Raw genomic sequence first — 72089 nt, 5'->3', positions numbered from 1 at the left:
AAAGGAGACTGAAACCAGCGTCCATCTGTACTTCTGGTCACAAAACTTCCCCGAAAGCTTTATACAGGGTGCTCAAAATTAAGCTTTATGGTTTTCTTAAAATTAGGCACTGGGAGGCACGCGAAAACCACCTGCGCAAATAAGTAATGTGACAAGGGGGCGCAAAGTGAGATGATAATTATCGCTGTCAGCAGCCCAATTAACTAAAGTTGAATAATTAACTTTTTGTTGACTGCAGTAAGTGGGTAAGTTTCTAATAAAAAGTTAGAGGCAGTCGTGTTTCGACACAGTATCAGTTGGAAGAATTCTTCTAGCGTGTCTGTGCTCCGAGATATCCGACTCTAAATTTTAATTGTAGTTCGAATTATTACGCATGCAAGAGAGTTTGCATAGGCGCGAAGTTCCTCCCTGAAGAGAAGCGGCTGTTGCGGGCGGCGTTTACTCTCACAACGGAGCGGAGGCATTTGCAAAGATGATAAGTGTTCCCCTTCCCCTCTCGGCTGGCAAAATAAAAAATCGAAGAACCCGGAACCGCTTTCGTAAGACGCGACCGTGCAGCCTGTAACGGTAGCGGCAGCGAACCTTGCGAACTCAGCGGCTATAATTCGTATATTGAAAGATATGCGTAAAATTATTAATTTAAAAGTTAATTCGCCTAATTATGTTAATTATTCAATTAGGCGTTTTGATTTTTCGTGGAAGTAATGACCGCCTCATCGAGTAGTTTAGATCAAGGATTATAATTTTGCTATCTGCCACAGGCAATTTTAAAAATTTGTTGCAGCTAAAATGAAAGACCCTGTATATGCATGCAGTGCTAAGGCTATAGCAAACTTGTTTATGAGTGCTGGAATCCTGTTAGGTTTGCTTTGTGGGTATATATGTGTATTGGGAGAGCGGCCACTTCGTGTGACCGGAAGTGAGCGCCGCCGCAGTAGGGTCAGCACGTGTTCAGGAGGACTTGGAGCAGCGGCACAAGAGTGAATAATTTACGACCTCCGTCAGCATTTAAACACCTATACATAAATATATGCAATTTTTCGTTATTCTGACGCCAAATCCTGAGCAGGTAGAAGGTTTCATGCCACTTCCTGTCAAAATACCGTCATTTCCAACAAGAGAGAGACACGTCGTCTGCTCGAGCAGACGGCGCGCTGCGCTTGCCGCTGCTAGGTCGCTGCTCGCCGCATCGAGTCAATCGGAATGTCAGCAGAAATATAAACGGACGTTCCCCCAACCAAGTAGAGTCGTTTTAGGCAGGCGAACGATATATATGCATCGAAATAAAGCACCTCTGCCACGCGTGCCCATAGCCGCGCCAGCAAACGAGCGAAAAAGTGGCCCCCAAAACACGGGCTGCCCCTTGAGGCAGCGGCGTGCGTAGAGTAACATTAAGTGGCTGCGCCTCGCGCCGCCCTCGGATCCCCTACCTTAATACACTATGGAGTTGGCTTTGCCGGATCAAACCTAAACATGTAGCGGTGCATGCTTTACAGACAACATTCCGTGGCTTCTATGTTTCTCTCGTCCTTTCTGGCTGCGCCTCGCGCCGCCCTCGGATCCCCTACCTTAATACACTATGGAGTTGGCTTTGCCGGATCAAACCTAAACATGTAGCGGTGCATGCTTTACAGACAACATTCCGTGGCTTCTATGTTTCTCTCGTCCTTTCCGAAGAGTAGGCAGGCGTTGTGCCCCTTCTGGTGGCAGGTGCCAGCCTTGCTTCTCGTTTTCTCTTTCCTGTGTATATGTTTACAAATCAAATAATAATAATTATAATTATAATTCCGTGGCAACGGTACACGGGTTACAAGTCACGCACTGTTCATTATAATTCAGACATTGTGCATTTGTTTACCATCTGACGGAGACTCGTCCAGGCAAGTTTTACAGTGAAGCGGACAAGGGGAGTTCCGCAAGGGTCTTCGGGTGATCGTGAAGGCACGGCATGCGGCGGTGGGGTCATTATAAAAAAAATTGACCTTGTGTATCTTTCGTTCGAACAGAACAAGAACGATTACGCGCATTTTTAACACCAGTATTTCGCTATTTCTACCCCCATGTAGTGCTCTACCGGCTCCACGGTGGATGTCAGCTACGGGGTTGTACAGCTAAGCCATCGCGGTGGCTACCGTAGCTTTTAGCCACCGTAGCTAGGGCGATGAAAGCTGACGCCGTGATGCTGCAATGCAGCCAGCCTACGGGGTCGTTCCTAAGATTTTCAACTAAAACGTTAATAATAATTATTTTAAAAGTCACTTTGCGCACACCTCATTGGAATAATACAACTTCTTTGCGTGTTTTGTTTTAGCCATTATTCCGTACTTATCACTTCCCACGTCGCATTTTACCGTATGCACGTTAAAGGCCATCTTGAAGTTTGTGCTGCTGCGGCGGCGAAAGCTGATGTCCTGAAAGTCCAGCAACGCCGCCTGCGTGCAACTGGCCGTATGACCAGGACGTCGGTGACAACGCAAAGGCGGCGTCTATGATGAATCAGCATAATATCTGCCAACAAACAGACGTTTAGTACTCTTGAAGAGGGAGAATACAACTTAAATTATGGGGTTTTAGGTGCCAAAACCACGATTTATTTATTTATTTATTTATTTATTTATTTATTTAATTATTAAGAAAACACCTTACGGGCCCTGTCGGGCATTGAGTAAGGGGGGCAATGTAACAATGAGCTGTTGAGTACAATGGAAACAACTCAAAAAATAAATCTACAACTGTACAGTGGCTGAACTAAAAGACAAAACAAAGCACAGAATGCCCGAGCATAACATCAAATAGGAGATTAAGCAAAAATCGCGCACAGGTGTTCACGGAATATTTTACGATCGGTTATCGAGACGATTTCATCGGGAAGACCATTCCAGTGAGATATGGCACGAGGTACAGCAGATAAATTGAAAGCAGCAGTTTACCAAATATGCGCTTGAAGTTAAGATGATTACGTAATCTTGAGGACGTACGGGCGGGGGTTTCGAGGGGTAATATGCATGGCTTATCGAAATGAACATATTTGTGAAGTAGACAGAGCAAAGCGATCTTGCGGCGGATGTCGAGGGGCTGTAAAGAAATATCGAGCTTAATCTGCGTTATACTGGAGCTCCGATTAAAATTACGAGTGATATATCGGGCAGCCCTGTTCTGTATGCGTTCAATCATGGTTATTAAATATTCTTGGTATGGTGACCATATAGCAGATGCAAATTCTAATTGCGGGCGTACAAACGTCAGGTATGCTAACTTACGCACGTCAGCAGTTGAGTTTTGCAAGTTGCGCCTGAGAAAGCCAAGCGTTTTAGATGCAGTTGCGCAAATTGTAGTAATATGCGAAGACCAAGAAACGTTACTAGTGAGGTTCACACCAAGATATTTGTAGGTAGTGGTACGTGACAAATTCGTGTTATTTAACCTATATGGGAATATGGAACTAGTGCGCTTGCGTGAGAACGATATAATATTACATTTGGGGGGGGGGTTACGAGACATTTTCCATATGTTACACCAGTCGGTAATACTGTGAAGGTCATGTTGCAAGGTGGTATGATCGTTAATGGAATTAATCGCTCGGTAAATAACGCAATCGTCGGCAAACAGTCGTATGCTAGAGGAAATGTTTGAAGGTAGATCGTTAATAAATATAAGAAAAAGCAGAGGCCCCAAGACACTCCCCTGTGGTACACCAGACGTGACCTCAGTAATAGAAGAGGGACAATCGTTAACAACGGTGAATTGGCTACGAAGCGATAGGAAGTTTCTAAGCCAAGAAAGGGTTAGTGAGTCGATACCTAGATGAGATAATTTAGAAATGAGCCGGCAGTGGGCAACGCGATCAAATGCCTTTGAGAAGTCCAGGAAAATGGCGTCTATTTGTTGACTGTTGTTCATACTGAAGTGTAGATCGGTGGTGAATTCCAGTAACTGTGTTTCGCAAGATAGACCTTTCATGAAGCCATGCTGTTTCTGGAAGAAAAAGTTATTTTTTTCTAGGTGCGCGTAAATGTGCGACGCGATTATGTGTTCAAGCAGTTTGCATGACACAGATGTTAGCCATATTGGGCGATAGCTTTCTGGCTTATGTTTATCTCCAGTTTTAAAAATAGGGACAACCTTCGCAATCTTCCAGTCAACGGGCAAGACACCAGACGATAAGGACTGCTTGAAGATATGGTATAGAATGACACTTGAAATAGATACTGTTTTTTAATAGCTTAGTCTTAATATTGTCAATACCACAGGCAGATATTTTTTTAAGTTTGTTAATGAGGCTAACAATGCCTTCAGTTGAAATGTTTATGGGTGCCATGAATGGGTAATCGAAATCCGGAACCACTGGAATATCGGAATGGTCTTCCCTTGTAAAAACAGAAGAAAAAATGCATTGAATAGTGAAGAACATTCCCCGTCTGAAAGAGGTTTTTGGTTGTCGTCTAGCAAGGAAATATCGGAACTGTGGTCGGGTGTTATCGTTTGCCAAAATTTTCGCGGATTAGTCTTCAAAAGAGAAGGTAAGTCGTGAGCGAAGTACTTGTCTTTAGAAGTGCGTAAGGCAACAGTGTAGTGACTAAGAAAAGTTTTGTACTTGCTCCACGAGGACTCGGTTGCACGGTTTATCGCACTGTGGTAGAGACGCTTTTTTTTTCATTACGAAGTGTTCGCAGTTTTTTATTGAACCATGGTTTGGTCTTGTCGTTGGCTGCCGAAACGTACGGAATATATCTGTCTGCAAGAGCGAGTAATTTGTCTTTGTAGAGTATCCAGTTTTCGTTAACAGAACGTTGGGGAAAAGACGGCAAAAATGAGTCATTGAGAAAAAACTCAAGTTCGGTGTTGATGGCAACGTAGTTACCTTTGTTATAATCGCGAATCTTTTTATACTGAAATCCAGTAAATAACATGGGTACCCGAAGCGTTAGCAGCTTATGGTCACTATAACCGTCAGAAATTAAGACGGGACCCACGGTTTCAGATGCAGTAGTTAGTGCCAAATCTAAAAGGTTATTGTCACGGGTGGGTTGATTGATTACCTGAGAAAGATTTAAGTCCAGAGCTAATTCAATGAAATCGGTTGCGTGCTTGCACGAAGATGACAAGCACGGCCAATCGATTTGGGGGAAATTGAAATCGCCAAGCAGGTAAACGTAACCAGTAGGACATTTCTGCATGGCAGTAGTAACGCTTTCGCGTAGATCATCAACAAATGGAAGGGACATTTCAGGGGGCCGGTAACAGACACCAACTAATATGTTTCCGCAAGTGGTTTGACAGGCAGCCCAGATGATCTCACGCGAGGATGAGGTGTCAACTGCATAGGACGAAATCCTTTTATTTATTGCAAGCAGGACACCACCGCCCCTTTTATCATTGCGATCATGCCGATAAATGTTGAATATGTCACTTTGTGTAAAAATTTCATCATCTGAAACATCGTGGTGCAACCATGTTTCCGTTAGAGCTCGAATGTCAGGATTGCTATCTTCTATATAAGAACAGAATATATCGCGCTTATTTAGTATGCTACGTATGTTAGTGTACGATATTGTGAGCAAGCGAGATGAGTCAGTAGAAAGGGGCAGTTTAGGAACTCGTGCACCCGCAGATTTATTTAGCTATCTGCTACATAGTACGACGGTGTCAGTATCAACATCGTACATGTATTCCTTGTTATTAATCCGCATTTTGTAAAGTGACAGTTTGCACGGTTTATCCTGTACTCTTGCATATTCTAGCAGTTTTTTTCTTGCTAAGCGAGTGCTTATTTGATTATGAGGCACGCCGTAGTGGGGGACTCCGGAAATTTTGACCACCTGGGGTTCTTTACCGTGCACCTAAATCTAAGTACACGGGTGTTTTCGCATTTCGGCTCGATCGAAATGCGGCCGCCGTGGCCGGGTTTCGATCCCGCGACGTCGTGCAGCCCAACACCATAGCCACTGAGCAACCACGGCGGGTACACGTATACAACTTCGTTGTCTTTGATCTACCACTTGCTAAGATTGGCATTACATATGTGAATATTTTTTAAGCATTAAGAACAACGGTTGTGCTTGCACCATTGAAAAATTCGGTATAGTTCCTTGGAAGATTTGCGATTCTACCACGACTCACCTGGATTTTCATTTCCTTTATTTTATGTTTGTATTTTTCGGCGGCCATATGAGAAAATTTCCAGTAAATGAGAAACTTGATAAAGGGTTAAATTTCAGAATCTATTATGGAGATATATGCGCAGTAATGATGAGTGTGTAAATTTACGAAATTTGGGTAAAGATCACCGACTGCAGTGTATCGATTATGCACAGACTAGATTATATATTTGCGTGACAGTGATCCAATCTCGACGCCGCACCAACAGGTCGACTGAGATTTTTAGACGGACGTGAAGAGAAAAGGACGAAATATTCAGCGTCAATGAAAGACGCTGTCGACGGCATGCAACTTGTATACTGTTGGAGAAGCGAGATTGTGTGAAGCCTGTTAGTGGCAGTGTGACCTTTTGATATATTCTACGTCGAAAAGGCTCGAGAGCGAAACATCTAGTTATAAAGGAAAACGCAGAACAAGAAAACCATTAAAAAAGGTGTAAAATATTATTACAGCAGAAGTATCGCCCATTGAAATTATAATTATAGACTAGGAGAGATCGAGGCTCCCTTAAAAAAAGGTAAATTATGGGGTTTTACGTGCCAAAAGCAAGATACGATGATGAGACACGCCATATTGGGAGACTCCGGGTTAATTTTGACCACCTGGGTTTCTTTAAGGTGCACCCAATGCACGGCAGACGGGCGTTGTTACATTTTGCCCCCATCGAAATTCGGCCGTCGCGGCCGCGATTTGATCGCGTGCCCCGGGATTAGCAGCACAACACCAAAGCCACTACGCCACCACGGTGGGTCATGCTTTCTCTTCTTTTCTCTCTTTTTTTTTCAATCGAAGCAAATTGGAAAACCTGGGTGCAGTTAAATAGTAGCTTTCTTCCACATTTTAGAAACAATGCTACAAGTGTCACCACAATGGTGTAGTGCGTCTGAGATAGAGAGACAATGTTAATCGAGTCCTTGATGGGGTCAAAGGCGGCCAGATGGGCGGGAGGCAGCCCCTCTCGGCCCCTCCCTTAGACGGCGGCCAGTCCTTGCAGTCTAGCGGCGTCCGTTCCGACGACCCAGAGCTGATCCTCCGGGTCGCTGCTGAGCAGCATAGCCTCCCGCAGGTCAGCAGCTGTAATTGTGAGTGTAGGGCGAGTGCGTTTGTGTGGATGTGTGTGCGCGCGTGTGTGTGCGTACGTATGTAGATTTCAGGTCGACTATACCGCGTCACGAGATTCCATCCGGTCACATCCTACAGTTCGGCTCAACGGTGTTCTTACTTTTTTTATAAACAAATGCGCAAGGCTTGTAGGGAGTCGAGGGGCGTCACTAACATAATGACGAGCGTTGTACATTAGGAACCGTTAAATGATTCGATGGTAAAAGAAAGTTCTCTTTAGCTAGTCGGCCGCGTTTCTTTTTTTCGCATTTCCATACAAATTAACGTATGCACCACATAAAAATATAAACTGTCAGTCGTGCAAAATAATAACATCGACAAAAATGGGATCACGCACTTTGTTTTATCAATGTTCACACAGACGGTTACGAGCATTTATTTGTGTGTGTGTGTGTGTGTGAAGGAAGGAAGGAAGGAAAGAGTGGAGAAGGAAAGGCAGGGAGGTTAACCAGTTCAGCACAACCGGTTTGCTACCCTACACATGGGAGCTGGATGAGGGGGAATGAAAGATGGGGAGGAGAGAGAGTGAGCCCATAACACAGCACACACATCGTCAGTCACAGTCCGTCACTCTTGCGTGGTACGTGACATCACTGTCATAGCCGCTTGTCCAAGCCCGTTTCCTTTAAAAACCCAAGTAGTCCCTTCGTCGCCTTCAGCTGCGATGTCTTCTGTCAACGACACGTGAGAATGGTTTCAATTGACATTGGTCTATTGTCCAGGTGTGCTAGAACGGACGCCAGGGACTGTCTCGGAACATTATATTCAGGACAGTCGCATAGAATATGTTCTAGCGTCTCCTCGCAAAGACAGGCATTGCAAAAAGCTTTGTCGGCCATTCCAATGAGGAATGAATAAGATTTTGTGAATGCCACCCCTAACCATAAGCGATAAAGCATAGTGGCCTCTTTTCGGCGGATTCCAGTTGGCATACAGAGATGCATCAAAGAGGGCAGGTGGTAGTGACGATTGCTCCGGTTGGTCTGGCTGCTTGGTGTGCACCATAGAGAGAGCGTGATCTCCTGTGCAAGCACTCGAAGTCTGCTGGCTGCGTCGGACCGTGAGAGCGGTATGGCCTTTTCCTGTGTGTCGTCAAGAGCTGCCCGAGCGGCATTATCGGCGTTTTCATTCCCTATGACGCCGCAGTGACTTGGAAGCCACTGAAACGTCACGTGGTATCATTTCTCCTGTGATGTATGGAGTAAGTATTTAATATCGAATACGATCTGTTCGTATGGCCCGCGACGCAGAGCTGATAGCACAGATTGTAGGGCTGCCTTTGAGTCACTGAAGATTGACCATTGTCGAGGTGACTCCCGATTGACGAAACGAAGTGCAGCACGAAGAGCAGCTAGTTCCGCAGATGTCGATGTCGTTGGGTGGTCAGTCCTGAAGCTAATGGTAATAGCTCTTACGAGGACAACCACAGCACCGGACGAACACTGGAGGTTTGTGGAACCATCAGTATAAATATGTACACTGTCCGCATACCTCTCGTGTAGAAGAAGCAGAGACAGTTGTTTCAGCACAGGTGACGAAAGCTCAGATTTTTTTCTTGATTCCTGGTACAGTGAGATGTACTGTGGGCTAATAAGACATCAAGGGGGTATGGATGGTTTAGATGCAGCGGTGAAGCCAGAGGGAAGTTTGTCGTTGTACTTAATGATAGTTTTAGAGAACGATGCTTGGCGCCGGTCTGAAGGTAGTGTTGCAAGGTGGTGATAGGGGGCACGTGCAAAATGTTTGATGTGCGTTCTCAGGGCTTCCACCGTAATGTGAGTTTGCATCGGAGGGTCCCGAGCAATCGCAATAGTTGCCTCTGTTGACGTGCATCTGGATAAACCAAGGGAAACTCTGAGTGCTTGAGCTTGTTCTGCCTGCAGAACACGAATATTGTAAATGCTCAAAATATGCAGCAGCGATATACTCCCATGTGAACGGGGTGCAACTCCGAGACAAGTACGGCCGACAAATATTGCACCTTTTGCGACGAAAGGAAAACGAGGTGCACGCAGAGGATCGTAAGAAGACTTTGAAAAGATGCACAAAAAAGAAAAAAAAGAGATAAGGAAAAATCAAAGCACTGCATTATACGCAAATAATTTTTTTTAGCTTTTCAATCTTATTTCAAAAGTTCACCTTTGATTGAGCGGTTTGTCCTAAGTTGTACTGATGTTGCTATTCGCACTTCTATCCTTTGTATATTTTTTGTGATTTGTCTGATTAAGCGTCTACGAAAGCCGTCGTGATTTTGTTAAAATCGTCTTCATTGACCGGGAAAAGTGCATGAGAAGTTGGAATTCGGCACAATAAAGTGTTCTATTCAGTAACGTATTCGTAAAAAAATTTTTAAACATAAAATTAAACAATTCAGATAAGGTTAATCCAGGAGCTCCCATCCAGGCTTGTGAACGGCGAAATTGTTTCTTTTTTTGGCAGGCATTGCTTCAATTTAGGAGACGTTTGTTGCAAGTACTTAAAGGGAAGCTGAAGAGGTTTTAGAATTGGGAAATTTACTCACGTTAGGAAGGCTGACACTAGTGAAATTCAACTCCTGCAGTTATTTTCTCGATTATGTGCGAAGCAGAAATGCGATCGCCGTTGAAATTTTCGTTCAAGCTCCGCCCACCTAGCTCGCCGAGCGTAGCGGCGAAAGACCGGGCGCTATAGGATGACGTCAATACAGGCGTCACGTGAGCGCTCTATTCGAATCACGCACCTCGCCGATACCTAGGATTACGCCACGAGCGTCTTCGCCATCAGAGCCCGTTTCCCGACCCGCGGTGTCTCGCGCAGACGCTGCGGCTTGTTTTCGCTAAATTAAAGCGACTAGCGGTGACTTATTCTGGCCCGTAAAATTATAATTGTCTTATTCAGGCGACGAAAAACTATAATAATTCGTTGAAAGCTCACTCTTCTTGAAAAGTGCTTCAATTGCCCTTTAAGGAATACATCATGGAATCAATGTAGTTAAAGCTTTCAGCGCGGTGCAGGCGCGTTCGCGACTTGCTGATTCTTCAAAGGCGAATTGGTAAAACGCCCAGGTGAAAATTCCTTGTTGGTTTCCTGCTGGGAGCTGCTGGTTTGTACTGGTTTCTGATAGAACCAGCAAGTAACCTGCTGGTTTCTTGCTAGTTGTGCTGGTTCCCGCAGGGTGCTTACTTGTTTTCTATTGGTCCCAGCGGGCTGCCTGCTGGTTTGCTGATGGTTCCAGAGGGTGCTTACTGGTTTTCTGTTGGTCTTGGCAGGCTGCGTGCAGGCTTGCTGCTGGTTCCAGCAGAGTGCTTACTAGTTTTCAGTGCTGGTTCCAGCCTCTAACCTGCTGGTTTTCAGTTGGCTTGAGCTGGTTCCAACAATGCTCTCAGTGGTTTTGTTTGGACTCGAACTAACTAGTCCAAGCATTCGCTCTTGGAGTTAGGATCTGCTGTTTCTAGCTAAGAACTTACTGCTTTTCAACTTGGTGCACTGATCCATTTAGGGAAGGACGTGGCATAGTGACATACAACCAAAGAAATGATGTTCAAATGTACATATTAGACCTTATGATTTACATCAGCGCACTCTTTTTCCTTCATTATACAAAAATGTACCTCCGCAGGCCAAGCTGAAGCAATCAAGATTACATAATTCTCAACCCTAAATTTGTTGAAAAGTGTACGAAACATGCATTTAAGTTCATGCGGGCATCAGCTTGTTGCTTGTAAGTGTTCTCCACATGGATGAGAAACAAGTCGGCCGACTTTCTGCAACCCTGTGCTGGAACCAGCACAGGGTTGCAGTTAGGGCGGTTTTATATTAACATATTGTCACGGAGCCAAGGTCGATGCAGGGTTCTTTCGGTAAACAAAGTTTATTGGAGCAAACTTGTACTCCGCAGAAACTCAAAGAAGATACAAGCGGCGAAGGAGCAGCCAACAGAGCGACGTGCACGGGCGTTCGGCGGGTTTCTTCTGCTGGTTGCCGTCACAAGCGGACGCGTCCAACTCTCCCCTGCGTTCCAGTGACCGAGACGCCACCAGCGTTCGCTGAGAAACGAGTCAGCGTTCTGCGAGAAACGAGTCACCGTTCGCCGAGACACGAGTCAGCGTCTTGCCCCGCAGCGTACCAGACGCTGGCAACAAAACACACAATAAAACACTTCAGAAGGCATGGTTCGCGGCATAACCCCCCCTTAAAAGGGCATCGGCCCGATGCTAAAACAGTAGTTCAAACAATGAAGAGTCCGTCATCTGGCGTAGTAAGGCTTGAGGCGAACCACGTGGACGACTTCGGGCCGCGTGCGTCGTCGTGATGTACCGGAGTCACCGTCGAGGACGACCTCGTAGACGAGTTGGCCAACACGTCGTTGAATTCTGTAGGGCCCGAAATACCGTCGCAGGATCTTCTCACTGAGTCCGCGTCGTCGAATTGGACTCCAAACCCACACAAGATCACCTGGGTGATAATCGGCGTCTCGACGTCGGAGGTCGTAGCGTCCGGTATCCACGAGGTGCTGGTCCGTTGTACTCACTCGAACAAGCTGGCGGGCCTCATCCGCACGTTGAAGGTACCCTTGGACGTCGGCGTTGAGGTCGTCATTTTCAACGTGTGGCAGCATGGCGTCGAGCATCGTCGTCGGCTGTCGTCCGTAGACAAGTTCGAACGGAGTCATTTGCGTAGTTTCCTGGATAGCTGTATTGTACGCAAACGTGACGTAAGGGAGGATTTCGTCCCATGTCTTATGTTCAACGTCGACGTACACAGACAGCATATCCGCGATCGTCTTACTGAGGCGTTCGGTTAGTCCGTTCGTCTGGGGGTGGTACGCCGTGGTCTTCCGGTGATCAGTGTTGCTGTAGCGCAAGACCCCTTGCATAAGCTCTGCAGTGAATGCCGTTCCGCGGTCCGTGATTAGGACTTGAGGGGCTCCATGTCGTAGCACCACTTGGTGGATGAAAAATTTGGCAACTTCTTCAGAAGTCCCTCTTGGGAGTGCGGCGGTCTCTGCGTAGCGCGTCGTGTAGTCTGTGGGTACGACACTCCACTTGTTCCCGGCTCGTGACATGGGGAACGGGCCAAGAAGGTGCATTCCGATCTGTTGGAAGGGCCTCGATGGTACGACGATCGGCTGCAGAAGTCCGGCGGGTCTAGTCGGCGGCGTTTTCCGCCGCTGGCAGTCACGGCAGCTCCTAACGTAGTGGGTGACGTCGGTAGTAAGACGGGGCCAGTAATATTTCGCCTTGATCTTTCCGAGCGTGCGTGCCGTGCCGAGGTCCCTTATGCTGGTTCGTCGCGGCACGCTTGCAATATTTCGTCGCGGAGGCCAGCGGGTATGACAAGAAGGTACTTCATTCGCGTTGTAGGGGCGAAGTTCTTCTTCAACAGCACCGAATTTTTCAAGCAGAATGCAGCGGAGTTGCGCATTAAACGTCTGGGCACCGTGATGTTGCGTCCTTCGAGGTGGTGGATCATAAAGCGTAACTCGGGGTCGGCACGATGCTGGGCGGTTAGGTCGCTTTCCGCCACAATTCCGAAAAACGCGGTGTCTTCATCGGAGTCCTGTGGCGGCGGGTCGACAGGAGCGCGTGAGAGGCAGTCGGCGTCCGAATGCTTCCTGTCGGAGTTGTATACAGTGGTGACATCGTATTCCTGCAGGCGCAGGCCCCATCGCTCCAGGCGGCCGGAAAGATCCTTCAGGATTGCGAGCCAACACAGCGCATGGTGGTCCGTGACCACCTTGAACGGCCTGCCGTAGACGTACGGGCGAAACTTTGAAATGGCCCATATTATGGCAAGGCACTCATTTTTCTGAGGCCGAATACTTTCTTTCTTCTTTCGATAGGCCGCGGCTGGCATAAGAGATTACGTTTTCGCAGTAATTCTGCTTTTGGACGAGGACAGCACCCAAGCCTACGTCACTGGCGTCCGTGTGCATTTCTGTCTCGGCGGACTCGTTGAAATGTGCAAGCACAGGCGGGCGCTGTGGGTGATTTTGCAGTTCACAGAACGCGTTCTGCTGCGCTTCCTCCCAGCAGAACTGAATGCTGTCATTCGTCAAGCGCGTGAGCGCTTCGGCGATTTTTGCGAAGTTTCCGACGAAGCGCCGGTAGTACGCGCACATTCCGCGGAATCTTCGCACGCCTCTCTTGTCTTTCAGTCTGGGAAAGTTGGCTATGGCTGAAGTTTTCGTGGGGTCAGGCAGGACTTCCTCGGCGTTGACGACGTGACCTAAAAACTTCAGTTGCTCGTACGCGAAGTGACACTTTTCAGGTTTCAGCGTTAACCCCGACGTACGGACGGCTTCGATCACAGACTCTAACCTCGCAAGGTGTTCGTCAAAATTTCGGGCAAATACGGCGACCTCGTCGAGGTAGACGAGGCAGGTGTGCCATTTTAGGCCGGCTAGCACGGTGTCCATCACTCTTTGGAATGTTGCTGGTGCCGTGCACAGTCCAAATGGCACCACCTTAAACTCATACTGTTCATCCGGCGTTATAAACGCTGTCTTTTCGCGGTCCCTATCATCCACCTCAATCTGCCAGGAACCGGTTGTCAGGTCCATCGAAGAGAAGTATTTCGCATGGCAAAGGTGGTCGAGGGCGTCGTCGATTCGTGGGAGTGGGTATACGTCTTTTTTTGTGATTTTGTTCAGTCGTCGGTAGTCGACGCAGAACCTCAGAGTGCCGTCTTTTTTCTTCACGAACACGACTGGGGCAGCCTAGGGACTTTTTGACGGTTGTATGATGTCGTCACCGAGCATGTCTTCAACTTTAGTCCGGATCGCTTAGCGCTCGTGGGCAGACACGCGGTAAGGTGACTGCCGCGTTGGTCGGGCGCTATCTTCGGTGATTATCTGATGCTTTGCAATGGTCGTCTGACGTAGCTTCTAAGTCGACGAAAAGCAGTCACTGTAGCGGCATAGCAAAGCCCTTAGCTTTTCTTGTTTTTCTTGCGGTAGCGCCGGGTTCACGTCGAAGACGTGAGCAGACTTGGAGGCGTCGTCCGATTCGTGCTGAAAGTCGGCGACGGTGATCACGTCACTTGCTTCCTGAATTTCTTCGAGGGGCGCAATAGAAGCGCCCTTGTTAGGTGCTGATATTCCCCGGTGAAAGTCATCATCAGAACGTGGGATTTAACGTGCCTGAAGCGCACGATACTTCTTGCTACGGAGGACACCATGCTCCAGAAGCAAGCTCTGGTCGTTCCCCACGATAGCGCCGGTGTCAGGAGCAGCGTCTGGAGAGTATATGGCGATCATCAGGCTTGCACGGGGAGGCAGGGTGACGTGGTCATCGGCAATCCTTAAAGAAGTACGTTGTTTGGCACTTGGTTTCGGTGGCACGGCGCGATCGGCGGAGAAACTGATCGACTTCGTTTGCAAATCAATAATAGCACGGTTTTCGGTCAAAAAGTCCATGCCTAGGATTACGTCGCGGGAGCAGTTGGGCAGTATGACGAACAGAGCAGGGTACGTGGTGCCGTTTATGGTGATGCGTGACGTACAGGCTCCACTAGGCGTGACGAGATGGCCTCCTGCTGTGCGTATGTGCGGACCGTCCCAAGTTGTCGTAACTTTTTTCAGTTTCGACGCGAATGGTCCGCTCATCACTGAATAGACGGCTCCCGTGTCGATTAGTGCGACTACGTCAAGACCGTCGATGGATAGCTGTATGTCAGAAGTAGTGGCTTTCGAGTTTCGTGTGCGTTGGGGCGTCGTATCGCGGCTGGTTCGCGTTGATGGTTGGTGGCTACGCGTCGTCGTTGTCGGCGTCTTGTTAATTGCGGAGCTGGTTTCGTCGGGTATGCGCCGCGCCGTGTGGCTGTCGTCGTCTTGGGGGGTCATGTCAGGGTTAAATTGAAGCGTCGGGCTCTGGGCGCGTCGTGAATCTTGGTCTTTGGTGCGTCGGTGCGTCGTGGGAGGGTTTTCGCTTTTTCGCCATGGTGCAACTTCACCTCCCGAAGCTGCTGCTTTTAGTTTCCCCTTCGTGGGCTGGGGGACCTTCCACGTGCGAAGTCAGCGTTGGTTTGGCGGCTCGTTGATCCGTATGGATGGGGTGACGGCGAACGGTTGAAGCGCGCTGACGGCTGGTGTGAGACAGGTACTCGTGGACCTCTGAAGGTCGTTCTGAGTCGACGGAGAAACCTCGCAGGCCGAGTTGTTTGTAGGGGCAGCAACGATATATGTCGCCAGCTTCGCCGCAGTGGTAACACAGCGGACGGCGGTCGGGGGTTCGCCACACGTCGGTCTTCCTTGGCGTTGGGCGTTGCACCGTTGACGAAGAACGGTAGTACGACGGCTCCTGACGGCGAGGTACGGGCGGGCGAGGGGGGCGAACAGCAGCAGTGTAGGTCATAGCATGTGGCTCACGGGGTGGTTCTGGCATCGTAGGAGTCCCCAGTGCCTGTTGCACAGTTTCGCGGATCACGTCGTGTAGCGAAGCGACTTGGGGTTGCGCCACCGTTGGGAACAGTTTCCGCAGCTCCTCCTTTACTATTGCGCGGATGGTCTCGTGTAGCGTATCCGTCGGCATCCGCGTCCCGTCAACGTAGTTCGCATTCACCGTACCAACAGAAGGGCGGTTGTACTGGTTAGCACGCACTTCGAGGGCCTTCTCAATTGTGCTGGCCTTGGACACGAATTCGGCGATGGTTTTGGGCGGATTACGGACAAGCCCTGAAAACAGTTCTTCCTTCACGCTACGCATTAAGAAGCGTAACTTCTTTTCTTCCGCCATTGCAGGGTCAGCTCGCCTGAAGAGCCTTTTCATCTCTTCGACGAACACAACAACACCTTCGTTAGGGTGTTGCATGCGCGTCTGCAGCACGAACTCGGCCCGCTCCTTCCGCACAACCGTGGTGAAGGTCGTTAAAAGTTGTGTCCTAAATTCCTGCCAGGACTCTAGGGAGCTCTGGTGGTTTTTGAACCAGGTCCGAGCGGAGTCTTCAAGGTAGAAGAACACTTGCCTCAGTGCCTCCTCATCGTCCCAGCGATTAAACAGCCTGACCCCTTCGACTTGCTCCAACCAGTCGTCGGGATTCTCCGAGGGTGATCCATGAAATATTGGCGGCTCCCTGTGTTGCATGAAGAATTACGGGAGGATTGGTAGCGCTGGTCATGGTGGCAGCGTTGTTCATAGTGGCGGCCACGACGTCTTCTTGCTTCTCCTTCTCCGGAAGCAGTCCAAATTCCGGCTGAAGACCTTGCTGTCGGCGGCTTGCACGAGTTGGGCTCGCCTGGTGACTTGCCGGGGGTTTAGGGTTCATGTGCCCCGCACCTCCACCAGATGTCACGGAGCCAAGGACGATGCAGGGTTCTTTCCGTAAACAAGGTTTATTGGAGCGAACTTGTGCTCCGCAGAATTTCAAAGAAGATACAAGCGGCGAAGGAGAAGCCAACAGAGCGACGTGCACGGGTGGTGGGCGGGTTTCTTCTGCTGGCCGCCGTCACAAGCGGACGCGTGCCTCTCCAACTCTCCGCTGCGTTCCAGTGACTGAGACGCCGCCAGCGTTCGCTGAGAAACGAGTCAGCGTTCTGCGAGAAACGAGTCAGCACTCGCCGAGAAACGAGTCACCGCTCGCCGAGACACGAGTCAGCGTTCGCCGAGACACGAGTGAGCGTCTCGCCCCGCAGCGTACCAGACGCTGGCAACAAAACACACAATAAAACACTCCAGAAGGCATGGCATGGTTGGTTGGCATGGCATGGTTCGCGGCAATATCTGTGTGGTTTTGCAGGGCCTATCACCTGATTACATACAAACAAGCGCTCTCTCAATATTATTTGTTTAATTACGTCGAACAGAGAGGCACCCACTGGTATACTAAATAGCACGTTGAAACACCGTTGCTATATAAACCAGCTGGCTCTGAGGATATGGATGTAAGTAGGAAGAACAGTCTTTGCGAATGTCTTGCGTTTGTCTTGTATAGCGTTGCTCTTTTGTGTGTGTGTGTGAAAGTGCTTTTCTGCCTTGTATTGCTCTCTTGTGACCTTCTCCAAGTCGTACTCTAAGAATAACAAACAAAAAACAAAAAAGAGCTTCCGTGATGAAGTTCCCAGAGGAGGTGGTGCTCTCAATGCCCCGTTGAATAAAGACCATAGGATATGTATGCCAACGCCGAGGCAACGTTATCCTGCAGTTTCGAAATTTAGGAAGCGGCTTCAGCAGATTAGCGGCAGATAAATAGGCGCTACATCGATGTTAAAACTGAAAGCCTGAAAAAAGAATACAGAAACTGGAAGTAACAGTTGCTGAATTGATAGCTTCAGCAGAGGAGGCAGCAAAAGCGATGAATGACCATACAGGTAGAATCAAAACCAACACCCTTAGAAACACTGTCAAAAGTCCCAAGGCGCAACAAAATATTTCAAACATCTCTGTTCAAAACTCAGTGAAAACAAAACCGGCTTTCATAAGGCAATATATGTTTGTCCCTTGAATATTTGACGTTGCTGTATAAGTTCAATTCTGTATTTGAAAAGCAACGCGCAACAATAGTCCTCTAATATTTGCCGACTAGTGCTTGTAAGTCCGTGAAAATGTTCGAATTGTTCTCCTACAAATCCTGCTGTGAACGAAATGCGTACCACGACTGAAACGAAACATGCTTCGACCAGGATTAGAGCGCAGGCGTCGTACAGCATCAATCGGATTCACTGACACCGGGCAACACGACGCCGAAAATAGGCCGAAATTACTCTCCATGTGACCGCCACTTGATCGCATGCCACGCAGTGGGTTAAAACCGTACAGTGGAATAATACCGGTGTTTGCAATAGTGATTTCAAGAAGATGGCATGCAAGAAAAAAAGAAATCATGTTAGAGGGAGGAAGTTGTTGCGTAGAGAGTGGTGAGGAAGGCAGTTAGGTTAACCAGATGTTAGAATCCGGTTTGCTACCCTGCGCTGAGGTTGGGAAATAGGGGTTAGGAAAAGGACACAGAGAGATAGAGAGTGAGAATGAAAAGAAAGCCCACACATAAAAAAATGCACACGCTGGAAGAGCGTTCTATAACCACAGTCGGTCAGATAGGCCGGTGGCTCGCAAGAAGCGCATGAAGCGCCAGCACGGCCTTCGCATGTGACGTTAAGTCCACTCTGTGGTGGAGAATGCTTTATTCCGACAGAGGCCGGTCTTCCAATTGGTTGAACGCGTTGTTCAGAGATTGTCTCTGCGCACTGTACTGCGGGCAGTCGCTCAAAATATGTTGAATCGATTCTTCATTGCCGCAGCGGTCACATTCCGCGCTGTCGGCCATTCCCATGCGGAACGCATTTCGCGTTGGTAAACGCAACGCCCAACCATAATCGGCACAAAAGGGTTGCGTCTCCTCGGCGAAGCCTTGATGGTACTCGAAGGCTTAGTGTTGGGTCGAGAGAGTATAAGCGAGCATGCCTGAAGTGCGACTTATTCCATTGTGACCTTGTGCGTTGGCCAGCAAGCACGCGGAGTTTCCGTGCACGCCAGTCCTAGAAAGTGCATGGTAAGGGTCGTATGTGATCTTCTTTGTGAGCTGTGCGGGCAGCTTGATCGATCGACCCGTTCATTGCCGATAATTCCGCAGTGACTTGGAAGCCACTGAAAAATTATTCCATCTCAGTTAGACTGTGTATTGCCTCGGCAATCTCAAACACCAACTGCTTGTGCGGTCCGCGGCGTAAAGGTGATAGCGGAGACGGCAGAGCCGCCTTTGAGTCGCAGAGAATCGTCCATTTGTGTGTCACATGATCACTAATGAAACGGAGCGCGATACAAAGCGCTGCGAGTTCTGCTGCCGTCGATGTCATACCAACGAAGGTCACAGCAATTAAATTCAAGACGTCTCACGTCACAACATCGACGGCAGCAGTTGTTCCGTATAAGCGAAAATAAAGCGCAGCACCTTCCATGGGGGCCACCAAAAGGAGAGGCCGTACCTGTTTATTACAAGTTATGCTTTGCATCGAAGCAGAATAAAAACCAAGAGGTTTTCGGCATGGCGTTCACGCACGTCCTGCTACATGTTGCGCGCAACCACGCAATGTAAAATATTTTACACCCTTAAAAGTGAATACGGGTGTAAATCTGTGTATTATACCGTTACACCCAAAAAAGGTGTAATTGAGGGGGATAGTTGTAGAAAGATTTACGCCCTTATTCACGTTTTAGGGTTAAAATATCTTACAGTGCATTCGGTTATTTAGGCTTGGGTTAGTTCTACGCGGGCATCGCTTTAAGTAACAACATGGCAATAGCATCGATGCTCATGTCTGGTTATGTAGCGAACGCACTGCGTGAAATCATATAGCCGTGCTCTCGCGGTGATATATAGAGGTATACGCTGGGATTATCAGTGCTTGCTGGCCAGCATGGCCGTTGGTGAAAACTCAGCACTACCCGCCGCCATATACTGGCGATACCTTGTATACAGTGGCTATAGGGCGTGGCTATAACCCGTTCAGGTCACGTGTTAGAAGCCGGTCGCAGTGGTCACATTTCGATTGCGTTGAAATGCAAAAACGCTGATGTACTTTGGATTTTGGTGAGCGTTGAAAAACGCGAGGTGGTCAAAATTACTTGGGCGTCCCCCACTACGGCGGGCCTCATAATCGTACCTTTGGTCATGGCACGTGAAACCTCATAATGTAGTTTCAATAAATCCGCCCTTATTTTCAGGCAATTAACGACCATATAACGAAATGAACGCACCAATGCAGCAAGAAATACGGAAATCTGTGGAATGCGTCAATTCCCACATTTAAATCACGCTGCCGCCGATATATATACGTATAGACTCGGAAATATAGCAGGGTGGCTTTAGTCTCACCGTTTCTTGCTTGTTTCTGGCTCTATCTCGCGTTAGAGTACGTGGTGCTGCTTTTAGTGTTGAAAGGTTACCGCTGCTGGCAAAAACGCCTGAGCAATGGGTTATAACGTTCTTCTCGTCTCTCCGGGTTTTAAAACGCGCGCGCGATAAAAAAAAAATTCGGATCATGCACATTGGCCGGAAAGTGGCAAACGCGTTTTTTTTTATGTAAACGCCAGCATGACTCGAAGCCCCATTTAAAATTTAGACGCAGTTCTAGAGCTAGAAAACAAAACAAAAACACTAACGAATGTAGCAGTTCCGAAGGCCACGCAAGAAAACAAACGAAAAAGTTGGCCACAAAGTTTGGTCTAGACGGATCTCTCTAAGCGGAAGTCGTGAATTCGTTGCCGCGCTTCCCACACAATGCGGAAGCAAGTGCGTACTGCGCAGGCGCGTCGCGACGTCAAACGTATTGAGCAGCAGGGCTCTAACTTGTCAGAAAACTATACGTAAGCAGCGTGCTTATTTGATGCACCCTACTTCCGCGAAAATTTCGTGCTGTATACGGTCAATGGCGACGCGATAGAGCGCGTTGGAAACCGGGTATATATGCGTGTTGTCTGGCATTTATGTACATCATTAAATTGGCGTGACGGGAAAAGAGAATCCGCGGCCCACTGTCTTTTGCCTTGCACGTTCGACGCGGACAGAAAAAAAAATCACCGCATATCCACGGGGTGAATGATGATGAGTGGGCGAAGCTCCGGAGGGAATCATCGGTAAACCGTGAATCTTCCGTGTAATTCGCCCAGTCTCGCCGCACTAAATCGAACGATTGACTTCCACCAATGACACATGCCATATGTGACGTCATTCCTATTTTATAACAGCGCCCTTCATTATAATTGCACCATCTCCCGCTTAAGGGGACGCTAGCACAAACGCGTTAGAAACGTGCAGTCCTCTCTAGTAAGGGGGAGAGGCCACAGCGTCTTACGCAGCCGTTTACACATGCCGGAACGTGCACCGCGTTTGCCGACGCCATCAGCGTTTATGAATACGGGGGTAAGGCGGAGAGGCCACAGCGTCTTACACCAGCTTCTTACACGGGCCGTAACGCGCTAGCACAAACGCGTTAGAAACGCGCAGTCTTTCGTTAATGTTGGGTATTTATTGTCATCGTGGTGCGCGTGTCTATGTGCGCTTCGTGGCGTAGTGGTAAGCGCCGCGCGTTCGGAAGCGAGGGGTCCCTGGTTCGATTCCGCGCTCCGCATACAACTTTCGGAATTTTTTTTTTATAAAAGTAGACGTGCTACATACTACGACGACGACGACTACTACTACTACTACTACATACTACAGAGGAGGGACAGACCCACACCCTAAGGAGCTTCGCCCCTAAAAAAACTGTTTCCGGTAACTTGATAACGCCCTTCGTTTATGAGGCGGGAGCACAACGTAATTTTCAATGCGTTGGTTTAAAGGCGTAGCGATTGTAGCGGAACTCGGTACGATGGACTTACGCGCGGTGGTATGTAAAGCTCATCAACATGCGGGCCCTAATTAAAACGTGATGCGTCCTCAGCGCACGTCAATGGCATGAAATTTGCATTGTACGAACTACACGTTTGTATTTTTTTGTGTCCAGATCCAGATCGGTGAACGACTAACTAATGATTACAATTACCTCTTTCTTTACTACGGGAAAATGTCACGACGTTTTGAAAAGGCATATATCATAAGAAGGATTTTTTTTGTCTGTACAGGTAAGTCTTTAGCATATAATATATTTAGCATAAAAAATGTAGGCTGGGGAACTAAACATAGTTTCCAGTGTGATGCAAGTAAAAAAAAAAGACACTACCCCAAAAATTTTCAAAATTCACATTTTTGTTGGCAGTTGAAACAAGGAAGTATCAACAAGATTCGGCTCTATCGCCCGAAGGTTGAATTATTCACAGAGATTGCAAAATTTAGCTTCGTGCTCGATCTCCTTGAGCGGTTTTCCAACAATATACGGCGGCGACATGGTGCGAAGCAGAACGCAGGGCAGCAGTGACAGTGTCCCTGCAGCTGCAGGGCGTCTACAACGCTGGCGTAAAGAGTCGCGCCGCCAGTGGTGTTGCAGGCGTTGAGCCTCAACCATGAGCGTATATAAGACCGACAGGAAACCGTCGGGGTTTGTCAGCGCCCGATGAAAATATGGGACAGATTTACCTTCAACTTTTACTATCTCTTCTTTGCTCAGGCCACTTGGCTTCACTTGGCATCCACTTCGTCGATTTGTAGCCAAACGGACTACGCGTCCATCGTGCCTTTGGAGACCTTATAGTATATCTACAGACGCTTTTCACCGCGCTTCCTTGGGCGCTGCCATGTTTGACTTCTCCTGGGCCGGTACTTTGTTGCGATGTGTTATGCTTTATTCTCTACTAGTCTTATCATCCATCGCTCAGGGTCGGCTGATCCCGTTGATAACTTGAGCGCACCGTCGCTCTGACCACTAACCAAGCGCGAAAAGGCATTAGCATCGAAAAGGCATCGCTACAAAATAGCGGCCCTGGTGACGCGTTCATTGCTTCCCTCAGCCGGACTCCGCTGCATCCTTTTCCAATAGCAGTGCACAATCAACGCCGACGTGGTCACTTTATCACTTGGCCAAATGGTTCGAGCAGTGCCGTACGCCGCTCCTACAAGAAGGCGCGGCTTGAAATTGTTTTCCCGTCCAGAGAGGTACGTACTTTCAACCGCTGTAATAAATCAGGATTACTGTCATTCTGTCACCTTTTCTTCTTCATTAACTGCCAATGGCTTGGAAGCCACAGGTTGTCATGTGTTCGGTTCAGTGAATTTTTTGGTGTGTTTTGATTACATTATCGATTTCCTACCTAATCCCTTGTGAATGCGTCAATTGCGCTAAGATTTTGGTGCCACGCTCCGAGCATAAACCATTCGTGTTTTAAAGTTATGCAGTATATATATATATATATATATATATATATATATATATCTTACCGAAAAGAGGTAATATCAGTCATCTCTCGTTGGCGTTGTGGCTTGCGACGAAACGTTCAACTTCGAACATTACGTGGCACAAGTAAGCCACTCATTGGTTGGCATGCTCTCTAACGAGTGCACTCATATCTGAAGCGTGACAATGAGTGAGTGTGAGTTTCGGTGAATGGGGCCGGCTATTATCCTATTCCAAAGCGCGAGCAAAAGTCTACTAAATTTGCGGTGCTATCTGGTCATCATCTTTTCCTGGGCCACTTTGCCTTAGATAAAAATAATCACGAAATTGTTTTGCCACAGCAAAACGTTTGCTTTAGTAAGGTGACGGTGCGACATCATATTCCTGGTTTGTGGGGCAAAGAAACATAGACGAAGATAATTTGGGCGGACAGCAGTATAGCTACAGTAGCTACACCTCCGAGCTGATAAAATTTTAAATATAATTGTTAGGTTTTACTTGCGATAACCACGATCCGATTATGAGGCACGCCGTAATGAGGGCTCCAGAATAACTTTGACGACTCCCTGAGGTCTTTACCGTGCGCCCAATGGACGCCATACGAGCGTTTTTTTGCATTCCGAAGGAAATCGAACACCAGTGGCACAATGCCACAGCCAACTGGGCTACCGCGGCGAGTACTTCGAGCCAATCAGCTTTTAGTAAAAAGATACACGTGGCGATACCACAGTTGTCAATACATTAACTATAGGAAGTTACTCAAATGTGTATACGCGTACAAAATAATTATCAAACTGAAAAAAAATGAAAAAAAGAAAGAAGGTGGCGTTTCTATAGTATCATCAAACTGCACAGTATAGGTTATTAGAAACGTGGTAGTGCTGGGGGCGCCGGTTACACTTCGTCCAACTGGTGTTATTTAACGTGCACCTAAATCCAAGTACTGGTGTGTTTTTGTACTCCACCCGTCTCGGAACACGTTCACCGCGACCCGCAATCGAACTGCCGATGAGGAGACGCATCGGGTTTCGAGGCAACCAAGGGCTAGGCACTGCGCAAGTGTCATCTGTCTATGGGTAAAACTTCTGGTTAAGATGGTCTACATATGTTAGAAACACACTTTTCTAGCAAGGCACCTGCCTTCTCAGCTTAACTTCTCGTCCTTGCATGGCTCGCCGTCGCTTTCGCCCTCCGCAGCAGATCACGTGACCTACAACACTTGGTGCACGGGCCACGCATGCGCCATCGTTAGCAGAACAGCACGGCGGTGACGACGGCGCGAGTCACCTGGACTGTCCGCGTGAAAGCATTGTATCAAAGCGAAGCCCTCCTTTTGCGTCTCAGTGTGCGTGGCACGCAGTGAAGAAGTTACTCGATGTCATGTGGGAAAGGTAAATTGCATCTGCGGGTAAAAACAAAAAAAAAAAGCTTTTAACTTTTTGTTCCACCTGCGGCTCTGTGCAGGAGGGTGGCATGATGACTAGACAATGGCGGAGATAGCATACAGAATGAAAAGACGAACGCAGCCCACACACTGACACAATTTTGTCCGCCTTAGATGTACTATTAGCTTCAATTTACAGAATCGCGATATCGTCTTCATCACTGAGTTGCCGAGTTGTAAACGTGATAATTTTGTTTTCTGAAACTTGGCTCGTTTCAACAATTTTTATTAACCAGTTGACGGCCTAAACAATAATTCGCTACCAGCAGTCACAAGATTGTAAGTTTCTTCTTTTAAATGCAACAACCCTCACCAATTCCGGTGCAGTGATTGCCGAGAAAAACTATTTCTCATTTCTCATCTATTTAGATAGGATCCCCCGAGCTAACGCTTCGTGAATTATCGCCGGCAGGTACGTGGTGATACGGGTTCGCGTTCGGGGCTGTGTATAGTTGCATAGTTCCTATGATTATCCCCAGGCCACTTGGAATTGCGAAGACTTCGCCAGAAGAGAGCCGGACATATTTCAAATAGGCACCGAAATGAATTATGGCACGGACCTTGTCTACGGCCACAGTGTTGTGCCAGTGCTTGTACAATGGTGAATATTACACGTTGAAATTGGTGCTATATCAAAAGTGTACCTCCAACCACTACGTGGAGAGCTTATTTTCATCGCAATATCACACGGGCTCTGAAATAAACCGTTTTTGACGGTGAAGTCAGCAATTCGAATGAAAATAAAGCATAAAAAAACGGCACCTTACAGCACTCTAGGCTGCTCTTCAGGGATACTGCGAATCGCGTGGTAACCGAGAGTGAGTTATTCACCGACTTCTGCAAGACGATTGCGACGCACTCCTTTCCCGGGGGATGGCATGCGCGTTGGCGCCAACTTTTTCGGGCAATCCTATAGTCGGTGGAAAAGGCCAAAGTGGGCGGAAATTCTTTTCGGCACAAGTTCAAGTTTCTCGCATTCATTCTGCACCGCCGGCCGCCGCTTTCGCCACGTCTGCCCACTGAGCGTACATTTGTCCGCGTGGTGGCGCTCGTCACCGCACCACTTCAAGCAGTATGTTCATACACTGATCCATTTGTCATCAAAAGGAGTCATTTTGTGCCACTTCACCCGCACCGAATTTGAGCGATAGATACAGAAGACGGATAAATGGTATCAGTCTATTTAACCTGTTGTTTTCTTGAGATGCACAAGGAACAACTGAAGAAGCGGACGCCCCGGAAACGACGGTGAAGGATTCACGCAGCTCTGCAAAAGCGTGAGGGGTTGGAACACGGCAGCGCTTTGCTCCTGCACATTGTGCTAATACCAAGCTCTTCAGAAACTTTCTTCCAAATTTTGCTTTTATGGAACATGCCCTTGTAGAGGCTGTGAGTTTCATCGTATACAGCACGGCGTTTTTTGATCGCGTCGATTAGCCCAGCATCTGACACTTTGACTGCCAAGTTCTATGTCCATATAATTCCAATCAATGAAAAGGAGCTGGCAGCATCAAGAAACAACTCCATCAGACGAGGCCCGATTCCGCGTTACTAGACATTTTTTTTGTCTAGACTATTACAAGACCGATATTAGGGCATGGACTGTTCATAAAACTTGTGAAACTTTGCCACTTTTAAGATCATCATTTTGTTATTTTCTGCACTGCTCCCTTACTTTCCGTCTTGCATTTTATGTTACTTTTTTTCTTTGTTATCTCGTACTCTCTAGGAGTAAAATTAAAGTGGAGCTATTTCAATTTCGAACCAATTAGAGCTTAACAGAGTTGGCCACGGTGTAAGAAGATAGGTGCTCCGACGACGCGCCCGCGCTCGGGCGAGAGAGCGACCACTTCGTGTGACCGGAAGTGACCGCCGCCGCTAGGGGCAGCACGTGTTCAGGAGGACTTTGAGCAGCGGCACAAGAGTTCATAATTTACGACCTCCGTCAGCATTTAACACTCACACCTAAAGATAAGCATTTCCTCGTTATCCAGCCGCCAAATCCTGAGCAGGTAGAATGTTTCATGCCACTTCCTGTCTAAATACCGTCATTTCCAACAAGAGAGAGACACGTCGTCTGCTCGAGCAGACGGCGTGCTGCGCTTGCCGCTGCAAGGTCGCTGCTCGCCGCATCGGAGTCAATCGGAATGTCAGCAGAAATATAAACAGACGTTCAACCAACCAAGTAGAGTCATTCTAGGCAGGCGAACGATATATATGCATCGAAATAAAGCACCTCTGCCACGCGTGCCCATAGCAGCGCCAGCAAACGAGCGAAAAAGTGGCCCCCAAAACACGGGCTGCCCCTTGAGGCAGCGGCGTGCGTAGAGTAACATTAAGTGGCTGCGCCTCGCGCCGCCCTCGGATCACCTACCTTCTTACACTATGGAGTTGGCTTTGCCGGATCAAAGCTAAACATGTAGCGGTGCATGCTTTACAAACAACATTCCGTGGCTTCTATGTTTCTCTCGTCCTTTCCGAAGAGTAGGCAGGCGTTGTGCCCCTTCTGGTGGCAGGTGCCAGCCTTGCTTCTCGTTTTCTCTTTCCTCTGTATATGTTTACAAATCAAATAATAATAATTATAATTATAATTCCGTGGCAACGGTACACGGGTTACAAGTCACGCACTGTTCATTATAATTCAGACATTGTGCATTTGTTTACCATCTGACGGAGACTCGTCCAGGCAAGTTTTACAGTGAAGCGGACAAGGGGAGTTCCGCAAGGGTCTTCGGGTGATCGTGAAGGCACGCATGCGGCGGTGGGGTCATTATAAAAAAAATTGACCTTGTGTATCTTTCGTTCGACCAGAACAAGAACGATTACGCGCATTTTTAACACCAGTATTTCGCTATTTCTACCCCCATGTAGTGCTCTACCGGCTCCACGGTGGATGTCAGCTACGGGGTTGTACAGCGAAGGTATGGTGGATACCGTAGCTGGCTACGGTGGCTACCGTAGCCATCGCGGTGGCTACCGTAGCTTTTAGCCACCGTAGCTAGGGCGATGAAAGCTGTCGCCGTGAAGCTGCAATGCAGCCAGCCTACGGGGTCGTTACTAAGATTTTCTACTAAACGTTATTAATAATTATCTTAAAAGTCACCTTGCGTACACCTCATTGGCATAATACAACTTCTTTGCGCGTTTTGTTTTAGCCATTATACAGTACTTATCACTTCCCACGTCGCATTTTACCGTATACACGTCAGAGGCCATCTTGAAGTTTGTGCTGCTGCGGCGGCGAAAGCTAATGGCGTTGTCCAGCAACGCTGCCTGCGTGCACGTCGCCGTATGACCAGGACGTCGGTGACAACGCACAGGCGGCGTCTATGATGAATCAGCATAATATCTGCCAACAAACAGACGTTTAGTAGTCTTGAAGAGGGAGAATACACCTTAAATTATGGGGTTTTAGGTGCCAAAACCACGATTTCATTATGAGGCACGCCGTAATGGGGGATTCCGGAAATTTGGACCACCTGGGGTTCTTTGACGTGCACCTAAATCTAAGTACACGGGTGTTTTGGCATTTCGCCTCCATCGAAATGCGGCCGCCGTGGCCGGGATTCGATCCCGCGATGTCGTGCAGCCCAACACCATAGCCACTGAGCAACCACGGCGGGTACACGTATAAAACTTCGTTGTCTTTGATCTACCACTTGCTAAGATTGGCATTACATATGTGAATATTTTTTAAGCATTAGGAACAACGGTTGTGCTTGCACCATTGAAAAATTCGGTATAGTTCCTTGAAGATTTGCGATTCTACCACGACTCACCTGGCTTTTCATTTCCTTTATTTTGTGTTTGTATTTTTTTTGGCGGCCATATGAGAAAATTTACTGTAAATGAGAAATTTGATAAAGGGTAAAATTTCAGGATCTATTATGGAGATATATGCGCAGTAATGATGAGTGTGTAAATTTACGGAATCTAGGGTAAAAATCACCGACTGAAGTGTATCGATTATGCACACACTAGATGATATATTTGCGTGACAGTGATCCACTCTCGATACCGCTCCAACAGGTCGACTGAGATTTTTAGAAGGACGTGAAGAGAAAAGACGAAATATTGCGCGTCAATGAAAGACGCTGCCGACGGCATGCAACTTGTATACTGTTCGAGAAGCGAGATTATGTGAAGCGTGTTAGTGGCAGTGTGACCTTTTGATATATTCTACGTCGAAAAGGCTCGAGAGCGAAACATCGAGTTATAAAGGAAAAAGCAGAACAAGAAAACAATTTAAAAATGTGTAAAATATTATTACAGCAGAAGTATCGCCCAGTTGAAATTATAGTTATAGACTAGGAGAGATCGAGGTGCCTCAAAAAAAAAAAAAGGTGAATTATGGGGTTTTACGTGCCAAAAGCCAGATACGATGATGAGACACGCCATAGTGGGAGACCCCGGGTTAATTTTCACCACCTGGGGTTCCGTAAGGTGCACCCAATGCACGGTATACGGGAGTTGTTACATTTCGCCCCCATCTAAATTCGGCCGACGTGGCCCGGATTTGATCGCGTGACCCGGGATTAGCAGCACAACATCACTACGCCACCACAGTGGGCCATGTTTTCTTTTCTCTTTTTTCTCAATCCAAGCAAGTTGGAAAACCTGGGTGCAGTTAAATAGTAGCTTTCTTCCACATTTTAGAAACAATGCTACAAGTGTCACCACAATGGTGTAGTGCGTCTGAGAGCGAGAGACAATGTTAATCGAGTCCTTCATGGGGTCAAAGGCGGCCAGAGGGGCGGGAGGCAGCCCCTCGCGGCACCTCCCTTAGACGGCGGCCAGTCCTTGCAGTCTAGCGGCGTCCGTTCCGACGACCCAGAGCTGATCCTCCGGGTCGCTGCTGAGCAGCATAGCCTCCAGCAGGTCAGCAGCTGTAATTGTGAGTGTAGGGCGGGTGTGTTTGTGTGGATGTGTGCGCGCGCCTGTTTGTGCGTACGTATGTAGATTTCAGGTGGACTATACCGCGTCACGAGATTCCATCCGGTCACATCCTACAGTTCGGCTCAACGGTATTCTTACTTTTTTTATAAACAAATGTGCAAGCCTCGTAGGGAGTCGAGGGGTGTCACTCATATAATGACGAGCGTTATACATTAGAGACCGTTAAATGATTCGATGGTAAAAGAAAGTTGTCTTTAGCTAGTCGGTCGCGTTTCTTTTTTTTCGCATTTCCATACAAATTAACGTATGCACCACATAAAATAAACTGTCAGTCGTGGAAAATAATAACATCGACAAAAATGGGATCACGCACTTTGTTTTCTCAATATTCACACAGACGGTTAAGAGCATGAAAGTTTATTTTTTTGTGGGTGTGCGTAAATTCTCAAAATATGCAGCAGCGATATATTCCCATGAGAACGGCGTGCAACTCAGGGACAAGTACGGCAGACAAATAGTGCACCTTTTGCGATGAAAGGAAGTCGAGGTGCACGCAGAGGATCGTGAGCAGAGTTTAAAACATAAGCGGAAAGTTTTCATTTTTCCAGGAGGGGGGGGGCACCAGCTTTCCTAAACCTACCCATGTATATATATATATATATATATATACCCTTTGCTAACAGTTTTCTATTTCTAGCTTTATGGCGAAAGGAATTATATCGACACTTCAGGCAAATTGTCGTGGTTGTCGTCGCCGTGATGTTCCGCATTAAATCCACAAGCCATACACATGAGCGACCCAAACCCTGTGGGTCCGGGAAAAAGCACGTAACAGTGAGCCGAAAAGGATGACGGCTAGATGGGCATTATTTCCCACGCGCTCAATATTCGGGTTAGTTGTAGGTCACGTAATCAAACGCGAATGGGAAGGAGAGAAGGCGTCTTCTCCTCTAGCCCTGCCGTAACTGTGAATGACTGTGCGCGGCTGGCGCCTATGCGGCCCACGTGCCATGTATAATTGTTGGTAATCATTGGTGGGTGCAATGATAAAGGGCGACCAGGGATGGCTGCTAACTTCATGCGCGCTGTCTTCCTTGCCGGGCTGGCTTTCTGCGCCCCTAGTGTTGCAGAGTTCAGAGACAGAGGTCATCGCAGATCACTCACAGAGGCCGTCAGTAGTGGACATAAAAATAGTCAGATAATGATGATGAATCTAATTTTCGGAGTTGCGGTGAATCGCGCGGCTGTACGAACCGTTCGCCTCCGCTGCCTAAGACTTAGAGATTGACTCCAACCAAATAACGAAATTTACTAGCCCGACGTTTCGCAACCAATTCGGGCTCCTTCTTCAGGGAGTATTCTTCGGAGGTGGCGGTGTGCCGCTTTTAAAAGGTCCATCGTAAGAAAGGAGAGGAAGGGGGAGAGAGCGTAAGGTGCGGAAACACTTGACAGGGCACCTGTTCGAGACAGACAAAAGAGGGGGTGGGGGGGCTTCGGTGTCACTGGTCGGCTGGGTTGACCGATGCTGGGCGCCCTTTAGTCGCGGCAATGCGTTGACGAGGGACAGGGGGGGGGGGAAGGGGGACGAGTTGTTTTGGTGTTGCTGACCTAGAGCGAGGGGTCCTTTCTTCCCTTCGTGGCGTCTGCAAGGCCATAAACATACAAAGAGGGAAGGATGCCCTTCACGCGGTTTATATTACCCGCCGTGTTCTGAATGTGCCATGACTCCAGTAGTAGCCTTTTTCGCCAGTTTGTCTCTGTTTGAAGGATTTGGGTTTCTTGGAAAGAAATCTTGTGGTCGGCGTCTTCGGAATGTTCGGCGACGGCGCTGCGTATTCTGTTGAATGTTCTGACGTCATTTTCATGTTGTCTGATTCTTTTAGATTTTTGGTTTCCCCGATGTACGACGCCGGACAGTCGGCACAGCTGACTTTATAGACGACGCCTTGAGCTTTTTCTTTTGGTGGACGGTCTTTTGGTTTAGGAATGAGGATATTCAAAGTGTTCATCGGTTTATGCGCGACTTTGGGGCCTTCTTTTTTCAATATTTGGCTGAGAGCTTTGCTGGTACCTTTGACGTATGGGATGGACACTCGTTTCTGTGGTCGAAGGGGAGTCAACGGTTGGAGCTCTCGTAGTTTTTTTTTCTTTCTTTTTTGTTGTCGAGTTGTTTTTCGAATGAATTCTGTTGTATAGTCGTTCCTTTTGAGTTCGTTGAGAACCGTTCTCCTTTCTTTCTTTTGATCTGATTCCAATGTGCAATGAGTTTCGACTCTTTTCAATAAAGAATTTACGACCAATGCCTTGTGGTTTGCCGGATGGTTGGATGCGAAGTGTAGGTAGCGGCCTGTGTGTGTTGGTTTTCAGTAGACTGAGAATTTTAGATTGCCCTTGTTCACCAGAGTACCCATTCAGTTAGCTATATCCGCAACAAGGGATGCCCTGCAACGCGATGACACACTCGACGAGAGAACCCCCTTGAGTGTAGACGAGATCTGCCGCCTTCTCGAGCTATGCCTGTCAAATACCTACTTCACCTTCCGAGGCAGGTACTACAAGCAGGTGAAAGGAACACCCATGGGGACCTCAATTTCCGTCACCATGGCTAACCTAACTATGGAAAATATCGAAGACAGAGCTCTGAGTAATTTTTCCCCGAAGCCAAAAGTTTTCCTCAGGTACATGGATGATTGCTTCTGTATAGTGAAGGAGTCGCAAGTCGAAAACCTGCAGAGCCATTTAAATTCCATAGACCCGGATATACAGCTCATGTCGGAGCGCGAACAAAACGGATCGTTACCATTCCTAGATGTACAAGTTACACGAACCAACGGCAATCTAAAATTCTCAGACTGGAGTCATGGCACATTCAGAACACGGTGGGTAATATAAACCGCGTCAAGGGCATCCTTCCCTCTCTGTATGTTCATGGCCTTGCAGGTTTATATTACCCACCCTGTTCTGAATGTGCCATGACTCCAGTCTGAGAATTTTAGATTGCCGTTGGTTCGTGTAACTTGTACATCTAGGAATGGTAACGATCCGTTTTGTTCGCGCTCCGACGTGAACTGTATATCGGGGTCTATGGAATTTAAATGGCTCAGCAGGTTTTCGACTTGCGACTCCTTCAGTATACAGAAGCAATCATCCATGTACCTGAGGAAAACTTTTGGCTTCGGGGAAAAATTACTCAGAGCTCTGTCTTCGATATTTTCCATAGTTATGTTAGCCATGGTGACGGAAATTGAGGCCCCCATGGGAGTTCCTTTTACCTGCTTGTAGTAGCTGCCTCGGAAGGTGAAGTAGGTATTTGACAGGCATAGCTCGAGAAGGCGGCAGATTTCGTCTACACTCAAGGGGGTTCTCTCGTCGAGTGTGTCGTCGCGTTCCAGGGCATCCCTTGTTGCGGATATCCCTTGTTCACCAGAGTACCCATTCAGTTAGCTATTCAGAGTACCCATTCAACAGAATACGCAGCGCCGTCGCCGAACATTCCGAAGACGCCGACCACAAGATTTTTTTCCAAGAAGCCGAAATCCTTGAAACAGAGACAAACTGGCGAAAACGGCAACTACTGGAGTCATGGCACATTCAGAACACGGCGGGTAATATAAACCGCGTGAAGGGCATCCTTCCCTCTTTGTATGTTCATGGCCTTGCAGACGCCACGAAGGGAAGAAAGGACCCCCCGCTCTAGGTCAGCAACACCAAAACAACTCGTCCCCCTTCCCCCCCCCCCCCCCCCCTGTCCCTCGTCAACGCATTGCCGCGACCTAAGGGCGCCCAGCGTCGGTCAACCCAGCCGACCAGTGACGCCGAAGCCCCCCCCACCCCCTCTTTTGTCTGTCTCGAACAGGTGCCCTGTCAAGTGTTTCCGCACCTTACGCTCTCTCCCCCTTCCTCTCCTTTCTTACGATGGACCTTTTAAAAGCGGCACACCGCCACCTCCGAAGAATACTTCCTGAAGAAGGAGCCCAATTGGTTGCGAAACGTCGGGCTAGTAAATTTCGTTATTTGGTTGGAGTCAATCTCTCAGTCTTAATCAATTTTCCCAACCAGACAGGTAATTCTGTCGAAATGTTTGGCTTCCTCCGCTGCCTGCGTTCTTCACAATGCTTGCGTTGTGAAAGCGAGTGCTCGAGGTCATCCACGGAGGTTTACCTGGTCCGTGCTTACTATGTCCACTATGTCCACTATGCTTACTATTTTAAGTTTAGGTGAATGTTTACTACAATTTATATGACCACTATAACTAACGTATAGACTTGTGTAAGGGCCACACTTTTCTGTCGCGATATTGACGAGCCTTTCATGGGACCGGGCCATTTGACCTCATTTTTACAACTACGAGTATGAAATCCGCCGTAAACCTCCGCGATCGCCTCCTCTCGACATCCAGTAGCGCCGCGCGAAAGTATGCTGCGCGCGACAATTCGCTGTTGAGCTCGATCAAAATCAGCGCACGGAACGCGATTGCTTCTCGGTTGGATGACTTTTATTTTTAAATATTGGCTGTCAAGTTATGGGTGCGGCCCTTACACGGGTGCGATCCCTACACAGTTTCACACGGTAAGAATCTTCCTTCGTGTAATTGTCTTCTACTTCGCTATCACTAATCCTGCTTCGCCTTCCCGACGAAACTGCACTCTTTTTTATTTTTTTAGTATTTTTAGTCCGCGTTTAACGCTGCTGCGCATGACTTCTAGACTTTATTTATTCTGATTTTGAGTGAATCCGGCTTGGCATCATTTCGGTTGCTGAGTGAATTCTATATACAAGGTGTTTCAGCGAACATGCAGTTTTCAAAATTTTTAAAGGTGGCTTGTGGCAGATAGTACAATTCTAGTTCATGAGCTCGTCTACTCGAAGAGGCGGGTATTACTTGCAAAAAAAATTGAAATGCATTATCGACTAATTAAAAAAATTAACCAATTAAGTTTTTAGCTAATTACCTTATGGTCCATGGTGCAATTTACAAATTCTGGCCGTGGAGTGCGGATCCACTTCGAACTAAATCTCAGGCTAACACTAGTGTGGAGATATTAATTCTCTAACTTTGCGGAGAAATACATTGGCGTGCCAGTCACTTTCTCAACAAAACGTCGTTTTATGCATCAAAGCACAAAATTATGAAAGGAACAAATTATGGGATTTAACGTGCCAAAACCACAATCAGATTATGAGGCCCGCCGTAGTGGAGGACTCTGGAATAATTTATACCACCTGGGGTTAATAAGCGTGCACCTAAATCTAAGTATACGGGTGTTCTAGCATTTCGCCCCATCAATATGCAACCGCCGTGGCCGCGATTTGATCCCGCGACCTCATGCTTAGGAGTCCAACACCATAGCCACTAAACAACCACGGCGGGTAAGCGCAAAAGTAACTGGAACGCCAATGCATTTCTTTGCAATGTTCGGGAATCAATATCTCGAAACTGGTGCCATACTGAGAATTAGTTCCTAGTGCATCCGCCTTGCGAATTCCACGGCTAGAATTTGTAAATTGCAACACGGGCCATAAGTTAATGTTAAAAACCTAATTGGTGACTTTTTAATTAGTCGATTATGCATTTCAGTTTTTTGTGCAAGTAATTTCCACCTATTCTCTGTAGACCAGCTCATGAAATAGAATTGTGCTATCTGCCACAGGCAACCTTTATAAATTTTTTGAAAGTGTTTGCTGAAAATGTATTTATGGCCTCTGCATGCCACAGGCGATGTTTCCATCCCTAATGCGTAAATGTTGTAAATAATAAGAAGAGCTTTTTTATTTTGTAGCCAGTCATTAGCATTGCCTACTGTAAAGAGAATCAATATTGAGACACACATCACTCACGTGCTTTTCACACGCCGTTGATAGAAGACTCTGCCGAAGGGGTCACTGAAGTCTGCAGGTTTTTTTTCAGGGTCAAAAAAGCACGCAAAGTAATTTGAAATCAGGTAAACATACATCAACATATTCATTCTCTAGGTATAGGCTATCCATTCAGTTGACTACCTCCTTCTCTTAAAAAAATATAATAAACTTTGTCCATTGTATATATTTATATATATTGTGTTTGTGCGTGGTGTTCTCAGAGGAAATTTAAAAAAAATGTTCATGAGAGAAAACGCGGCTGAGGTAGCCGCCGCTGGTGCTTCTAATGCGCTTGTCCTCCTATTGTCAAGATTTGCCCAAATAAAGCGAAAGTATAAATTCAAAGCCGTGCACCTCCGCGCCAACAATAGCGCCGTAAGCTTTTAGCCACAACAAAAGTGAAAATTTGGAGGCAACGCAAGGGAATCCTCCAATTATGTGGGTAACAGAACTCCGGTAATGACAATTTAGGGGCGGAGGGTAGGCTACGGATCCCCGGGGGGTGGGGAGCTCAGCCCCCCCCCCTCGGGAAAATTCCGGAGGGGGCTCGAGCCCCGGAGCCCCCCCGTAGTCGGCGCCTATGGTATGAAAATATGAATAAAAAAGAAATAAAGAAAAAGGCAAGCATTGCAATATATGCTAATATTTTTTTCTTTTTTCTTTTCAATCTTATTTGAAGCGTTCACCTTTGATTGGGTGGCTTGTCCTAAGTTGTACTGATGTTGCTATTCGTACTTCTATCCTTTGTATATCTTTTAGTGTTTTCTCTGATTATGCGTCTACGAAAGCCGCCGTGATTACATCACGTTCGTCTTTGCCATCAGAGCCCGTTAACCGACCCGCGGTGTCTCCCGCAGACGCCGCGGCTTGTTTTCGCTAAATTAAAGCGACTAGCGGCGACTTCTCGCCCGTAAAACTGTAATTTTCGTATTCAGAAGACGAGAAACTATAATAATTCCTTGAAAACTCACTCTTCTTGAAAAGCACGTACCCTCACGAACACGCACGCACACACACACACACACACACACACACTACAGAGCGACCTCAATACTCATTACTCACGGTGCTTTCTCGTAGGCTTTCTACTTACCGTGGCGCGATGCCACCGCCTGCAACCAAATGATTAAAAATCACGGGAGCACCTATCGTAAAACAAGGCGTTGCTCTGTAATGATTGTTCGTTCACAATGAAAATTTCCTATTTTATGCAGCTTTATGCTAAAGGGCCTCTGTTCGGTGTGATTATATAGAACGGGGCTATAAATTAGTATGTATTTTGTCATGATTTAATTATTTATTTCGCTAAACATGAATCCACTAGTTTGAGCTTTGTTGATGGTGAAATTATACTTCAAGGATGGTGGGACCACTTGTACGCGCATTGCTCTTACCGTATTATCCCAACAATTTCACAAGTACACAAATATTATTACTGAGGATATAAAGCTTGAAGAGCGTTATCAAGCAGATCCTGCGCACTGTGGGAGTCGATGTGATCTAAGCATTATGCAAGCAGCTGTTTACCATCGCGTCGGGTTCCGCAAGGCGTGACTGCGGGGACCAACTTAAGGCGAGCAGTTGTGCTAGTGACGACGATCGTATGAAATCGACTCGGATTGCCATCCTCTCGTTCAACGCGAGTATACGACATGCCAATTGTTGGATAGAGCACTGCACAGACTCGGGCTTACGGGAAAGCCCGGCCAGGCCGGGCTCGGGTCGGGTAGGGCAGTTTTTGCACGGGCTCGGGCCGGGCTCGGGCACCGCATGTGCTTTTTGACCCGGGCCCGGGCCGGGCTCGGACTCTCTGGTGGTGTGCATGTAACGTGCAGCGAGGTATCCTCGGGCGTCTCGACTCTGAAAAACCTGTTGCCCCGGCGCAGATGGAAGCTAGCAGTGCTACTACTGTGTAGTTCCTTTTTCTTTTTCCGTCGTAATTTGCGCTGTTTGAACAAAATGTGAAAGTCCAGAAAGACCGAAGTCGCCTCAAACCAAAGGATGCCATTGTATTCCTCACCTAAATCAATATAGGTAATGCTTTTAGCGCGGTGCAGGCGCGTTCGCGACTTGCTGATTCTTCAAAGGCGAATTGGTAAAACGCCCAGGTGAAAATTCCTTGTTGGTTTCCTGCCGGGAGCTGCTGGTTTGTACTGGTTTCTGATGGCACCAGCTAGTAACCTGCTGGTTTCCTGCTAGTTGTGCTGGTTCCAGCAGGGTGCTTACTGGTTTTCTATTGGTCCCAGCGGGCTGTCTGCTGGCTTGCTGCTAAAACAGTAGTCCAAACAATGAAGAGTCAGCGTTCGCCCAGAAACGAGTCACTGTTCGCCGAGACACGAGTCAGCGTGTTGCCCCGCAGCGTACCAGACGCTGGCAACAAAACACACAATAAAACACTTCAGAAGGCATGGTTCGCGGCATAACCCCCCCCTTAAAAGGGCATGGGCCCGATGCTAAAACAGTAGTCCAAGCAATGAAGAGTCCGTCATCTGGCGTAGTAAGGCTTGAGGCGAACCACGTGGAGGACTTCGGGCTGCTTGCGTCGTCGTGATGTACATGAGTCACCGTCGGGGACGACCTCCTAGACGAGTTGGCCAACACGTCGTTGAATTCTGTAGGGCCCGAAATACCGTCGCAGGAGCTTCTCACTGAGTCCGCGTCGTCCAATTGGAGTCCAAACCCACACAAGATCACCTGGATGATAATCGGCTTCTCGACGTCGGAGGTTGTCGCGCCCGGCATCCACGAGGTGCTGGTCCATTGTACGCACTCGAGCAAGCTGGCGGGCCTCCTCCGCACGTTGAAGATACCCTTGGACGTCGGCGTTGAGGTCGTCATTTTCTACGTGTGGCAGCATGGCGTCGAGCATCGTCGTCGGCTGTCGTCATAGACAAGCTCGAACGGAGTCATTTGCGTAGTTTCCAGGATAGCTGTATTGTACGCGAACGTGACGTAAGGGAGGATTTTGTCCCATGTCTTATGTTCAACGTCGACGTACATAGACAGCATATCCGCGATCGTCTTATTGAGTCGTTCTGTTAGTCCCTTCGTCTGGAGGTGGTACGCCGTGGTCTTCCGGTGATCCGTGTTGCTGTAGCGCAAGACCCCTTGTATAAGCTCTGCAGTGAATGCCATTCCGTGGTCCGTGATTAGGAGGGTTTCAGGGGCTCTATGTCGTAGCACCACTTGGTGGATGAAAAATTTAGCAACTTCTTCAGAAGTCCCTCTCGGGAGTGCGGCGGTCTCTGCGTAGCGCGTCGTGTAGTCTGTGGCTATACGACAATCCACTTGTTCCCGGCGCGTGACACGGGGAATGGGCCAAGAAGGTCCATTCCGATCTGTTGGAAGTGCCTCGATGGTACGACGATCGGTTGCAGAATTCCGGCGGGTCTAGTCGGCGACGTTTTGCGTCGCTTCACGGCAGCTCCTGACGTAGTGGGTGACGTCGGTTGTAAGACGGGGACAGTAATATTTAGCCTCGATCTTTCCGAGCGTGCGTGCCGTGCCGAGGTGCCCTGATGCTGGTTCGTCGTGGCACGCTTGCAATATTTCGTCGCGGAGGCGACGGGTATGACAAGAAGGTACTTCATTCGCGTTGTAGGCGCGAAGTTCTTCTTCACCAGCACCAAATTTTTCAAGCAGAATGCAGCGCAGTTGAGCTTAAACGCCCTGTTCACGGTGACGTTGCGTCCTTCGAGGTGGTCGATCATGACGCGTAACTCGGGGTCGGCACGCTGCTGGGCGGTTAGGTCGCTTTCCGCCACAATTCCAAAAAACACGGTTTCTTCATCGGAGTCCTGTGGCGGTGGGTCGACAGGAGCGCGTGATGGGCAGTCGGCGTCCGAATGCTTCCTGCCGGATTTGTAAACGATGGTGACATCGTATTCCTGCAAGCGCAGGCTCCATCGCCCTAGACAGCCGGACAGATCCTTCAAGTTTGCGAGCCAACACAGCGCATGGTGGTCCATGACCACCTTGAACGGCCTGCCGTAGACGTACGGGGGAAACTTTGAAATGGCCCATATTATGGCAAGGCACTCTTTTTCCAAGGCCGAATAGTTTCTTTCTTTTTTCGATAGGCTGCGGCTGGCGTAAACGATTACTTTTTCGCAGTCATTCTGCTTTTGGACGAGGACAGCACCCAAGCCTACGTCACTGGCGTCCGTGCATTTCTGTCTCGGCGGACTCGTTGAAATGTGCAAGCACAGGCGGGCGCTGTAGGCGATTTTGCAGTTCACAGAACGCGTTCTGCTGCGCTTCCTCCCAGCAGAACTCAATTCTGTCTTTCGTCAAGTGCGTGAGCGGTTCGGCGATTTTTGCGAAGTTTCCGATGAAGCGCCGGTAGTACGCGCACATTCCGAGGAATCTTCTCACGCCTTTCTTGTCTTTCGGTCTGGGAAAGTTGGCTATGGCTTAAGTTTTCGTGGGGTCCAGCAGGACTCCCTCGGCGTTGACGACGCGACCTAAAAACTTTAGTTGCTCGTACGCGAAGTGACACTTTTCAGGTTTCAGCGTTAACCCCGGCGTACGGACGGCTTCGATCACAGACTCTAACCTCGCAAGGTGTTCGTCGAAATTTCGGGAAAATACGACGACGTCATCGAGGTAGACGAGGCAGGTGTGCCATTTTAGGCCGGCTAGCACGGTGTCCATCACTCTTTGGAATGTTGCTGGTGACGTGCACAGTCCAAATGGCATCACCTTAAACTCATACAGTCCAACCGGCGTTATAAACGCTGTCTTTTCACGGTCCCTATCGTCCACCTCAATATGCCAGTACCCGGTTGTCAGGTCCATCGAAAAGAAGTATTTCGCGTGGCAAAGGTGGTCGAGGGCGTCGTCGATTCGTGGGAGTGGGTATACGTCTTTTTTGTGATTTTGTTCAGTCGTCGGTAGTCGACGCAGAACCTCAGAGTGCCGTCTTTTTTCTTCACGAGCACGACTGTGGCAGCCCAGGGACTTTTTGACGGTTGTATGATGTCGTCACCGAGCATGTCTTCAACTTGTGTCCGGATCGCTTCGCGCTCGTGGGCAGACACGCGGTAAGTGACCGTCGCGTTGGTCGGGCGCTATCTTCGGTGACTATTCGATGCTTTGCAATGAGCGTCTTACGTAGCTTCGAAGTCGACGAAAAGCAGTCACTGTAACGGCATAGCAAAGCCCTTCGCTTTTCTTGTTTTTCTTCCGGTAGCGCCGGGTTCACGTCGAAGACGTGAGCATAGTTGGAGGCGTCATCCGATTCGCGCTGAAAGTCGGCGACGGCGATCACGTCACTTGCTTCCTGAATTTCTTCGAGGAGCGCAATAGAAGCGCCCTTGTTTAGGTGCTGATATTCCCCGGTGAAATTCGTCATCAGAACGTGGGATTTACCGTGCCTGAAGCGCACGATACTTCTTGCGACGGAGACACCACGCTCCAGAAGCAAGCTCCGGTCGTTCCCCACGATAGCGCCGGTGTCAGGAGCAGCGTCTGGAGAGTAGACGGCGATCATCAGGCTTGCACAGGGAGGCAGGGGGACGTGGTCATCGGCAATCCTTAAAGAAGTACGTTGTTTGGCACTTTGTTTTGGTGGCACGGCGTGATCGGCAGAGAAGCTGATCGACTTCGCTTGCAAATCAATAATAGCACGGTTTTCGGTCAAAAAGTCCATGCCTAGGATTACGCCGCGGCAGTATGACGAACACAGCAGGGTACGTGGTGCCGTTTATGGTGATGCGCGACGTACAGGCTCCACTAGGCGTGACGAGATGGCCTCCTGCTGTGCGTATGTGCGGACCGTCCCAAGTTGTCGTAACTTTTTTCAGTTTCGACGCGAATGGTCCGCTCATCATGAATAGTCGGCTCCCGTGTCGATTAGTGCGACTACGTCGAGACCGTCGATGGATAGCTGTATGTAAGAGGTAGTCGTTGTCGGCGTCTTGTTAATTGCGGAGCTGGTTTCGTCGGCTATGCGCCGCGCCGTGTGGCTGTCGTCGTCTTGGGGGGTCATGTCAGGGTTAAATTGAAGCGTCGGGCTCTGGGCGCGTCGTGAATGTTGGTCTTTGGTGAGCCGGTGCGTCGTGGGAGGGTTTTCGCTTTATCGCCATGGTGCAATTTCACCTCCCGAAGCTGCTGCTTTTAGTTTTTCTTCGTGGGCCGGGGGACCTCCACGTGCGAAGTCAGCGTTAGTTTGGCGTCTCGTTGATCCTTATGGATGGGGTGACGTCGAACGGTTGAAGCGCGCTGGTCCACGGCTGGTGTGAGACAGGTACTCGTCGATCTAGGTCGGTCGTTCGCCGGGCAAGGGACGCGGTGCGTCGACGGAGAAACCTCGCAGGCCGAGTTGTTTCTAGGGGCAGCGACGGTATATGTGGCCAGCTTCGCCACAGTGGTAACAAAGCGGACGGCGGTCGGGGGTTCGCCACACGTCGGTCTTCCTTGGCGTTGGGCGTTGCACCGTAGGTGGGCGGGCGGGCGACAAAGAACGGTAGTACGACGGCTCCTGACAGTGAGGTGAGGGCGGGCGAGGGGGGCGAACAGCAGCAGTGTAGGTCATAGCCTGCGGCTCACGGGGTGGTTCCGGCAGCGTAGGAGTCCCCAGTGCCTGTTGCTCAGTTTCGCGGATCACGTCGTGCAGCGAAGCGACTTGGGGTTGCGGCACCGTTGGGAACAGTTTCCGCAGCTCCTCCTTTACTATTGCGCGGATGGTCTCGTGTAGCGTATCCGTCGGCATCCGCGTCCCGTCAACGTAGTTCGCATTCACCGTACCAACAGAAGGGCGGTTGTACTGGTTAGCACGCACTTCGAGGGCCTTCTCAATTGTGCTGGCCTCGGACACGAATTCGGCGACGGTTTTGGGCGGACTACGGACAAGCCCTGAAAACAGTTCTTCCTTCACGCTACGCATTAAGAAGCGTAACTTCTTTTCTTCCGCCATTGCAGGGTCAGCTCGCCTGAAGAGCCTTTTCATGTCTTCGACGAACACAACAACATCTTCGTTAGGGTGTTGCATGCGCGTCTGCAGCAGGACCTCGGCCCGCTCCTTCCGCACAACCGTTGTGAAGGTCGTTAAAGGTTGTGTCCTAAATTCCTGTCAGGACTCTAGGGAGCTCTGATGGTTTTCGAACCAGGTCCGAACGGAGTCTTCAAGGTAGAAGAACACTTGCCTCAGTGTCTCCTCATCGTCCAAGCGATTAAACAGCCTGACCCGTTCGACTTGCTCCAACCAGTCTTCGGGATCCTCCGAAGGTGACCCATGAAATGTTGGCGGCTCCCTGGGTTGCTGAAGAATTACGGGAGGATTGGTAGCGCTGGTCATGGTGGCAGCGTTGTTCATAGTGGCGGCCACAACGTCTTCTTGCTTCTCCTTCTCCGGAAGCAGTCCAAATTCCGGCTGAAGACCTTGCTGTCGGCGGCTTGCACGAGTTGGGCTCGCCTGGTGACTTGCCGGGGGTTTAGGGTTCATGTGCCCCGCACCTCCACCAGATGTCACGGAGCCAAGGACGATGCAGGGTTCTTTCCATAAACAAGGTTTATTGGAGCGAACTTGTGCTCCGCAGAAACTCAAAGAAGATACAAGCGGCGAAGCAGCAACCAACAGAGCGACGTGCACGGGCGGTCGGCGGGTTTCTTCTGCTGGCCGCCGTCACAAGCGGACGCGTCCCTCTCCAACTCTCCGCTGCGTTCCAGTGACCGAGACGCCGCCAGCGTTCGCTGAGAAACGAGTCAGCGTTCTGCGAGAAAGGAGTCACCGTTCGCCGAGACACTAGTCACCGTTCGCCGAGACAGGAGTCAGCGTCTCGCCCCGCAGCGTACCAGACGCTGGCAACAAAACACACAATAAAACACTCCAGAAGGAATGGTTCGCGGCAATATCTGTGTGGTTTTGCAGTGCCTATCACCTGATTACATACATACAAGCGCTCTATCAATATTATTTGTTTAATTACGTCGAACAGACAGTCACCCACTGGTATACTAAATAACACGTCGAAACACCGTTTCTATATAAACCAGCTGGCTCTGAGGATAGGGATGTGAGTAGGAAGAACAGTGTTTGCGAATGTGTTGCGTTTGTCTTGTATGGGGTTGCTCTTTTGTGTGTGTGTGTGTGTGTGTGCTGTGCGTGCGTGCGTGCGTGCGTGCGTGCGTGTGTGTGTGTGTGTGTGTGTGTGTGTGTGTGTGTGTGTGTGTGTGTGTGTGTGTGTGTGTGTGTGTGTGTGTGTGTGTGTGTGTGTGTGTGTGTGTGTGTGTGTGTGTGTGTGTGTGTGTGTGTGTGTGTGAAAGTGCTTTTCTGCCTTGTATTGCTGTCTTGTGACCTTCTCCAAGTCGTACTTTAAGAATAAGAATTAAAAAAGAAAAAGGAGCCTCCGTGATGAAGTTCCCAGGGGAGGTGGTGCTCTCGATGTCCCGTTTAATAAAGACCATAGGATATGTATGCCAACTCCGAGGCAACGTTATCGTGCTGTTTCGAAATTTAGGAAGCGGCCAGCAGATTAGCGGCAGATAAATAGGCGCTACATTTATGTTAAAACTGAAAGCCTGAAAAAAGAATACAGAAACTGGAAGTAACAGTTGCTGAATTGATAGCTTCAGCAGAGGAGGCACCAAAAGCGAGGAGTGACCATACAGGTAGAATCAAAACCAACACCCTTAGAAACACTCCCAAAAGTCCCAAGGCGCAATAAAATATTTCAAACAGCTGTGTTCATAATTCAGGAAAAACAAAACCGGCTTTTATGAGGCACGATATGTTTGTCCCTTGAATATTTAACGTTGCTGTATAAGTTCAATTCTGTACTTAAAAAGCAACGCGCAACAATAGTCCTCGAATATTTGCCGACTAGTTCTTGTGAGTCCTTGAAAATGTTCGAATTGGTCTCCTACAAATCGTGCTGCGAACGAAATGCGTACCACGACTGGAACGAAACATGCTTCGACCAGGATTAGAGCGCAGGCGCCGTACAGCATCAAGCGGATCCACTGACACCGGGCAACACGACGCCGAAAATAGGCCGAAATTACGCTCCACGTACCGCCACTTGAGCGCATGCCACGCAGTGGGTTAAAACCGCACAGTGGAATAATACGCGGCGTTACAAAGAGTGATTTCAAGAAGTTGCACGTTAGAAAAAAAAATCATGTTAGAGGGAGGAAGTTGTTGCGTAGAGAGTGGTGAGGAAGGCAGTTAGATTAACCAGATGTTAGAATCCGGTTTGCTACCCTGCACTCAGTTTGGGAAATAGTTGTTAGAAAAAGGACAGACAGAGAGCGAGAAAGAAAAGAAAGCACACGCATAAAAAATGTCGCAGTTTCGCCCAAAGGGCGATGCATCGATTGCGATAGCAAATTAGTAGAGAGCTATTCGGAGTAGGGATAGTAGTTTTATCGGCTGCATAAACTTGGACACATTGGCTTACTAACTGAATTAACTATCGTGGTGTCAGCGCGCACAAGCAAACATGAATAGATCACACTGAATGACCGCAGCCAACGACTGTCAAAACGCTGGTAAGGGTCGTTTGTGATCTTCATTATGAGCTGTGCGGGCAGCTTGATCGACCCGTTCATTGCCAATAATTCCGCAGTGACTTGGAATCCACTGAAAAGTTATTCCATGCCCTATCTCAGTTAGACTGTGTATTGCCTCGGCAATCTCAAAGAACAACTGCTCGTGCGGTCCGCGGCGTAAATGTGATAGCGGAGACTGCAGAGCTGCCTTTGAGTCGCAGCAAATCGTCCATTTGTGTGTCACTTGATCACTAATGAAACGAAGCGCGATACAAAGCGCTGCGAGTTCTGCTGCCGTCGATGTCATACCAACGAAGGTCACAACAATTAAATTCAAGAAGTCTCACGTCACAGCATCGGCGGTAGCAGTTGTTGCGTATAAGCGAAAATAAAGCGCAGCACCTTCCATGGGGGCCACCAAAAGGAGAGGCCGTACCTGTTTATTAAAAGTTAGGCTTTTGCATCGAAGCAGAATAAAAACCAAGAGGTTTTCGGCATGGCGTTCACGCGCGCGTCCTGCTACACGTTGCGCGCTACCACGCAATGTAAAATATTTTACACCCTTAAAAATGAATATGGGTGTAAATCTGTCTATTACACCCTTACACCCAAAAAGGGTTTAATTGAGGGGGATAGTTGTAGAAAGATTTACGCCCTTATTCAGTTTTCAGGGTAAAATATCTTACAGTGTATTCGGTTATTTAGGCTTGGGTTAGTTCTACGCGGGCATCGCTTTAAGTAACACCATGGCAATAGCATCGATGCTCATGTCTGGTTATGTAGCGAACGCACTGCGTGAAATCATATAGCCGTGCTCTCGGGGTGATATATAGAGGTATACGCTGGGATTATCAGTGCTTGCTGGCCAGCATGGCCGTTGGTGAAAACTCAGCACTACCCGCCGCCATATACTGGCGATACCTTGTATACAGTGGCTATAGGGTGTGGAGCTTCAGGTCACGGGTTAGAAGCCGGTCGCAGTGGTCACATTTAGATGGCGTTGAAATGCAAAACGCTGATGTACTTTGGAGTTTGGTGGGCGTTAAAAACGCGAGGTGGTCAAAATTACTTCGGCGTCTCCCACTACGGCGTGCCTCATAATCGTATCTTTGGTCATGGCACGTGAAACCTCATAATGTAGTTTCAATAAATCCGCACCTATTTTCAGGCGATTAACGATCATATAACGAAATAAACGCACCAATGCAGCAAGAGGTATGGAAATCTGTGCAATGCGTCAATTCCCACGTTTAAATCAGGCTGCCGCCGATGTATATACGTATAGACTTGAAAATATAGCAGAATGGCTTTAGTCTCGCCGTTTCTTGTTTGTTTCTGGCTGTTTCTAGCGTTCTAGTACGTGGTGCTGCTTTTAGTGTTGAAAGGTTGCCGCTGCTGGCATAAACGCCTGAGCATTGTATTATAACGTTCTTCTCGTCTGTCCGGGTTTTAAACCACGCGCGCGATAAAAAATGTCGCAGTTTCGCCCGAAAGGCGAAGCATCAAATGCGATAGCAAATTAGTAGATAGCTATTCCGAGTAGCGATAGTAGTTTTATCGGCTGCATAAACTTTGACACATTCGCTTACTAACTGAATTAACAAGCGTGGTGTCGGCGCGCACAAGCAAACATGAATAGATCACACTGAATGACCGCATACAAGAACTGTCAAAACGCTGGCAGCAAGCGCAGCCACCGCACCGGGCGAAGGTTCGTGCGGTCTATCGCTTCAACAGAAACTTAGCAGCGAATGCAGAGCGGCTACAAAGGTCAGAGCCATGTGGAGATAAGAGACGGTGCGGGCGACCGCCACAACCGGGCAAAAGCACAGTTGTTGGCAGAGGAGAAGCTGCCCCCCCTCCCTCCCACGCTGCCTTCCCGCTTTCTGGCTTTCGCGTGGGAGATTGAGTGCATGGCCAGTTCGCCTTGCGCCCTGTTGCAAGATACGCATTTCGTGCCGCAGCACAGCGTCGCCCCGCCTCCCTCCCTGCCATACCCCCACGGCCTTTCACGCGACAGTCTCGTTTGCTTTCCGCCGTGCGTTCGCTCTCCGTGATAGCGCCGGTCCCCCGCGCGCTTTCACTCGCTAATACGGCGCGCAGAGACGATTTTATCGCCCTTCGACTTTATACGGAACCTCACAGCGACGGCGACGGCGATGATGACGGCAGAAATCCCGTTGAAGCGTCCATGTAATTGATAGCGCAATAAAAAATGCGGGTGCATACAGATTGGCCGGAAAGCGGCAAACGCGTTTCTCTTTTTTTTTTACTGTAAACGCCAGCGTGACTCGAAGCCCCATTTATAATTTCGACGCAGTTGCTAGAACTAGAAAACAAAACAAAAACACTAACGACTTTGGCAATTCCGAAGGCCACGCAAAGAAACAAACGAAAAAGTTCGCCACGAAGTTTGGTCCAGACGGATCTCTCTAAGTGGAAGTCGTGAATTCGTTGCCGCGCATCCCATACAATGCGGAAGCCAGTGCGTACTGCGCAGGCGCGTCGCGACGTAAAATGTATTGAACAACAGGGCTCTAACTTGTCAGAAAACTATACGTAAGCAGCGTGCTTATATGATGCACCCTATTTCCGCGAAAATTTCGCGCTGTATACGGTCAACGGCGATGAGGTAGAGCACGTTGCAAACCGGGTATACGCGTGTTGTCTGACATTTATGTACATCATTAAACTTCACAATGGCGTGACGACCCAAGAGAATGCGGGGCCCACTGTCCATTGCCTTGCACGTTTGACGCGGACATTAAAGAAACTACTGTTTCCGGTAACTTGATAACGCCCTTGGTTTATGAGGCGGGAGCACAACGTAATTTTCAATGCGTTGGTTTAAAGGCGTAGCGATTGTAGCGGTACTCAGTGCGATGGACTTGCGCATGGTGGTACGTAAAGCTCATCAACATTCGGGCCTTAATTAAAACGTGATGCATCCTCAGCGCACGTCAACAGCATGAAATTGGCACTGTACGAACTACACATTTGTATTTTTTTTACCAGGCCCAGATGGGCGAACGACGAACTAATGACTACAATTACCTCTTTACTTACTACGGGAAAATGTCGCGACGTTTTGAAAAGGTATATATTATAAGGAATTTTTTATATATATAATACATTTAGCACAATATATGTAGACTAGGGAACTAAAGATAGTTTCCAGTGATGCAAGTAAAAAAAGACACTAAATAAATACTAAAAAAAATTTTCAAAATTAACATTTTTGTTGGCAGTTGAAAAAAGGAAGTATCAATAAAATTCGGCTCTTTCGCCCAAAGGTTGAAACAGGACGGTCTTCCAGTAATATACGGCGGCGACATGGTTCGAAGCAGAACGCAGGGCAGTGCAGCAGTGACAGTGTCCCTGCATCTGCAAGGCGTCAACAGCGCTGGCGTAAAGAGTCACGCCGCCAGTGGTGTTGCAGGCGTTGAGCCTCAACGAGGAACGTATATAAGACCGACAGGAAACCGTCGGGGTTTGTCAGCGCCCGAGGAAATTATGGGACAGATTTACCTTCAACTTTTACTATCTCTTGTTTGCTCAGGCCACTTGGCTTCACTTGGCATCCACTTCGTCGATTTGTCGCCAAACGGACTACGCGTCGATCGTGCCTTTGGAGACCTTATAGTATATTGTCACGTAGTAGTGACGCTGAAGTAAACAGTCGTAAAACTGTGTATGACGAAACTGATTCTTTATTGGGCGAACCTGTGCCCACAAAAGCAAGCTACACTCAAAGCACAACGAAAGCGGCGAACACAGTCGGCGGTCGTCGAAAATCTGGGGCGCGATCTTGTACGCGTTCCAAAATGGAACGGAGGCGTTCCGTTCCATTTTGGAACGCGTACAAGATCGCGCCCCTGATCAGCGGCGAAACGCGTCGGCTTTTATACCTGAGTCATCGAAGGTTCCAGAATAATCCCTGGTACGCGCGTGTCTTCCAGAGAGTTCTAGAAAAGTCGCGTCGCTCATGCAATCAGATAACATAAGCGTCGGTGGAAACAGGCAACGGAAAGAAGTATCGATAACGTTCTAGAAACTTCCGATACAGGCGCGTCCTGCGCCGAGCGATAACGTTCACCATTTGTTAGCCGGTGGAAAGCGGCCATCGGCGAAAGATAAACATGTATACGTGTCAATACCCTCCCCTTAAAAAGCATCGTCCCGATGCTACAAACAAACGCGAAAGCGAAAACAAAACGACGCGTAATAAATAAAGAAAATAACAAAGTAACAAAGGACCTATAGCTCGTCAGCGGGCGTAGAAAGGCTTAAGACGCACCACGTGGATGACTTGAGGACGTACGCGGCGTCGCTGGGATGGCGAAATGCCGTCTGGCACGACCTCGTAGTCCAGTGCGCCAATACGTCGGATGATCTTATAGGGTCCGAAATAGCGACTTAACAGTTTCTCGCTAAGTCCTCGTCGGCGTATCGGAGTCCAGACCCAAACACGGTCGCCGGGCTGGTACTCGACGTAGCGTCGTCGAAGATTGTAGTGTCGGCTGTCGGTCCTCTGCTGGTTTTTGATGCGCAAGCGGGCGAGCTGTCGACCTTCTTCGGCACGCTGCAGATAGCTGGCAACGTCGAGATTTTCTTCGTCGGTGACGTCCGGTAGCATGGCGTCAAGCGTCGTTGCCGGGTTCCTTCCGTAGACCAGGTTGAACGGCGCCATGTGCGTCGTTTCTTGCACGGCCGTGTTGTATGCGAAGGTCACGTACGGAAGGTTGGCATCCCACGTCTTGTGTTCGACGTCGACGTACATTGCCAGCATGTCGGCGATGGTCTTATTTAGGCGCTCGGTGAGGCGATTCGTCTGCGGGTGGTAGGCGGTGGTCCGGCGATGGCTTGTCTGGCTGTATCGCAGGATGGCTTGAGTTAGTTCTGCCGTAAAGGCCGTGCCTCGGTCGGTGATGAGGACTTCTGGGGCACCGTGACGTAGGAGGATGTTCTCAACAAAGAATCGGGCTACCTCAGCAGCATTGCCTTTGGGCAAGGCTTTTGTTTCGGCGTAGCGGGTGAGGTAGTCCGTAGCTACGACGATCCATTTATTCCCGGACGTCGACGTCGGAAAAGTCCCCAGTAAGTCCATCCCGATCTGCTGGAACGGTCGGCGAGGTGGCTCGATCGGCTGTAGAAGTCCAGCTGGCCTTGTCGGCGGTGTTTTGCGTCGCTTACAGTCTCGGCATGTCCTTACGTAATGCGCGACGTCGGCAGAGAGGCGAGGCCAGTAGTATTTTTCTTGTATCCTCGCGAGCGTGCGGGAAAAACCGAGGTGTCCAGTCGTTGGGTCGTCATGGAGAGCTTGCAGAACCTCTGGACGCAGTGCTGAGGGTACCACGAGGAGGTAGTTGGCTCGGAGAGGCGAGAAGTTCTTCTTTAGGAGAATGTCGTTTTGCAAGAAAAACGATGCCAATCCTCACCTGAACACCTTCGGCACAATGACGGTCTTGCCTTCCAGGTAGTCTACAAGGCTCCTTATTTCCGGGTCGGCTCGCTGTTGTTCAGCGAATTCGTCGGTACTGATCGGTCCCAAGAGAGTATCGTCATCCTGGTCGTCCTGTGGTGGCGGTTCGACGGGGGCGCGAGACAAGCAGTCGGCGTCAGAGTGCTTTCGCCCGGACTTGTAAACGACGGTGATGTCGAATGCTTGAAGTCTCAGACTCCATCGTGCGAGGCGACCTGAAGGATCCTTCAAGTTAGCTAGCCAACACAAGGCGTGGTGGTCACTCACAACTTTAAAGGGCCTGCCATAGAGGTAGGGGCGAAACTTTGATGTAGCCCAGATGATGGCGAGGCACTCCTTTTCTGATGTGGAATAATTTGCTTCCGCCTTCGATAGCGACCGGCTAGCGTAACTTACAACCCTTTCTAGTCCGTCAGTCCTCTGCACAAGCACGGCGCCGAGTCGTACGCTGCTTGCGTCGGTGTGGACTTCGGTATCGGCGTTTTCGTCGAAATGCGCAAGTATTGGCGGCGATTGCAGGCGTCGCTTCAGTTCTTCAAATGCTTCGACTTGCGGCGTCTCCCACTTGAACTCGACGTCGGCCTTCGTGAGATACGTCAGTGGCTCAGCGATCCGTGAAAAATCCTTGACGAAGCGCCTGTAATAGGTGCACAGTCCAAGAAATCTACGGACTGCCTTCTTGTCAGCGGGCGGAGGAAAGTTGGAGATGGCAGCAGTTTTCTGAGGGTCGGGGCGCACTCCAGACTTGTTGATGACGTGGCCCAAAAACAAGAGCTCCTCATATGCGAAGCGGCACTTTTCTGGCTTTAACGTGAGTCCGGAGGTTTTGATTGCTTAAAGAACTGTTTCAAGGCGCCGCAGGTGTTCTTCGAAGCTTGAGGCAAACACAACGACGTCGTCCAAATAGACGAGACAAGTCTGCCACTTCAAGCCTGCCAGTACTGTATCCATGACGCGTTGGAAAGTCGCAGGTGCCGAGCAAAGGCCAAATGGCATGACCTTGAACTCGAACAGTCCGTCTGGTGTTATAAAGGCAGTCTTCTCCCGGTCCCTCTCGCCGACTTCGATTTGCCAGTAGCCGGTTTTGAGGTCCATCGACGAAAAATACTTTGCGCTGTAGAGTCGATCCAAGGCGTCGTCAATCCGTGGGAGGGGGTATACGTCCTTCTTCGTGATCTTGTTGAGGCGACGATAATCGACGCAGAAACGTAGGGTTCCATCCTTCTTCTTTACGAACACCACGGGGGACGCCCACGGACTCTTGGACGGCTGGATGATGTCGTCGCGCAGCATTTCGTCGACTTGTTGCCTTATGGCCTCGCGTTCGCGCGCCGAAACTCGGTACGGGCTCTGACGGATTGGGCGGACATATTCGTCGGTTATAATGCGGTGCTTGGCGACAGGGGTTTGTCGAACTTTCGACGACGACGAGAAGCAGTCCTTGTATTGCAGGAGCAGAGCTTTTAGCTGTTCTTTCTTATGCCTGGGAAGGTTCTGGTTGACGTCGAAAGTTGGTTCAGATACTATAGTCGTCGTTGCAGGTGCACTGGAATCCGTGAAGGCGAAAGCACTGCTGGCGTGTACTATTTCGCCAATGTAGGCGACCGTGGTGCCTTGGTAATGTGCTTGTATTCGGGGCTGAAGTTCGTGAGCATCACCCTTGCTTTCTCTGCACGTAGCTCAGCTATGCCTCTAGCGACGCAAATGTCACGGTCGAGCAGTAAGTGATGATCGCTCTCGATGACGCCCTCCGTGTCTGCAAGCACTTCGGTACCGACGGAAATCATTACGCTAGAGCGAGGCGGAACGGTGACTTGTTCTTCAAGGACATTCAAGGCATGGTAACTTATGCTTGTATCCGGTGGTATCGCGTTGTGTGTTGAAAGCGTTATCGACTTGGACCTTAAGTCGATGACTGCACCGTGTTCATTTAGAAAGTCCATGCCTAGGATGACATCCCTGGAGCAGTGCTGAAGGATTACGAAGTTCGCCGGGTAAGTGCGGTTGTTTACCGTGACTCGCGCTGTGCAGATTCCAGTCGGCGTTATTAGGTGGCCTCCCGCTGTCCGGATATCGGGTCCTTGCCAGGCTGTTTTTACCTTCTTCAACTTGGCGGCGAACGCGCCACTGAAGACGGAATAGTCGGCACCAGTGTCGACGAGAGCGGTGACGTTATGGCCATCGATGAGCACGTCTAGATCCGTAGACCGGCGTCTGGCGTTGCGGTTAATTCGTGGCGTCGGATCATGGCTGCGTCGGCTTTCTCTGCTGCTGCTACGTCGCGTCGGAAGGTCTTCTTTCTGCGGCGAAGTGCTGTCAACGCTGTTGCTAGGCGGCATGCTGATGTCTCGTCGTGATGATTCGTGAATCGTCGTCGTCGTCGGCGGCGGCGGAGGATCTTCGGCATTGCGTCGTACAGCAACCGCACCTCCATCGGTTGCTGCCTTTAGTTTCCCGGCTAAGGGCTCGGAGATCGGCCCCGGGTGGGACCGGTGTACTGACGGCGATGCGGCGAGATGTAGCGGCCCGGTGACGGCGAGCGTGAGGGTCGTCGTGGTTGCCACTGGGCTCCGGCGAGGTAGTCGGCGATGTGACGTGGTCGCTCGCCAAGCTGTGGACGCGGCGCGTTGACGGCGAACCCTCGTAGGCCAATCTCGCGGTATGGGCATCGGCGGTAGACATGGCCGGCTTCCCCGCAGTGATAGCAGAGCGGGCGGTGGTCGGGGGCGCGCCAAATGTCTGTCTTCCTTTGGTAGGTGCGCTGGGCGACGGGCGGGCGTGCTGGCGGCGGCGGCGGTGGACGACGGAACTGCGGCGTTACGGGGCCCTGGCGCGAGTGCGAAGGGGGGCCTTCACGACGGGCGACGGCGGCGTAGGTCATCGCTTCCGGCTGGGGTTGCGGTGATTCGGGAAGTCCTAGCGATTGCTGGATTTCCTCCCGCATGATATCGGCGATGGAAGCAACTTGAGGCTGCGACGACGGTAGCAACTTCTGCAGCTCTTCGCGTACTATCGCCCTGATGGTGTCTCGTAGGTCGTGAGAGAGTCCTTGGACTTCGGCGTACTGTGGCGTCGAACGACGATTGTATTGCCGGTTGCGCATGTCCAGTGCTTTCTCGATTGTCGTAGCCTCCGAGAGAAAGTCTTGGACTGTCGTTGGTGGATTCCGCACAAGTCCAGCTCCTGCTTAACTCCCCGCATGAGCATGCGAACTTTCTTGTCTTCTGGCATAGCGGGGTCGGCGTGCCGGAATAATCGAGTCATTTCTTCAGTGTACATACCGATGCTCTCATTCGCGAGCTGTACACGGTTTTCCAGCAAGGCTGCAGCTCTTTCTTTACGGACGACGCTAGTGAAGGTGTCCAGGAATGCGGCTCGGAAGAGGTCCCAGGTTGTTAGTGCACGCTCCATATTCTCGAACCAGGTTCAGGCGCCGTCTTCAAGCGATAAATAAACATGGCGCAGCTTGTCGTCGCAGTCCCACTTGTTGAACGCAGCGACTCGATCGTATGCCTCCAGCCAGCTTTCGGGGTCTTCACATGGCGAACCGCGGAAAGTCGGCGGCTCCCTGGGTTGTTGCATCACGATTGCAGATGTTGGCGAAGGGGCTGTCATGGTAGCTGCTGCCGAGGTCGTGACTTTTGTCCTCTTGGTCTTCTCGGGGAGAAGTCCGTACTCCGGGGGTTGGTTTTGTAGCCTGAGGCTAGGTCGATGCTCCGGGACAACGTTGGTACTCTCTTCGGGGTTCGGGCTTGTATCACGGCTTTTCGGGGGCGTCCGCTGCATGAACACAAAAGCACCTCCACCAGATGTCACGTAGTAGTGACGCTGAAGTAAACAGTCGTAAAACTGTGTATGACGAAACTGATTCTTTAATGGGCGAACCTGTGCCCACAAAAGCAAGCTACACTCAAAGCACAACAAAAGCGGCGAACACAGTCGGCGGTCGTCGAAAATCTGATCAGCAGCGAAACGCGTCGCCTTTTATACCTGAGTCATCGAAGGTTCCAGAATAATCCCTGGTACGTGCGTGTCTTCCAGAGTTCTAGACAATTCGCGTCGCTCATACAATCAGATAACATAAGCGCCGGTGAAAACAGGCAACGGAAAGAAGCACCGATAACGTTCTAGAAACTTCCGATACAGGCGCGTCCTGCGCCGAGCGATAACGTTTGACATTTGTTAGCCGGTGGAAAGCGGCCATCGGCGAAAGATAAACATGTATACGTGTCAATATCTAAAGACGCTTTTCACCGCGCTTCCGTGGGCGCCGCCACGTTTGACTTCTCCTGGGCCGGTATTTTGTAGCGATGTGTTATGCTTTATTTTATACTAGTCTTATCAACCACCGCTCAGGGCCGGCTGATCCCGTTGATATCTTGAGCGCACCGTCGCTCTGACCACTAACCAAGCGCGAAAAGGTATTAGCATCGAAAAGGCATCGCGACAAAATAGCGGCCCTGGTGACGCGTTCATTGCTTGCCTCAGCCGGACTCCGCTGCCTCCTTTTCCAATAGCAGTGCACAATTAACGCCGACGTGGTCACTTTATCACTTGGCCAAATGGTGCAAGCAGTGCCGTACGCCGCTCCTACAAGAAGGCGGGGCTAGAAATTGTTTTCCCGTCCAGAGAGGTACGTACTTTCAACCGCTGTAATAAATCAGGATTACTGTCATTCTGTCACCCTTTATTCTTCATTAACAGCCAATGGCTTGGAAGCCACAGGTTGTCATGTTTTCGGTTCAGTAAATTTATTGGTGTGTTTTGACTACATTATCGATTTCCTACCTAATCACTTGTGAATGCGTCAACTGCGCTAAGATTTTGGTGCCACGCTCCGTGCATAAACCATTCGTGTTCTAAATTTATGCAATGTATATATATATCTTACTGAAAAGAGGTAATATTGTTCATCTCTCGTTTGCGTTGTGGCTTGCGACTAAACATTTAACTTCGAACATTCCTACGTACCACAAGTAAGCCACTCATTGGTTGGCATGCTCTCTAACGAGTGCACTCATATCGGATTCTTGACTATAAGTGAGTTTGAGTTTCAGTGAATGGGGCCGGCCATTAGCGCAGACAAGAAAAATAATATTTCAAAGCGCGAGCGAAAGTCTACTACATTTGCGGTGCTATCTGGTCATCATCTTTTCCTGGGCCACTTTGCCTTAGATAAAAATAATCACGAAATTGTTTTGCCACAGCAAAAAGTTTGCTTTAGTAAGGTGACGGTGCGACATCTTATTCCTGGTTTGTGGGGCAAAGAAACATAGACGAAGATAATTTGGGCGGGCAGCAGTAGCTACAGTAGCTACACCTCCGAGCTGATAAAATTTTAAATATAATTGTTAGGTTTTACTTGCGATAACCATGATCCGATTATGAGCCACGCCGTAATGAGAGCTCCAGAATAACTTTGACAACTTTCTGAGGGTCTTTAATGTGGGCCCGATGCACGCCATACGAGCGTTTTTTGCATTCCGAACCCACCGGATTGCGCCCGCCGCGGCGTGGGAATCGAACACCAGTGGCACAATGCCACAGCCAACTGGGCTGCCGCGGCGAGTACTTCGAGCCGATCAGTTTTTAGTAAAAAGATACACATGACGATACCACAGTTGTCAATACATTAACTATAGGAAGTTACTCAACTGTGTATACGCGTACAAAATAATTATCAAACTGAAAAAAAATGAAAAAAAAAGAAAGAAGTGGCGTTTCTATAGCATCCTCAAACTGCACACTAGGTTATTAGGAACGTGGCAGTACTGGGGGTCCGGTTACATTTCGTCCATCTGGTGTTATTTAACGTGAACCTAAATCCAAGTACTGGCCTGTTTTTGTATTCCACCCGTCTCGGAACACGTTCACCGCGACCCGCAATCGAACTGCCGCAGAGGAGACGCACCGGGTTTCGAGGGAACCAAGGGCTAGGCACTGCGCAAGCGTCATCTGTCTATGGGTAAAACTTACGGTTAAGAGGGTCTACATATGTTAGAAACACACTTTTCGAACAAGGCACCAGCCTTCTCAGCTTAACTTCTCGTCCTTGCAGGGCTCTCCGTCGCTTTCGCCCTCCGCAGCAGATCACGTGACCTACAACACTCGGTGCAATGGCCACGCATGCGCCATCGATAGCAGAACAGCACGGCGGTGACGACGGCGCGACTCACCTGGACTGTCCGCATGAAAGCATTGTATCGAAGCGAAGCTCTGCTTTTGCATCTCAGTGTCCGTGGCACGCAGTGAAGAAGTTACTCGATGTCGTGTGGCAAAGGTAAATTGCATCTGCGGGTAAAAACAAAAAAAAAAACATTCAATTTATTGTTCTACCTTTGGCTCTGCGCAGGACGGTGGCATGCCGACTAGACAATGGCGGAGATAGCGTAGTAGAATGAACAGACGAACGCAGCACACACACACACACACAGTTATTACATTGGAAGATACATCAGATACAAGATCAGATAACAGCCAATCACGACTTCGTACATATTACACATTATTACCGAAGGCGGCCAACTAATGTCCTACAGCTTTACGAACAAAAAGCTTTGTGAATTCGGCCCTTGTTTCTAGGCTACAAGTTTCCTTCAAGAAGAAATGCGTACCTACCCATGTATGCTCACGCGTTGGGACGTCAGTACCATGAATACAAAAAACCGGCTCACTTTCAGTGCCGAAGTTAAGGAAAACGTTTTCGGCAAATGAGATCTGCGAAAATCCAGAAGCTGAAGGAAGTGTTATGAAATTGAAGATTTCAGATTATTTTGCAGCTAACAATCTGCTAGCCTCCTGGTTATCTCAAATGGTATAGGACGACCACCTCGGAAACACGTTGGTCCCGGCTTCAGTCTCCAAAACCGGCAAATGTTTCTTCCATTGCGAAGCTTTCTATCTCAGAAACTCGTAATGCTCGTAACTCGTAACTCATAAAACTCGTAACTCGTGACGCAACGCTTGCGTCAAACGTTGAAAGTTTTCCGTTTGTGCCACATTGTCGGCTGCCACATTGATGCTGCGTATAACACTCCTTGGCGTGCACGATTATTGAGATCGATGTGAAGGAACTGTGCATGAATAATTCTGCGACGCTATTAAATTAATTCTAAGTCAATTATTTCAGCCCTTCGAAACTAGCGCGAGCCATCGTCTCGCCTGTTCCCTCAACATAACTGGCCAATAGGCACGGCATGCTAAAAGAACCAAAAGCTGCAAAAAGGATTTTGCGACGTCCGCTACAAAATTGAAAATCAGCGATCAGCTATGCCTGTTAAGAAATGTAGGCACTTCTGAGTCTAGTTTTACAACGAAGCTGTCTATGGCTTGGGCTCTATGCACTTTTCGTGTCCATCAACAGATTTGCGTGTGCAAAAACTCAGCTGCAGTATTTGATGCAAAATCGCTTCGTTCTATACAAAAATTTACACGCCTCATCACTTGGATGTACATTATCTGTAGATTAGTTATCAATCGGCACCATTTTCAAAATCAGTAGACTCTCAGGTAGGTAATAAGGGTTTCTGAAAGATTTGCTGCTGTGCGACCCGCGTCGGCTATGTGTACGCTCGCACCGCCCTTTCTTTGTCGGCGTTCCAAGCGCTTGCGTGCCTAGTTTCCTTCCGCTCTATCGGCGTGGCGGTCCCGTCGCGCGTGTTTACTTTCCGCCGGGTGGCGGTCCCGTTGCGCCTGCTTAGCTCCCTCCGACTCCCCGAGGTGGCGGTAGTCTTCCACGCGAATGCATGCCGCCGATCGAAGCCGCCGATCGAAATGAAAGTTTATGTGTGTGTGCCTTTAAAATTAAATTATGGGGTTTTACGTGCCAAAACCAGTTCTGATTATGAGGCACGCCGTAGTGGGGGACTCAGGAAATTTGGACCACCTGGGGTTCTTTAACGTGCACCTAAATCTAAGTACACGGGTGTTTTCGCATTTCGCCCCCATCGAAATGCGGCCGCCGTGGCCGGGATTCGATCCCGCGATCTCGTGCTCAGCAGCCCAACACAATAGCCACTGAGCAACCACGGCGGGTGTGTGTGCCTTTCTTCAGGATGACCGCTGTCGCCGCCCAAGAGAAATAAAATTTGCTGATTCCTTTGACGTAAATTCTGTGTCATCTCTATGTCGAATGCTAAAGTGCTTCGCTGGTAATCCACCTTCACAGCAGAGGAATGGTGCGTGATTTTTTTTTGTTTATAGCAGACACATGATGCCAAGCGAGTTATTCAATGTAACGCAATGCGTAATATTGAAAACGACAAAAAAAAAACAAGTATGCAGATCCAACACACATCTTGGAATCTATGTAAAACAAAGCTTTCGAGAGGGGGTTAATCAAACGTTATAAATTTGCCCATTTCATTCCTGCGTCATGCTCGCGCACACATTATACGCAATGTGACTCACGCTGTGAACATCTAAAAAAGCTATAGCTGGCGTTTGTTATAGCCTAATGGTTAAGAGCTTCAGGTTGCTGCGCCGGAGGCCCGAGGTTTTATCCCGCTATCAGACAAGCAATATTATTTTTTTTATAGATGTGACCTATTCGGCAAGACAGAAGCAGCCCCCAGCAGCCAGGGTCAGGAATATCTGGGAGGGTTCGCCTTAAAAAAGGTTTGACCGACTGAGCAGCGCTGTCTGTTGAGCATGAAATCGATTTGTGGTCGGCCGACGAGCCCTTCGCGATCACGTCGTTAGTTGCCTTTCGACGCCGATTCGCTGGCCCAAACAGATAAAGGGCTGCCTTTTCGCGGGAACAAATTCGCGATTCGTGAACCCGTATTCAGGACAGAGAGCGAGAAAAAAATAGGAGATGAAAGCCAGAGCGGCTGACCGAAGTAACGGTCTGGTTGGCTACTCTGCATTGATTGATTGGAAATGTTGGTAAAAGCACAATATGCGACAGGCCTTTCACCAACTTTAATTTGTGAAATGAGTCAAGGATGATGATTGGTGAAGTGAAACATTTCAGCTATTTTGCCGCCCGCAGCCAAGCACGCGACGGTCAGTTTAAATAAGTAATAACAGATAAAAAACAAACTAAGAACAAGAAAAAATAAAGTTTATTTTCAATTCTTCGTAGTTTGACGAACGCATTGGCGAAGGATAAATATTTAAAATATTTGCATATAAGATCCCCGCACAAAGACGATGAAGGCTCCTGAGCACGGTTATAGCCTTCCACACAGTCCTACACTTGGTATTTACGAGAGAGAGAGAAAGTGATAATTGAAAGGCATGGGTGGAGAACCATGGCTTAGTCAAGTTGGCCACCCCTGCACAGAATTCCCCAAATTTCTCTTACGCAAGGGCATTTTCCTACCGGGTATTGTCGGGGCTATCTTCTGGCTATCCTGAGGGTCAGGCACCCCAACGCCAGTCAGTGAACAACAAGAAGGAACGCTGTCAAGAAAGACACGTTTCGCGGATACAGACACAGATCTCCACAGCTAGCATCATTCTAATATATGATGAGAGGAAGGGATTGAGGTGGCAGCGTTCATGCGCTCAAAAACAACGAAGTTTGCAAGACCATGTTTGTAAGTTATTCGAGGGCGTTCACTCGGCTGAAGCATAAAATAGGGCAAAAAAAGAAGGAAAAAACATGGAAACCTCACTTACAATATTGTCACCAATGCGCATCAATTGCAAACCACATCTCAAGCTTTTTACAGACAGGAGCCCTGCACGGAAACATCATTGGACCTTTGTTCTTAATGTTATATGTTAAAGACAAACTGCAAGGTTCCTTATATACAGAGACACGAGCCTGCTTAAGGAAGGGCAGCAGCAGCATTCGCTTTGTTGTTCCAATGATGAACGGAACAAATGAAAAGTTGAATGCACAGAGCGCACGCAGTTCCTTATTACATAACAAAATAAAGATATACCACCCCTCGTACGACAGAGCTCCTTGTCATTAAGACTTCAAAAAAAAAAAACTTCAACTTGGCAATGCGGTTGAAAGTCTAAGCGATCTCTTTTAGTAAGAGCATGGCTATATTCGTTTCTCAAATCAGTTCTGTCACGTATTCTGAAAATGCATTGGCACGCTTGAAAATATTCATTCGTATTTCCATGTATAAAAAACAGATGCCGAGAAGTGAACGAAGTATCCCAAGAATGCTAATCGCATTAAAATACATTGAGTCGTTCAAGAGTTCACAGTGAGCGATACGAAGTCGGTTGCGTCTTTTTTTTTTTTTCATTCTTTCTTTCTGGGGTTTTACGTGCCAAAACCAGCTCTGATTACGAGGCACGCCGTAGTGTAGGACTCCGGATTAATTTTGACTACGTGTTTTTTTTAAGTGCACTACAACGCAAGCACACAGGAGTTTTTGCATTTCGCCTCCATCGAAATGCAGCCGGGATTCGATCCCACGACCTCGTGCTCAGCAACGCAATGCCCTAGCTGACTAAGCTACCGCGGCGGGTACAGTCGGTTGCATTATCGTAACGATCAAGTGCATTTTTTAAAGCTTTGCACGAGTTGGCTGAAAGACCGTGTATATGAGCTAAGGCGCTGTGAGTGATGAAAATTGCTTTAAGATACTGAAAAACTAAAATAAATGACAAAGAATGAAATGGTGGCTGATGTGACGTCACAATTAGTCGCGTGATTGATCGAAAAAAAAATAAGAATCAGATTAAAGTTACAGCTCATGTCCACACTCAGAGCAAAGTAACAATAAAATGAAAGAATTAAAGTTCGAACCCGTATACGTCATCACTAAATAAAGTAAGGTATTCCTCGACGCGCTGCTGGTGCCAGCGTCTTGCTGGAATCAGTTTCGTTACCGTTCACTGCGACCACACCTTCAGAATTCATTTCAGCTGTTTGGCGAGGCTCGAGAATCATTGTTGAATTACGATCGGTGTTCACTGGTGTCGTGTTAGCCGCTTCTTTCTCCAAATGACACGCGAGTTATGTTTTAAGCGACGCTTTATACGCTCACAAGTGGTGGTGCTTGTGTTGGTGGTTGTGGTGGTGTCACGCTGAAAAGTGGGCCGATCGTGGCAGTAGGGCAGAAACGGTCCAAGCTCAATGGCACATACCCCTGTTGTGAGGGCCGATCCTGATAATAGGGCAGAAAGGGTCAAAGCTTAATGGCACATACCAGGGACCAGAAAGAAAGAAAGAAAGAAAGAAAGAAAGAAAGAAATCGCGTGCGGCGCACACCTGCAATGGATATGCTACACGCGTGATCACGTGACACGTGGATCACGTGACACGCGCGCGACCAGTCAGGTTCGTTTGGTGTGTCGCGAGGCCCTAGCGACATGGAAGGAAGGCGGGAAGGCCACGCGTGGTGCGTTCTGCAAAGGAGCAAGCTGCGTTTGATGAACGCTGACGTGAACTCGCTCGGGAAACGGCTCGTCGTCGACGTGCCGATTAGCGAGAGGGCTTCCCTAGCCAAGGCTCGCCGTCAACCAAGAGCAGACGATCCCGAGGCGAGGGCTTTCGAGGCCGAATCCCGCTGTCAACGATGAGCAGAATATCCCGAGGCGAGGGCTTCCCAACGTTAGCCTGACAATGGTCAGATACACACACGACAAGCTTCGTTTACCCCCATTTTCTCGACAGGGGAAGGGCTGGTGATTTTTTCCAGGTGCTATGTTGCATACAACCACGGTTGTAGCTGTTGGTGGGAGGAGCTTTCATCGCATGATCATCATCGCCGATTTTTCAGTAAATATTGGCGTGCTACAGATGAAAACAAAACGTTAAATTGCGGGGTTTAGCGTACCGAAACAACAGAGTAGGGTTATTAAGGACGCCGGAGGGGGGTAATTTTGACCGCCTGGGTTCTTTAACGTGCACCTATAGTCGGATACAACTTTAGAAGACAGCGGCATTTGCCCCTCAAAGGCGGATGCACACGAGCCGGCACCAATAGGCGCGCACTTCAGGTGACGTCATGAGCCGGACGGCCGGTGTCCCCGCCGACGGAGAACATGCCTAACATGGCCGCCCTCGCTTCGAACTGGGCCGAGTCGTGTCAGCTCTGTGCGTCTCCCTTCGTCAGAGTGAATTCGAATTGTTTGTGGTGGTCTGTCATGCCGGAAATATTATTGTGAACTTACGATGCACAATTTGTTCCGCGTGCGTTTGTTCTGAGCCGTGAGCCGGCGAAGAAAGATTGCAGTGAACATCGGTGACGCTGCGCTTCGTGTGGAAACAGGATCCCGCGGCGACATACCGCTGCAAACAAACATCGTACGTGTTTGTTCCGTGGTGTTTTGTTTTGCTCCAAAGTGAAGTTACGACGAGGAGAGTTCGCCAAAGTCTGGTACCTACTGTGAGCAGCGGGTGTGTTTGTGTGCTGCGCCCCTGCGTTTCTCGTCGGACGTGGTGAAGTGATGGAGCAAAACCATTATCAGGATAAATGAGAAACGTGCGGAGATGAAACCAACCTGCGAGTTTCTCAACAGAAAAGATTTGTGAAAGCAACCTCCAACGCAAAGATTCGTTGCTGCCAGCTCAGCGTGCAAACGACCGATCGTTGGCAGCGGTGTGATAAGATAGCCGAGCGTCTAGCAGCGTCGTTCGAGTGTTGTGTAGCACCGTCGATTGATTGCTTTCCACCAATGCTAACAATAAGTGACTAACACGCGCTGCTTGAGCGAATGTCATTGGATTGTTAACGGTCAGGCGTTTAGAAGCAGTGTTTGTTTCCTTATGGTATCACCCGCCGCGGTTCCTCAGTGGCTATGGTGTTGGGCTGCTGAGCACGAGGTCGCGGGATCGAATCCCGGCCACGGCGGCCGCATTTCGATGGGGGCGAAATGCGAAAACACCCGTGTACTTAGATTTAGGTGCACGTTAAAGAACCCCAGGTGGTCCAAATTTCTGGGGTCCCCCACTACGGCGTGCCTCATAATCAGAACTGGTTTTGGCACGTAAAACCCCATAATTTAATTTTTTTTCCTTATGGTATCTTCGACTGGTCGCCTCGGAGCGCTCTAGAGCGCTCTCGCGAGCGGCGTTGTCTTCGGCTGGTTGAAAGAGAGTACGCGCCTTGCGTTCGGCTGGTTCATTTCGATCGCTCTCCTCCCGCGTCGAGCGCTCTGAGACGCTCCGAGCCCTGTCGTCGGAGCAGTCGCCGAGATGAGCGCTTCCGGCAACGTCATCACAGCACAGAGTCGCCGTTCTTGGCGACGGTACACCGTAGCCTAGGCAACCTAGGCCACAGCATGCTGGCGTCTCAACGAACGGTCGTCCCACCGGCGCATCCGCCGGTTTATCTTTGGATAGGCGAAACACCAGACGATAGCAGTAGTCACGTGGTTTCGCATCTGCCATTTCCTCCTCCGAGAGCGAGTCACACGTTCGGCTTGCGCGCTTGTCCTCTACCTCTGAGTTCGGGGAGCGCCGGATCTGCATCACTCTGCATCGGGGGATGGATGCGACCAGTCGAAGATACCATTAATGTCAGCCTGAATGCTAATATAAAATTATGACTGATACACGGGTGCCATTGCAAGGGAGCTTGGCATGAATTCGCGTCGCTGTGTGGCTTAGAACTCTTCGCTCACTGCACGCGCCAGCTGTAGAAACCCTGCTGTGACACAATCGCGCATAAGCTGTGCTGTCAGCGCTCGCCTTGCTTTCCCACAACACAGCTTTGCGCTTTGTCGTGATATGTCGCTACTAAAAAATTCCTATGACAGTGAAGGCAACAGAGCCAATATGTGCATTAAAAAAAGTACGACCAAGTACGCACAGCTGCTTGTGAACTGACTCCTAATAGTTATACTCGCGTCTGCGTTAAATGTGTGTGCGTGTTTTCTTGTGTGTTTGTGTATATTTGTTATTTTGCCCTTTTTTGTATTTTAGATCTTAGTTTTCGTGTTTGTGTTCATGTGTGTGAATATGTGAGTTCTTCCGTGCGTGTATGTATTTATTCCTATTTCTGTCCTTTTATTTTTGCATTTGTTCTTGTAAGCATGCTGCAGCCACGACTTTCTTTACAATTCCATTAACTCGTCTCATTCAAAGCACCAAGTCCTGTGAATAGCAGGGCTGGCCTCTTCGATGTCATTAAAGCCAGTCTCTCTTGTCTACCTTGCCTCATCAGTCTGTCACCTTGCTTTGTTTTCTCCTACTATTCTGACCTTGCTTCTTGTGCTGTTGCCGCAACGTGATTAACCAACTTGCACCAAAGAAAGTTCTATCAGCTGTGACAACAGAAACATTGACAGATACAAAATGTTAAAAGCATCACGTGGCTTGCACAGTTACTTCGTCTCTTACCCCTGTTAATGTGTTTATACATCAGTGCATACGGTAGCTTGCCAGAAGTGCACATGAAAATGTGCCATATTGTGAAACAGCACCTTGCTATGTTGTTGCATTCAGTCTTAATAAACAGATGGTTTTGCTGCCCGCCACATGTGGTCGTACACATATGTAACATTGTGCAGTGGGGTATCATTTCCTATCTTGACGCTTTCATCATTACAAATGCAGTTTTCTAGTGAATGGAGTCCAGCAAAGCAGTGCTGTGAGAGCTTTTGCAACTTTCACCATTTATTACTTCCCCAATATCACTGTCTGAATCTGTCCGTCACTTTGCCTACGGCTTGTAATGAACAAAGTGACTCACTAAAACACGTTCAACTTTACTGAGCATTTTTCCGGTACGTAAATATGACAAAAAAATGCTAGCAAAGTTAATCACGTTAATAATTGTGCTTGCATTCACATTACTTGCTCGAGTCAGATTAATAAATTGAAAATTGGCTATGAGAACACTTCAAATTTCAGTGCAGACTGCTAACGGAGCCATGAAGCGTGCTCCGACTTCTGCTATTTCACTATGGGGCGCGTCAAACTCGACGGTGGCTGCCTGAATGAGCATTTTGGGCCTCACTAAGCTAATGATGTCTTATATTTGTTCTCTTAACTGCATTACTTGTGTGAGCCAGATAACAAAGTAAACAATGCAACCACATGAATGTGCTTTGGAATTCAAGCTGCTGACAGTGGCTGTCAGTTTCGTGTTGTCTGCTGCTATTTCACCACCACTCGCTATGACATGACTGCGATTTCCAGTGCAGACTGCTAACAGAACCATAAAGCGTGCTCTGACTGCTGCTATTTCACTATGGGGCGCGTCAAACTCGACGGTGGCTGCCCGAATGAGCTTTTGAGCCCGTCAACGATAATCAGGGTTAACAACAGTGTCTCAATTCAGATATGCCAGCATTTAAATGTGTTTCTATGCCACTTCTTAAATTGAGCACAATGTGTGAAGGACGTGGCTTATCAGAATTGAGCTTCTATTATAAGGAATATGCCATAAATGGGCTTATTTATTTGAGAGGTCACGGAATGGATGGTTGGTTGTTGCGAACCCACCGGCAAAATTTTGGTAGCCCTAATAAGGGCTGTTCTTTTGTTAATAAGATGCCTTTATGCTTCGTCGAGTGGCTCAATGCCAGACAGCTCGCAGTCGGAGTCGCTTTCTTCAGTGTTATCTTCACCCACCTGGATGATGATGGGTTGAATGCGCTCAATCCCAGACGTGTCAAGTCTGAACTTTGCCTCCAAGTCCGTCACATGCTGAATGCTCTTCCTCCAGTCTTCCGCCGTTACCTGCTTGATTTTCTCGCTCAAGATGACGTCGACCGTGGACAGCTTGAAGTCTCTGTTGTCCGCAGCGATGCCATTTTTGACTTTGGCCCACACAAGCTCAATGGGATTAAATTCGCAGTGGTACGGCGGGAGCCTGAGTACAATGCAACCGGCCCTTACAGCTGTGTTGTCTACGATGTAGCTCAGAAAGCGTGACTTTAAAGATGCCACCAGCTCAAGCAGCTGCTTCTGTATCATCCTTTCACCGTAGGTGATGTTCTTGCTTGTTAGCCACTCCTGTATCTTTTCCTTCTTCCAGGCCGTCGTCGGCAATTTCTCTTCTCGCCGGCTATGGTAAGGTGCGTTGTCTAAAACAATGACGCTACCAGCTGGCAACTTCTGCAGAACGTCATTGAATCAGCCCTCAAAGCGATTGCCGTCCATTTCTTCGTGGTAGTCGCCTGTCTTTTGGCCTCTGAATACATCCAAGCAGCCGTCGACGAAACCATCCTCACTGCCGATGTGCGTCACGATCAGGCGCTGACCTTTCCCAGAAGGTTGTTTTAGACCCGTCGTCAGTCCATTTGCTCGAGCGAACAGGCGTCCGCGCTTCCGCACCACGGTGTCTGTCCACACGATCGACCGAGTGTGTCCCGCCGTCACCCATGTCTCGTCCAGGTAGAAGATCTTTCGGCCTTCCGCCCGGTAGCGCTCCACGTCACGGAGGTAGCGATTCCGCCAATCGGTGATGTCATCCCGGTCGATAAGCAGCGAGTTGCGGCTTCTCTTTTCAGTGCTTGAAGCCGATCTCGGCAAGCAGGCGACGCACAGTACACCGCCTTAGTGATGGGAGTTCCATACGCTCCGAGAACTCTGTAGTTATCTTCTCGACCGTCGGTATCTCGTTGCGGCGAAAGAAATCGTGCACGCATGACCTCAGCGCGCACGACGTGAAGCTGTCAAACTTCGCGCTGCGTCTTCTCTTCTCCGCATTGCGTGGGCGCTTTCGCGAGGGCGTCGTCAGTTTGCCTCCGGAAAAATGCGAAGCTTTAACTTCCTCCCTCACCCTGAACACAGTCCTTTCGCTGACACCGAGCATGTCGGCGACAAACTTGCTCGTGTCCTCCACGCTGCGTTCAGCTGCCTGTTACGCCAAAACGTGTAGCAGTGGAAGATCATGTTGCGTGAATCGCTGTTCAGGATGTGGCCGCTCTTGTTCTTGCCGAGGCTCCTTGGTGGTGTGGTCATCGAGACGACACAAGGCTCGTTCGGCAAGAAAGGATTGCGTTCCGATGTCACCTCGCTGGGCTACATGGCCGAAAACTGGCTCGGAATGCCGCGCGCGATCGTGCCCGAACTCACGAGATCGGAGGTTCGCAACCGCGAAAAAAAAGGAAAAATATATTAATTAAAAATAAGCCCAACACATTTCAAAAATGTCACAGTTTCGCCCTAAGGGCGAAGCAATGAATGCGATAGCAACACAGCAATGTCATACGAAGTAAGGTGAGCGGCTTTGGTAGCAATATGAATTGCAGTAAACATGAGCTGATTAAGTAAGCAGGTGTGCTGCGGCGTAAGTAGACCGACATAAAGATAGACTCAATGACCACGAGAAGGCGCTTGTGAGTTGATGAGAAGCGCTTCCCGTGGGCAGCGCGTGCGAAGGGACACACCTGTAGCGCTGCACTGCCGACCCGGGCAGCATTGCATGTGTAGCGTGCGTTGGAAAATGTGGCCCGACTATTACTAACTGATTGAACAAGCGTGGTGTGAACGCGCACAAACAAACATGAATAGATCACACTGAACGACTGCAGACAACGACTGTCAAAACGCTGGCAGCAAGCGCATACGCCGCAGCAACGGGCGAAGGTACGTGCGGTCTATCGCTTCAACGGAAACTGAGCGGCGAATGCACGGCGCATAAAGGTCAGAGCCGTGTGGAGATAAGCGACGGTGCGAGCGAGCGACGAGCGCGGTTGTTGGCAGAGTGGAAGTGCGCCCCTCCCCCCCCCCCCCCCGCTCCTTCCGGCGCTGGCTTCCTGCTTCCTTGCTTGCGCGTGGGAGATTGAGTTCGTTCGCTCTCCGTGATAGCGCGCGTCGCCGCACGCTTCCGCTCGGGCATACGGCGCGCGGCGAAGATTTTATCTATAGGGAACCTCACGGCGACGCCGACGGCAGAAATCCGGTTGAAGTCTGCATATAATTGCTATCGCAATAAAAAATAAGGTTGTGCAAACACACAAAAAGTATATATGAATCTTATGCTATTAAGCCAGCGACTGCTACGCCCGGTGCCGTCGATCTTGCTCCGTAGCAGACGACGCACAGCGTTGTAGAAGGCACGGAGTTATTTTTCTCTCGCGATCCGGCATGTGCGGTAGCATTTCCATCGTGATAGTTTTACCAAACCACTCGTCAAGATACACAAATCTTATTTATAGCGACAAATACGCGTTTTAGAAGCAGTCACAATTTTTTGAGCGGGACTATTTCTTTGGTCGCGGAGGAATTGGCTGCTGCACTTCGGTCAACTGGGCGGGGCCTCCTCCTGTCATCTAAAGTTGCACCCGACTATATAGTGCCGGTGCAGGAGCGCTATTGCATTCCGCCGCTATAGGAATGCGACCACCCCTGTCGAGGTCGGCCGCGGGATGGTGGACCACATAGCTCCCAGATATCTGCACTAGGTACTAAATTAGATTTCATAATTTTCATTTTTATGTAAAACTCTAATGTGCCCCTAAATTATGTCATGGCCCCTTTATAAGCCAAACGTATACATATATGCCGGGATCCGTAGGTTAGTCGTGATACGTATACGACTGGGTTGCAAGATTACAGCAGTTTTGCTTGGCTGTCTATAGTAAATTCCAGTGCACGCGGCCAAATACTCGTGCCTGCCGAATGCAAGCAGCATCGAATTCCAACATTTTTTTTAGACAGGCTTTCCTTGCTCGTGTGTGTATGCAGACGGAGCGTTTTTTGGGATTCGGGTAATGAACAGTGGCGATCAAAAGTTTGGGGACCAAAGTTGCCGCGATTTTTAATTTTTGTTTCGCAGCCTAGGCATTCCGGCTGAAATTAAGGGCGCACGCGTACGCGCGCATGTTTGACCAATACAATGTATTAAACCAATTCCAGGCCGCGGAGCTGCGCTCAAATATATTAAATATTTCTGCTGGTGCCGTGGTCCCCAAACTTTTGATCGCGACTGTACGCCTCATTGCGTGTCGGTTCTTCTTTGTTAAGCAGCTTCGGCAATAACATTTTTGCTCAGAATTTATCTTTCTTCAGACTATACAGAGCATTACGAATAAATCCGACGCAGCTGTCCGAACATTGCTTGGCACACGCGGACGCATAGTTTAGAGCACAGCACGGGCTCGGGCTTACCCGAAAGCCCGGGCCGGGTAGGGCGGTTTTTTTACGGGCTCGGGCCGGGCTCGGGCATTACATGTGCTTTTTGACCCGGGCGCGGGCCGGGCTCGGGTATTTTGACGCGGGCCCGGGCCGGGCTCGGGCTTTCTGGTGGTGTGCATGTAACGTGCAGCGAGTTATCCTGGCGCGTCTCGACTCTGAAAAACCTGTTGCCCCGACGCAGCTGGAAGCTAGCCGTGCTACTCCTGTGTACTTTCCTTTTCTTCTTCCGTCATATTTTGGGCTGTTTGAACAGAGTGTAAAAGACGAGAAAGACCGAAGTCCCCTCAAACCAAAGGATGCCATTGTATTCCTTACCTAAATCAATGTAATTAATGTTTTCGGCGTGGTGTAAGCGCGTTCGCGACTTGCTGATTCTTGAAAGGCGAATTGGTAAAACGATGACTAGTAAGATAATTCCTCACGCGGCTGAAATATGGCACTGCGTCCATCCATGATTGTACGCATATTCTCAACCGGCCGCCTAGCAGCAGCGCATTACGCTGCACCATGGAGGCAGCGAGAAGCTTTCTTACTCCATTTACTCCATCCAAGGGCTGCGCTCACGACCGGTCGTGGCTGCGCTTCGGCTATAGTCTACTAGAATACGGTTGAGTGGGACGAGTGGCTGGGGCGGCGCATGCGTTGCAGTGAGGCGCACGACGTGGAAATATACTATGGAGGCGCTGCGATAGAAGTAGATTGGGGGGCTTTAAGTGGATTGGGCCGCATCAAGGTCGCCCCGTTGGAAACTGCTGGCGCTACTGCTCGGCAGGGTCTTTCGTACTACTTCGCGCGCTGGTATTTGCGTTCACACCGCTCAAATGGTGTTCATAATTGCATGTGACTTGTATTTATGCCTTAAGAATAAATTGATTTCACTCTCTTCTTTATTTTATTATTTTTAATGCCGCTCGGTGATCTTTCTCGGTCTTGGCCCGGGCTCGGGCCTAAGGAAAAGGGGTGGTGGGCCCGGCCAGGCGGGTAACGTAGATTATTTTCGGGTCCGCGCCGGGCCCGGGTCTCGCCATAAATCTTTTGGTCGGGCTCGCGCGGGCAGCCCAACGTTTGTAGAACGTTTGGGCTTTATATCCCAATATATATTATATATATCCATTATATATATATATATATATATATATAATCCCAACAACAAATGTTGGGCTAATCCCAATTTATATATTAGTCTTCATTTGGCTACCTTACCCTTCCTTGTCTTCAGTAGGCTTCCTCACCCTTCCTTAGTCTTAAGGAGAATTATTTGGGCTTGAATAATTTCATCGTAAGTAATCTAATTATTAATTTTTAACCTTAATTACTCCTAATACCTCTTCAGTACTACGATATATAGACATAAATGTCAATAGGCATAAGGCGCATTGTCATATATACCCCCATATACTACTATAATACGTATCCTGTTACGCGTTAGAGCCAGTCGGACATATTTCCGAAAGAAGTAGCTGTAAAATGCTGACGAATTGAAAGGGCCGATATATTTCTTCACTGTAAACTTTGAATCAACTTTGATTTATTTTTGCTAAAGCGCCGCAATCGTGGCGCGCAATGAAGGATGTCGTCGAGTACAGTGATTAACTGCTTATGGAGCCAAGTAAAGACCCGACCTGTAAAGATAAGCTACCTTCAAAAGCCACAGTTCTTGTTCAAGGTAGCTTTATGTATCTTCTTTATATCTACTCAGCAATGCGGGCAAACTTATTCTTGTTGATATATTTTTGAATCACTTTGACATGAACACAGAATCTTTAAGTTAACCTACCTAACGTTTGGAAAAAGGAGACTGAAACCAGCGTCCATCCCCAGACAAAAAATCCGACAGGCTGTCGGCTTGTCGGCTATATGTTATTTTGGCCTGTCGGCCTGTAAGCCTGTGGGCTTGTCAGCCTGTCGGTGTCAGCCTGTCGGCGTCCGCCTGTCGGTGTCGGCCTGTCGGTGTCAGCCTGTCGGTTTCAGCCTGTCGGTTTGTAATCCTGTCGGAACATTCTATTCCGACAGGCCGCAATTGCGGCAGTATTCTCTGGCAATCACTTTCAGCGATAGTTTCACTTTCGCGAGAGTTCATGGCTCGGCCCACGAAAGCTCTTGCATTTTCCCGACGCTTGTGCGCAGGCATGCAGTGCCGATTCTCGCAAAAGTGAAACTACCTCCGAATGTGATTTTCCGAGAATACGATCCCTAGTGGCGTCATCAAGCATGCTTGATTATGCTGTCAGACAGTTCCTAAATAGAAAATACACCTTTGATTGATGGTTTCAAAGTTTTATTGCACAGTAATTCACACGCAGCCATCATATACATGCAAACAAAAATACTGTATTTACTGTACATAGGTACTATTTCTCGAAATAAATGAAGCTACTCAATCTATGTTACCAACAAATTTCTACCTATATTCATGAAAAAAGCTAGCAAAAGTACCGAGGCAATGGCATTCCTCTGCCATGCCTGGGTTCAAGCAGCACATGGGCGCCTGCTTTACTAGTACATTATTTGTAACCTGTAGTAAATATACACAACAAAGTAGAAAGCAAGACTAGTATTAAGAAATCTAATAAAGTATGTTTGGGGACCATCATTGGAGACAAGCAAAGTCTCAACATGGGTTAAGAATGTGCGAGGGGGCCTGCCAGCTGAGATTCAGACTGGTTTTAAATGATGCTGCATATACAGCACACTCGACAGCGTTAAAGACATCGTCATTTGGGGTGCCGAGGACGCCTGTGCAGCATCCATCAAGGATGACTTCTCTGGCAAGTACGAAGACGATCCAGCTTGCAGCATTGACTCGCCTCCCTTTTCAAAGGCTAAAAAGGCCAAGATGACCAAAGTGAGCGCCATCATCAGGGCAGCATACGAGGCTTCTCCGGAGCTACCA

This window comes from Dermacentor silvarum, chromosome 1, assembly GCF_013339745.2.
Source record: "Dermacentor silvarum isolate Dsil-2018 chromosome 1, BIME_Dsil_1.4, whole genome shotgun sequence".
Taxonomy (NCBI): Eukaryota; Metazoa; Arthropoda; class Arachnida; order Ixodida; family Ixodidae; genus Dermacentor; species Dermacentor silvarum.
Note: the sequence above shows the minus strand (reverse complement) of the source record.